Raw genomic sequence first — 72,089 nt, 5'->3', positions numbered from 1 at the left:
ATCCAGGGAACAACAGAGAAGGGCTAAAAGGGAAGCAAACTTCACCATGCTTCATAGAGAAAAGTTGCCTTTCATGGTTGCAGAAAGCCCATCGTCAAAATGGCTCGTACATGGCATTATGAATCTGCCCATTTACAGCTTTCGTTTACAGAAATGCTTGAAATATCTTGCTGTGGACAGATACGAGAGGGTAGGCAATAGCTAGATTAAAGAAGAATGAGAGCTGAACTTTGAATATAAATGTCTGAACAGCGAAACAGAGGTCTTCCTCAGCGGAAGAGAAAGCGAAACTACTGTTAGTCATTCAATGATTTGCACACAGGTGTCCCTTCATGGCCTTTGCAATGCGGGGGTCGCAAACGTGGGCTGTGTTCTGAAGGCTACTCTGATCTCTTTGATTCATCAAGCATTTTATATACTTTTGGATGGAAGTTATGTAGTTCTGAATGAACAAAGCTGCTGCAGTATGAGACCAGAAATTGCCTAAACAATTTCAGTCTCTAAGATTGTAACTTGTTGCAGACATGTTTTCTTCCCCCCACACAAGAGATAAAATTGAAACTAAAATGTAAATTATGACAGGCTGAGTACACTAAGGGCCATATTTATACTTTTTTAGCGCCGCATTTGCGCCGCTTTTTGACGCAAAACAATTGTATTTTGTAAGTTTGCGCCGCTTTTGCGTAAAAAAATGACGCAAATGTGGCACTAAAAAAAGTATAAATATGGTCCTAAAGGTGCTACTGTTCCAGAAACAAGTTGCGTTGACATCGGCTAGAGAGTATGCTCTCCAGATAGCAAGATCATCAGCTGAGATACAATCCCTGTTAAATACCAACTTCCTCAAGCACTTTGGAGAGCTGGTATCCACAATATTCAATACTTTAAGCACTACAGGGAATGTGCACTTCTTTAAGGCTGTCATGTCTGGATTTGTGTCCATCTTCCAGACTGTCTTCAGAGTCATTCTTTTAGGATCCATTCACTCTTTTCCAGTGTATTTGTCGTCTTTCCTGTGACTTTGGCATTGATCGGTGGGATACTGCTGCTGTTGTTCCTGATTCACAATAGTTCTGCCTTCCCAGCTAAGCAGTGGGATGGAGCTACTACCACCAGCTCAGCTGTGCTGTGATTGCTTGGTACAGTTCTTTGGTGCTCTGTTGCTGGAAGAATTGGAGCCTGATTGGTCATTGTCATTCCGACCAGTCTACTCGTGTGTGCAACCAGTCTTTCATTGCACCTGATGCCTCTTTGAACATCAACTTTCGGTGTGCCTTGCTGTTCTACCAGTGCCTCCTGTAGACCAGGAACTACTGATGTTCCCATTGAGGGTTCATTCTCAGTTCTACCCCATGAGACTGAGGCTGATTTGCAAGGCCACATCCAAGCTGCCCTTGGTGGACTATCTGGTTCCTTTAGGCACTTTGGATGGTGCTGCTCTAGCGGGTGATCCTACGCCTGAGGCTGTTGCATACTCCTTCTCTATGGATCCATCTGCCAATCCTGTCATCGATCTGACATCTAATGATATGATCTCTTTATTGGATGCCTTTCCTCTTGATGGCTTCGAAGACATTCTTCAAGATCATGACTACTGTTAAATGATTTTGACCACTAATCTAAATAATATATATTTTTCTGAACACTGTGTGGTGTATGTTTGTGTTGTTCTACTGTGTTATTGCATGATTTATTGGCCAAATACTTTACACATTGCCTTCTAAGTTAAGCCTGACTGCTCAGTGCCAAGCTACCACAGGGTGGGCACAGGATAATTTGGATTGTGAGTGACTTACCCTGACTAAAGTGAGGGTCCTTGCCTGGAGAGGGGGTAACCTAACTGCCAACCAAATACCCCATTTCTAACATAGGTGATCAGAGGTGAGGATAGGACTTGTATTTGTGCAGTGACATACAATAGCTAAGTGTTCACTACCTACCCACAGTTGAAGGTCAACTTGATGTTCTATCTTTTTTCTGCAATTTCATTTTCTGCCTGACTTTTTTACTAAATCCTTACTCAACATGTCTCTGGCTGGGTCTCAAGATTTTGACCTAGCCATGCTGGAGACATATACTGTTAAACAGCTGAAAGGGTTCTGCAAGGATATGGGAATACCCACCCAAGGTACCTCCAGTAAGGAGGAATTCCAGATGGTGCTGAGGGCCTAGGCAGAAGCCCATTCAGAGGAGGATGATGAGGAGGAGGAGAAGGAAGAGGGCCCCTCAGAGGATTTCTTGCCATTAGTGGAGGAAGTTACCACTGTGACTGTGCCCCCTGCCAAACAAGGGAGCAATGTCTCTAGCCAGGGCCTGACTGTAGAGGAAAGGATGGGGGAGAGAGAGTTCCAATTACAAATGGCAAAGTAAAAAGTTTAAGCTGACAGACCAGAGGCAGCAGCTGAGATAGCCTTAGCTGAAAAGAAACTTTTGTTGGCTCATGAACTGAGTCTCAAGGAGCTGAATATCAAGGTAAGACAGTTTGAGTCCAGCAATGATGGTGGCAGCATACATGCAGGACTTGTTGGGGAAAAAAAGGTTTGTATACCCAAAAGTGTAGTGCCAAGTTATGCGGTGGGAGATGACATTGATAAGTGGTTGGCTACTTATGAAGTGGCACTAAGAGCTCATGGGGTCTCTGAAGAGCAATGGGGGGCGGCCTTGTTGTTATATCTGCCAGTAATAGGGAGGGACACACTTCTTACCCTAGATCCAAAAGATCAAAATGTATATGGACCCATGAAAGCCACTTTAATTGCCATGTTTGGGCTGACTCCTGAGAAATACCATCAGAGGTTCAGGGATAGCACCAAACTCTCCACACAGACTTGGAGAGACTGTTTTGATTTCTCCAATAAGGCACTGAATGGTTGGGTGCAGGGCAGCAAAGTAGATGATTACAAATGATTGTATGATTTGATTCTGAGAGAGCATATACTCAGTATTTGTTCTACAAAGCTGAGCCAGCACTTAGTAGACAGTAAGCTGACTGATCCTAGGAAGAGTGCTGAGGAGGCAGACCTCTGTGTTGGCACCAGAGTGCCCAGAAAGGTGCCTGGGGGGATTGCCACAAAGGTGGTCATGGTTCCCAAAAGACGAAATAGGGGTGTGGAAACTTAAACATAAGGAGTTCTCCAAAGTTTCCCAAAACAATTCCCAAAGGGATGGTGGTACACAGTCCCAAACTGCATTTGAGAAAAAGCCAGGGTACTTTGATAAAAAGCAAGGAAAATGTGTCTCCAAATTCTTAGAGTGCTTCAAGCATGGACACTCTAAGGGCGACTCCCAGTGTCCAAAGAGGGCACTGCCCCCCACTGGGGGGCAGACACCCGGGTTGACTACTGTAGCGCTTGTGGGGGAGAGAGACCCAGTTAGCCTTGGGGAGCAGATAGAGGTGTCACTAGTCTCCCTGGGAGATAAGGAAATGGTGCCAAAAACCCATATACTTGCCAATACTTCCAACTATAGGCAGTGGATCACCTTTGATGGGCAAAGGGTGGAGGCTCTGTGTGACACTGGAGCCAGTCTGACTACTGTCAAGGGTCAGCTGGTGTCAGCAGAGCAAATCACCCTTAGTACATTCCACCAGGTCATAGTCACTGACTACCGGTGACTCTGGTTCCCTTTGAGTGGGGCAGTCTCTGGTACTCTAAAGGTAGTTGTGAGTCCTGTCATGCCTGTAGATTGTCTGTTAGGCAATGATCTTGAGCATACCTCCTGAAAGAGGTAGAGCTCAGATCCCACCTGGAGATGTTAGGTTTGCCTGAGTGGGTCTGCATGACCACAAGGTCCATGGCTGCCCGGGAAGGGAGTCAAGGGCATCTCGAACCTGGAACAATGGCCCAGACAGCTGCACAGAAGAAGGGCAAGGGGTGCAGGAAACCCACCTCAGATATTCCTACAGTGGGTGACGGGGCCCCAGAGGAGGAGGTCCCTGAGCCAACGGGGGCGTATATTGCTGACCTGGGTAACCTGCCTGAACTTGCTGGCTGGCAAGTAGAGGATGGGCCAACCAAGGAGGAATTCTGAAAACCGGAGGAGTGCCCCACTCTTGAGGGTCTGAGGCAACAGGCCTCAGCCCAAGCAGCAGGTGAAGCCTCTGGCCATATCATCATATATACTGGCAGAATGATCTACTCTACAGTGAGCCGAAGGCTCCGTCCATTGGGGCAGCCCGTGTGCTGATGGTCCCCCAGTGTTACTGGGCCTTCCTACTGGATCTGGATCATTACATCCCCCTGACAAAACATTTGGGCCAAGACAAGACCATTGCCAGGCTTGTCACCCACTTCCATTGGCCTAGAATGCGGGTAGTCTCAGATAAGTTCTGTAGGGCCTGCCCCACCTGCCAGGCTAGTGGGAACACAGGGAAAAGGCTTAAGGCCCCCCTGATCCCACTCCCCGTCATTGGCACCCCTTTTGAAAGGGTGGGCATCAACGTCATTGGTCCCTTGAACCACAAAACCACCTTAGGCAACAGGTTTATCCTGGGTTTGGTGGACCATGCCACCCGCTACCAGAGGCAATCCCTCTGAGGACAGTGACTGCACCAGTGGTGACCAGAGCTCTGATGGGAGTATTTACACATGAAGGGTTCCCAAAGGAGGTTGTGTCTGACAGAGGCACAAACTTCATGTCAGCGTACATGAAGTCCATGTGGGGTAACCTACCGGTTTACCACCACTTGCCATCCTCCAATGGGCTTGTTGAGAGATTCAGGCCCTTTGAACTTCTCTATGGTTACCCTGTCAGGGGACCACTAAGCATAGTGAAAGAGGGATGGGAGAAAGCTCCAAAGAAACCTCCCCAGGATGTGGTCAGGTACATGCTGGCCCTCTGCAACCAGACACAGCACTCCAGGAAGCAGGCCGAGAGTAACCTTGAGGCCAGTCAAGAGGTGATGAAGGAGCCACTCTAGTTAAATTCTCACCTGGCAACAAAGTTTGGGTGATGGAGTCAGTACAGCCTAGAGCTCTCCAGGACCGCTGGACTGGCCCATTTGAAATCAAGAAGAGTAAGGGGAAGGCCACTTACCTGATGGACCTCAAGACCCCTAGACACCCCCTAAGGGTTCTCCACTGCAATCTTCTAAAGCCTAATTTTTAGAGGTCTGAGGTCATTATGCTCCGTGTGACAGATGAGGGCATGGAAGAGGAGCGTGAGCCTCTCCCGACCTCCTCTCTGCCAAAGAAGGTGATGGGTCAGCAGAGGGTGTCAATCTCTCTGACTCACTGACTCTAGATCAGAGAGGAGACTGCTACGAGTTGTTAGAGCAGTTCTCCCTCACTTCTGGACTCACACACTTGTATGTCCATGACATTGATACAGGAGACAGTCCACCTGTGAAGAATAACATTTACAGGGTGTCAGACAAAGTGAGGTCCAGTATCAAGGATGAGGTTTCCAAGATGCTGGCTCTTGGCGTGATAGAGCAGTCCAGCAGTCCATGGTCCAGCTGAGTGGTGTTGGTTCCCAAGGCTGTTGCTCCAGGTGCCAAGCCAGGACTTAGGTTCTTCGTGGACTACCGGGGTCTCAACTCTGTCACGAAGACAGATGCTTACTCCCTCCTTAGAGCTGATGAACTCATGGACAGGCTCGGCGCTGCCAAGTTCCTTAGTACCTTTGACCTCATGTCAGGTTACTGGCAGATCGCCTTGACTAAAGGAACTTAAGAGAGATCCGCTTTCTCCACACCTGAGGGATATTACCAGTTCAAAGTAATGCCCTTTGGATTGAAAAATGCCCCCACTACCTTCCAACGGTTGGTTAACGGGGTCCTAACTGGCAAGGATGCCTTCTGTCCAGCCTACTTAGATGACATTGCTGTCTACAGTTCAAGCTGGGAGGAACACCTGCTCCACCTCAAGGAGGTGCTTCAGGCCCTGCAACAGGGAGGACTGACCATCAAGGCCAGTAAGTTCCAGATTGGGCAGGGTTCCAGGCTGTACTTGGGACACCTAGTAGGTGGTGGCAAGGTGCAGCCCCTCCAGGCCAAGATTGAAACCATCAAGGCCTGGCAACCACCTAGAACCCAAACAGAGGTGAGAGCCTTCTTAGGCCTCACAGGATATTACCGTACATTTGTCAAGGGCTATGGATCCATTGTGTCACCCTTGACAGAGCTTACTCCAAAAAGTAACCTAGGTTGGTGAATTGGACAGAGGCTTGTCAGAAAGCCTTTGACTCCCTGAAGGAAGCCATGTGCACGATCCCTGTGTTCAAGGCCCCTGACTACTCTCAGGAAGACAGACACTTCAGAGCATGGCAAAGGGGCTGTTCTAGCACGGATAAATGAGGTGGGCCTAGATCAACCAGTGGTCTTTATTAGCAGAAGACTATTACCACAGGAACAGAGGTGGAGTGCTATTGAGAGAGAAGCATTTGCTGTGGTCTGGGCACTAAAAAAGCTAAGACCATACCAGTTTGGGACTCACTTCCGGGTTCAGACAGGCCACAGGTCCCTCAGATGGCTCATGCAGACGAGGGGTGAGAATCCTAAACTCTTGAGGTGTTCCATTTCCCTACAGGGGATAGACTTTTTGGTGGACCACTGCCCGGGGATTGCCCACGCCAACACTGATGGTCTCTCCAGACACTTCCGCCTTAGCTATGAGAGCTCACAGGCGGATGGGTATCTCCTCCCACTTTCAGCTGGGGGGGACACATGTTAGACCTAACAGCCATAGGGTGGTCAACCCTAACTTTGACTAGAATGTTAATTCAAAATCCTGCTGACTGGCGAAGCTGGATTTAATATGTGCCTGGGGCACATCTAGTGCACTTTACTAGGGACTTATAAGTAAATTAAAGAAGCCAATTGGGTATGATCCAATGTCATCATGTTTTAAGGGCGAGAGCATATGCACTTTAGTACTGGTTAGCAGTAGTAAAGTGCAGAGAGTCCTAAAACCAGCAAAAACAGTGTCCAAAAAGTGGAGGGAGGCATGCAAAAAGTTATGGGTGACCACCCTAAGGCTGTCAGGTCTAACAGTGAGGTACTGCTTGAGAGCAAGGAGGGTTGGGCCGACAGTTGTGACTTGATGTAGGATTGGCCTGGTCACATACAAACAAAAATGCTGTCATCCCTAAGCCAGCAGTCTTGCCTAGAGCAAGAGTCTAACTCTGACAGCCTCACCCTGCGTTGTTTAACAACAATGATACGCAAGGTAGGAGTTCCCTCCTAAAAAATGACGCTTGGTCACTAATGCCAAATTTACAACCTGATGGAAAAATGATACACGCAAAAGACCAGCCCCAAAAAATGATGCTAACTCCGATTAACATCAACATTTTAATGCCTGGTCAGACCAGGCATTAAAATGAGAACCACATTCTACTACTTAAAGAAAACACACAGAAGGAGCATTGGAAAGCAACAGGGCACCATGGAAAGGTTAATCCTACTCCTTGGCACCTGTATAAGATGACAGCGATGATGCCAAGTGCTACCAACACCACTGCAGCAACCACAAATACCACCACAGCAGCCACAAATGCAGGGTATTTGGTCTGCTGAAGTGCCGTTTCAGATGCCTGCACAAGTGGGGGTGCACTGCAATTCAGCCGTGAAAATGCATGCAAAATCGTGGCTACATGTGCTATGTTGCACAACATTGCAACAACGAGGGGCATACCAGTAGAACACACAGAGCCTGACTCAGATGAGAAGAACAATCACTTGATACCCCTTCAGCCACGAGACAGAATCAGTGCAACAGAGGACAGACAACAACGTGCTGAGATCATGCACAACTATTTTTGATGTAAGTAATGACAACACAACGTCAACATTTATGTATTGCTGTAGGTAGCATCTTTATTGCCTTGACTTCAGGTAATATATGTGTGATTAGAACATAGGTAAGCACTATACACATACAGCACACAGGTGCTAGTTACAGTGTCACACTATTAGCATCATAGTATCACTGCATTGCTACATGATATGCAAGTCCCCTGTACCTCTCAACATTGCTTCCTACATCCACGCACTCCACTTTAGTGCTCAGCGGTCTCAGTAGCACCTCTTGTTGCGGTTTCAAAGACAGGACTGTGTCTGGTACTAGGAAGCCTAGGATCAATCACAGGGGCTGTGAGACTGCTGAGGCTAGAGAGTTCCTCACTATCCCCACCACCTAGTTCCCTGTTTGTAGCACTCGTGCTGTCTTCATTGTCTCCAAAACATTGGTGATTTGCACCAATCCTTGTGCAACGTCCGGACTGCAATGTGCCATCTCCACTTGCATGCCCACAGCACATCGTGATACCAAAGCAGTTGTTGTAGTGAGCAGACTGACAGATCTGCAGAACCCATCCAACCTGCCCATCAGTTGGTGATGGCGCCTATGGTGGCTGACATGCTCCTGCTGCATCACAGTGCAGAGTTCCCTAATGGCATTTGTTATCTTGTTTGCGTGTTCTGCTGCTATTTGCTGTGCCTTATGCAGCTTGCACATATTTTCTTTGAGAGACTCCAACTGCTGGTGCATTGATCCCATGTTTTCATTGCGAGAATCCAACTGCTTGTGCATTATTCCCATGTTGTCATTGTGAGACTCAAACTGCCTGTGCATTGCTCCCATGTTATGATCGATTGACACCAACTGCCTGTGCATTGACCTCATGTGCTTACATTGCAGGCGCTGCACTTTCAGCATGCAAGCCTCAAGGCCACCAAACAGAGATAGGCCCTCACCTTCCTTTGTGCATTGTCTGCCTTCTTCGCGACACTTCCTGAGGGGAGTGGACTGACTCTGCATATCTCCTCTATGGAGGTCTGCGCACCACCTACTGCGCATATTTTGGTCTGGATGTCTGACCACAGTTTTCTCTTCTCACTTTCAGGTACCATCCAACCTGCCCATCAATTGGTGATGGCGCCTATGGTGGCTGACATGCTCCTGCTGCATCACAGTGCAGAGTTCCCTAATGGCATTTGTTATCTCGTTTGCGTGTTCTGCTGCTATTTGCTGTCCCTTATGCAGCTTGCACATGTTTTCTTTGAGAGACTCCAACTGGTGGTGCATTGATCCCATGTTTTCATTTCGAGAATCCAACTGCTTGTGCATTTTCCCATGTTGTCATTGTAAGATTCAAACTGCCTGTGCATTGCTCCCATGTTATGATCGATTGACACCAACTGTCTGTGCATTGACCTCATGTGCTTACATTGCAGGCGCTGCACTTTCAGCATGCAAGCCTCAGGGCCACCAAACAGAGATAGGCCCTCATCTTCCTTTGTGCACTGTGCCTTCTTCGCGACACTTCCTGAGGGGAGTGGACTGACTCTGCGTATCTCCTCTATGGAGGTCTGCGCAACACCTACTGCGCATATTTTGGTCTGGATGTCTGACCACAGTTTTCTCTTCTCACTTTCAGGTACCTGTAGTGAGTGTTTTCCAAAACGTTTGTTGTGGTTCCTGACCACCTCCTCGGTGAGTACCTCCAATTCCTGCTCACTGAATTTGAGTTTGCGTTTCCTCTCTCCTTTCTCCTTCACATTCCCATCAGTACCCATAATCCTGGTTGGTCCTGGCTGGCTCTCAAGACTACCTCCCTGGTACTTGGCTGGGTCTCTCTGCCTGCTCCTGTGGTTGCGACTTCTGGAAACAGCATGGACCGACTCACTTCCTGTTTGTGATGTCATCAGGCTTTTCCAGGTTTCCATTTTTACAATTTGCGATTTGCAAATACCGATTCGCTGTTTTTTGTGATTTGGTACTTGCAACATGCAAAGTGCGATTGCGAATTTTAAGAAATCACTAATACCAACTCGCAATTTTCATACATCCCATTTAGCATTTCTTAAATAGCGATTTCTTAAAAATCGCTATTTAAGAAATGCAAACCAGGATCTTGATACATCTGGCCCTTAATCTTAGTCTGGAGCCTGAACAGTACATCAATAGCGTCAAATAGCTCATATGCTATTGACCCCTTCTCTGTCCCATGCTGTGGAGTCTATTAAATACAGCACGCACATGGTTATGGTAGGTTGATGCTAAGGTTGGAAAAGAAAGTCACCCTACACTGGCTTCTGCTCCACTTTACATTAATCTGCCCCATAGTCAGGAACAATAAACATCTAAATGTTTCACTACCACACTAATGTGTTGGTGGAATGTAGGCATTGTCTCTAGCTAATACAATTTACATTGTCACACACACATCACACAAGTGTTTTGGCTTGACATATGCCTGTAGCAATCCAGGAAACATACATGAAGACTGCTGTACAGATGTGTGGGCAAAGTGCAAAAAGGGTAGCAAATACCTAAAATGGCAGGTTTGTATCTGCTAGGTAACCTAGCTAAGTGTGAATGGCAACATCACATGTGAAAACAAACTTCTCAGTGCCACTTTCATGTATTAGCAAGTAAGTGACATACAGGAACCTTATACACAAATGTTTAGGATGTTTACACCCAATCAACTCGCTATGTGCATGTAAGTCAAGCAATATACTATCAAGTCACAGACCCTTGCCAAATTGTAGGTGTGAAGAATGAGATAGAAAGCTTGATTTTGTCAGTCCCTCTATTCATAGCTGACATGAGTAATCACAGTACCAAAATACACCCATTGTGAATGTTACACAGGTTGTGGAAAGTAAATGGGAGTATGTGGCCATCTATGGAAAATGATGTGAAGCCACAGTAGAACAGTTGTGTGAGAAGTTGAAAGACTTGGAGGGCTGGTCCTGATGAAATGATCTATGGATTCAAGTGGTACCTCAGAATACCACGGGTCTAGCCATGGACCTGTTTGTGGACGATCTCATCCTGAAACAGATGCAAACATATGGGGTCAGATGTATGGAAAGTGGTGCTGCACTGAGTGCAACACCACTTTACCTGTGCCCCTTAGCACCTCCCTACCACCACCATGTGTGCACCACATTTAAAATACAGCACGCCATGGTGCAAGGTAGGGGATAAAATCATCATTTTTCATGAAATATTGGTGCTACTCCTGCAGAGTACATAGGGGCCCATTCTAAAGAATGGAAGCCCCCTTTGAATTCCTGCTCCTGAGCAGGCATTAAAAGTGCCATAAAAAATGGCACAAGGAAATCTCATAGATTTCTTTATGACGTTTTTCTGCCTCCCCTAAAAGAGGAATGCACCCTTTGCATACATTATGCTTGGCGTAGGCATAATGTAGCATTAAGGGTAACAGAGTGGCGCAATGCATCCATTGCACCACTCTGTAAATAAGGTGCTGGGATTTTGGCCTTGTTGGGCCACATTAACGTAAAAAATAATGACGTTAATGTGAAGCAAGGTGGTGCTAGGGGACTATAAATATGTCCTGTGGACTCCAAAAATCTATTGAGAGGAGGAAGCCCATTGTATCCCAGGTGTACCATGAAAGCCTGGAGCACACTCTTGGGCCATCATAGCAAGACTCACAAAGTCCAATGCCGGGATGTGAGTCACCAAGAAGCTCGCTGTGCCCCTCCATTGCATATAAGTAAAGCTCGGGTTACCTTCGTCCACTGTTTCTGTTTTTGGATCCTGAGGCTGCATCGCAGTGTCCTCTAGGTGACTAAGGCTCTGAGGGAACGGGATCACAAGTATACAATGACTTTTACGGCACAGCTTTAATTAGTCACAGAATGCAAATTTCACATTTTAACAAGCCCAGGAGCTGGTCATGATTGGCTGGATTGAATGTCAGCTGGCAGGCGCCAGGGTGGCTGTATGGCAAAGGAGTATAGTGAAACACTTGCAGTGGAGGTGCGGGTTAAAACATATAACGCCTAGCCTGGGTCATCATCCAGATCACCCAAACGGATCTTGGGACCCATGGAGAGATGAGAGGGGCTTCTGGGATTGTAAATGTGGCACTGGATATGCACCCAAAGTGTCTATTGGGCTGGCTGGGAGCAGGCTGCGATGGCCCTAAATTGGAAATTGGCTTAAGATTGAGACAGAGGATATGAGGCACCAACTTGGTAAAGGTATTCCAGTAAGGGGCTGTGTGGGGGCCAGTACGCAGCAGTGATGCATACTAGTTAGCAGTGTGTTTGTTTGGGCCAACAGGCGCTATGAGCAGTTGGGGACATGGGCATTAGGAATCTGCGGCGCAGTGTAGCAAGGAAGACAGAGGGGGTTATTCTAACTTTGGAGGAGGTGTTAATCCGTCCCAAAAGTGACGGAAAAGTGACGGATTTACCACCAGCCGTATTACGAGTCCATTATATCCTATGGAACTCGTAATACGGCTGGTGGTATATCCGTCACTTTACCGTCACTTTTGGGACGGATTAACACTCCTCCAAAGTTAGAATAACCCCCAGAGTGATGATTGCAGAGGGTTAATTGGATAGTTGCTATTGTTGATGTTCAGGCAAGATACATATGGCCTGTCAACATAGCTGAAGCACACAGGATAATCACTCTCACAGTCTGACTACCAAACAGCTTAGAGCCAGCACCCCCATGTGTGGTCCTTTTTCCATACAGTGGGAAATTCCAAAGTTATTATGTTAACCCTAAGGATAGTATCCTAGAATGCCAATGGCCTACCTGACAAAGTCAAACTGGGAGTGGTGCCCCAGTACATCATACCAGATTCCCCTGAGATGGTTCTCTTATAAGAGACTCACCTCCTAGGCCATAGATATAATGCCCTTCACCATTGTGGAAATAATAAGGATGCTAATGTGGGCCATAACACCTCCTCTAGAGGAGTAGTAAAGTTTGTGAGGGGAACACTGCCCTGGCCATTTGGCACACATGGCCCAATCCTCTTGGTCCCTATGTGGTGCTCTCTGGGACCTGGGAGGGTGGGCATCTTAAACATACCTTCAATAGATATCACAACATGATTTCACAACTTCATCCTGCCAGCCCTGATCACTCTGCTACACAGTCTTCCAGATGGGGAAGGGATCATGTGAGGGGACCTCAACACAACGCCGAGTGATAGCGTACACGTTCATCCCCCCAGGCCCCTGGACTCTATCAGACGACCATTAGCAGGCTTACTCACTGCTCACAGACTAGCATATTTATGATGTACCCTTAACCCAGCAAGCTAGCACTTAATCATTTTACGTGCAGGTGCATGATAGTCTTTCCTGAATTGATCACCTTCTCATGCCAACTCACCAGCTTTTAAAAGTCATTGAGGTCACTAAATTACCCAGTGGTATTTCTGACTACTCTCCCCTGTGGCTGGTGCAGGGTGGGGCTGAGAGGACAAACACTACTCACATCAAATTAAGGCCTTGGCACCTTAAATAGCCAAAAAATTGAGAATGTATGCTAAACACAAAAGACCATGATGTCGAGTCTCCACTCATGTTGTGGTTGGCCTTTGTGACAGTAGTTGGGGGGGGTCTCACCATGATGGTGCAAGGAAACCAACTAAAAAGTGACAATTTGAAGGCTCTTGAATGTGAGTTTTTTGTACCTTGAGGCTAGCATACCTGATGAGGAGGGATCAGAGGGAACCCACATCCTAGCCCTGAAGCAAAATCAATACTGAGACGTAGCCCAGGAAGCTGCAAATATGCACCATAGTTGAACACAGCACATCATCAATACAATGGGGGCACAACAGCAAAAGTGTTGGCCTGGCTGGACAGGTATGAGGCAGCAGATAGATGGGTACCTAGGATCCAGAATGAGTCAGGGGAACTTGCCAGTAGTGGACAAACCAAAGTCCAAATGTCGGACCACAACTGTGGGAAAATCGATTATGCAAGGTATTTCACCAGAAAAAAAACATAGCATGCAAGCTTTTGTGAGAGGCCTCAGGGATGTGAAGCCCGTCAAAGCATCAGGGCCCAATGGGGTAACAATGGAACCATAGAAGTTGACAGCCACTTAGCTTGCCTCAGATCTGAAGCAGATGTATGAGAAGAGCCAGAAGGGGAGAGTACTCCTGTTAGACCAGTGCCAGGCTTCCATAGTGGTTATCCACAAAGATGGGAAGCCCAAGGAAGAAAGTAGCTGTACCCTGGGTCTACAGACAAGACACAGTTCAAAAAATACCTAACCAAGCATCCAAGGAATAACCACACCGATTCTTGCCAAATCATGTGACACAATGAGAACTGTTGAGGCGTCCTACACAAAGAAGCTGCCATTCCCCAGTATGTGATAAAGCAAGCCTGACATCAAGGCCCTCATTCTGACCTTGGCGGGCGGCGGAGGCCGCCCGCCAAAGTCCCGCCGTCAGGTTACTGTTCTGCGGTCGAAAGACCGCGGCGGTAATTCTGACATTCCCGCTGGGCTGGCGGGCGGCCGCCTTCAGGCCGCCCGCCAGCCCAGCGGGAAAGAGGCTTCCACGATGAAGCCGGCTCGGAATCGAGCCGGCGGAGTGAAAGCTGTGCGACGGGTGCAGTTGCACCCGTCGCGTATTTCACTGTCTGCGCAGCAGACAGTGAAATACATTTAGGGGCCCTCTTACGGGGGCCCCTGCAGTGCCCATGCCAGTGGCATGGGCACTGCAGGGGCCCCCAGGGGCCCCGCGACCCCCCCTACCGCCATCCGGTTCCCGGCGGGCGGACTGCCGGGAACTGGATGGCGGTAGGGGGGGTCGGAATCCCCTCGGCGGCGCAGCTAGCTGCGCCGCCTTGGAGGATTCCAATGGGCGGCGGTACACTGGCGGGTGACCGCCAGTGTTGCCGGTCCGACCGCGGCTTTACCGCCGCAGTCGGAATGCCCATTGGAGCACCGCCGGCCTGTCGGCGGTGCTCCCGCGGTCCTCCAACCCGGCGGTCATGGACCGCCAGGGTTGGAATGACCACCCAAGTCCCTCAAAGGCAACTACACATACTTGGCCAAGGGATCACAAATGTGCAGGTGTACGTGTACAGGGGACTGTGCATCGCAGTGCAGAATGCCTTTTCGAAATCTTGAGTAGGCTACATTGATCCTTGACACAGTGCGTACAGTGAACTGAGCTGAGGTGACCACAGTCAACCGGTGTTCATACATACAACAATGGCCCTGTGTGGCCATTCAAATTGCAAATTGATGACTAGTGTGCCATCACTGCATGAGAGCACCGCTGCCATACAGATAGTAATCAGTTTCATCAATCTACCAAACATATATGTTTGAGTAATTTAGCTTAGAAAATGTATGTTGTTCACACAACATACCTAAATGTATTCACACATGTCCCATCTAGGTGGACCAGGCTTGTTGCTGTCAATTAGCAGATGGACAAATGTGTACAATTAACATCATTATATGTGTATGTGTCACATGATTACTTACAACTGATCATGACCAATACAAATGTCCCCCCATTGCGAAACATGTGTTACACAGACATGAGTACACAGCTTTGGAACAATGGCCATCATACAAGATAGCTGTATACGAGGTTTTGTATGTGTCCAATCCCTAAACAAATGCACTTATTAGACACAACACATATATTATCACACACAGCACATGGCACATATATAGCTACAATCACACGTCAGCACACCATCTCCAACATTTTGCATGCATGGAGAACCATACATTACATGTGTTTCTCTGCATCATTACCTCTGCTCCTTACAACACACCTGAGTGTGCACGTACGTGCACTCACATTGAAATGGCTGACACAATCTTATGCCAGCCTTAGTCAACAGCATCCTTTGTGAAAGATTTGCTAAGAGTATGACATGCCAGAACATGTATTGCACATAGGCCTTCCCATCTTATGTTGGGTATAATAACGTACAGTCAGAATTCTAACATGACATTGTGGTAGACTGACAACTGGCACATTTTCAAACTGTATCAGTCCTTACATGCATCACACGCACATACATAAACAAGGTATCACATTCCTATGTTACCGGTCCATGATAAAATACACATGAACACACATGTAACAATAACATACAAAATAAATAGATGTATAGCTCCTCTAAAAAGGAATGTGAATGTGGGTGCACTGCCAGCCTTTCCACCTAAATCCATGCATGGACATTATGCTTCAAAAATATTGATAAATATCCATACCGTGCAAATAACTAAAATGACACATAGCACCATGCACGTCTGAACTGTCTTCCTGTCTCAGCCTTCCCTCAAAAATCTATGCATGCACACTATGTGTAAAAAATGTGGACACATACCATTGTCCTACAAACATCGCAAATTCAAAAATACCGCCTGGCCGCTGCGCGTCTATTGCAAGTCGACAGGCCTTGTCAGCCTTGATGATAAGAATCCAAGTATGGCAGTCCTGCATTTAAAAAAATTACGCATATCAGGAAACATGATGCATATGTCCAGGAAGTGATGTAACAAAACTTCCTTGCTGCACACATGGCAAAGTGAATTCCCTTTCACTTTTACTTTACAGTCTATTCTGGCTGTGGTTGAGAGAGGTTCTATGGAGCTGGTGCTGGTTGAGGAGTGGTGGTTGGTGAGAGTTTTCTACTGTGTCCTGTTGCTGTTCAGTCCTTTTTATTGTATTTGTGATTTTGTGTAGGGTAATTGTTCTGTCATTGTTTCAGTATTGTCAGGTGTTCGTCTTAGGGTAGTGTAGTTTGTTGTGGTATTTGGGGGTAGAAGGGCTTATTTTAGTATTATTTTTGAGTCATTGGTTGCTGTGGAGGGAAACAGCAGGATGTCTGACAACAGAAAGGCCCAGAGCATGAGTCCAGATGAACTGGGGGGAGTTAATTTGGTTAGTGTGCCACTATCTCCTCAATATGATGAGAATGGGTGGCAGTGTGATCATGGGCCCCCCTACTGAGGCAAGGAAGCTGCGCTGGGAGAAGGTCCTGTTCCAGCTGCGCAGGATCTTCAAGGTGGACCACACAGACCACCAGATCAAGCACTGTTGGGCAGACCTCATTGCCAGGGAATGCGATCTCTTAGATCACTTGGTGGTTTGGGTTGAAGGACCTGTTGGTGAGTAAACCTGTAACATTGCTACATTCACCTTTGCATGTGGATGGCAGTAGACTATAAGGAAAGTGATAGCATTTCATGAGAAAGGTGAGGACATCAAGGGGCAGATCTAAGGAAAGTGTTGCTGCACCCAGTACTTTACCACTTTCCTTGTACCCCTTAGCACCCCCCTACCGCCACCATGTGTGCACTGTATCCAAGATACAGCACACACATGGTGGCAGTAGGTGGGTGCCAAGGGACGCAAGGAAAGTGGCGCTGCACTGGGTGCAGAAACATTTCCCTATTATCTGCCCCTAAGCTTTGCACAATTAACAGTGTCTTGTTCCACATTAAGGCCCTCATTCTGACCTTGGCGGGCGGCGGAGGCCGCCCGCCAAAGTCCCGCCGTCAGATTACCGTTCCGCGGTCGAAAGACCGCCGCGGTAATTCTGACTTTCCCGCTGGGCTGGCGGGCGGTCGCCTTCAGACCGCCCGCCAGCCCAGCGGGAATGAGGCTTCCACGATGAAGCCGGCTCGGAATCGAGCCGGCGGAGTGGAAGCTGTGCGACGGGTGCAGTTGCATCCGTCGCGTATTTCACTGTCTGCGCAGCAGACAGTGAAATACATGTAGGGGCCCTCTTACGGGGGCCCCTGCAATGCCCATGCCAGTGGCATGGGCACTGCAGGGGCCCCCAGGGGCCCCGCGACCCCCCCTACCGCCATCCGGTAGGGGGGGTCGGAATCCCCGCGGCGGTGCAGCAAGCTGCGCCGCCGTGGAGGATTCAATGGGGCGGCGGTACACTGGCGGGAGCCCGCCAGTGGTGCCGGTCCGACCGCGGCTTTACCGCCGCGGTCGGAATCCCCATTGGAGCACCGCCGGCCTGTCGGCGGTGCTCCCGCGGTCCTCCGCCCTGGCGGTCAAAGACCGCCAGGGTCAGAATGACCACCTAAGTGTGACATATGATTCGGAGATATGTATATATGGATGAGTCACATTGCTATATATGTTTTTGGGTGCTATCTATGTCTGTGTGACTGATATGTTATAGATGGCAGTAGGTCATTACGAACAATACGTTGACTTAGTCACACAGCTAAATAAGTGCAATGTGTAACAGTTGTCCATGCTAATCTTTGTTCACAAATCATTAAGAAATGTTTTACTGTCATGTCTTGCAAGCGGAGCTCCAAACTACGCCATAGGAGAGGTTTCCACTTTTGAAGACCCCAAAAGCAACCAGTAAGTGTCACCTTGTATGTCACATATGTACATACAGTGTTGTGTCTGGTAGGGTTTGATGTGTATACAGCCATGTACAAATGGTGTGTGTGTCAATTTTGACACATCATCTATCCTTGAGTATCGAAATCATGTCTGATGGCATCCTCAATCAATCAATCAATCGGAGTATTTGTGAAGCGCACTACTCACCAGTGAGGGTCTCAAGGCGCTGAGGGGAGGGGGGCTGCTACTGCTCGAACAGCCATGTCTTGAGATGTCTCCTGAAGGTGAGTAGGTCATGTGCTGACACAGGTGGGTGGGAAGAGTGTTCCATGTCTTGGCGACAAGGTGGGAGAACGATCTGCCACTAGAGGTCGTTCTATGGATGCGTGGAATGGTGGCGAGGGCAAGATCACCGGAGCGAAGCTGACGTGTCGGGTGTAGAAGGTGAGTCGTCTGTTGAAGTATTCTGGTCCGGTGTTGTGCATTGCCTTGTGAGTGTGGGTGAGGAGTTTGAAGGTGATTCTCTTTTGACGGGGAGCCAGTGTAGGCCTCTCAGGTAGGCTGTGATGTGGCAGTGGTGGGGGATGTCCAGGATGAGGCGTGCAGAGGTGTTTTGTATTTGTTGCAGTCTTTTCTGAAGCTTGGCCGTGGTTCCTGCGTAGAAGGCATTGCCGTAGTCCAATGCTTACGAGGGCTTGGGTGACTGTCCTGGTTTCAGTGGGGATCTGAAGCATGCGCAGGGTGTTGAAGCAGGAGGAGGCGATGGCATTGACTTGCTGGGGCATTGATAGTGATGAGTCCAGGATGAATCCCAGGTTGCGTGCATGGTCGGTAGGTGTTGGTGCGGTTCCCAGTGTGGCAGGTCACCAGGAGTCGTCCCATGCAGAGGGGGTGGAGTCGAAGATAAAGAACTCAGTCTTGTCAGAATTCAGTTTCAGGCAGCTGTAACTTATCCATTCAGCGATGGCCTTCATTCCTTTGTGGAGGTTGGTCTTGGTGATGGTGGGGTCCTTGGTGAGGGAGAGGATCAGCTGGGTGTCATCGGCATATGAGACGAAGGTGAGGTTGTGCGATCAGGTGATGTTACGAGCGGAGCCATGTAGATGTTAAAGAGGGTTGAGCTGAGGGACGAACCCTGGGGTACACCGCAGATGATTCTGGTGGCTTCAGAGTGGAATGGAGGGAGGTGGACTCTCTATGTTCTTCCAGTGAGGAAGGAGGTGATCCAGTCCAGGGCTCTGTCAAGGATTCCTGAGGATTAGCTGGGTGTCATCGGCATATGAGACGATGGTGAGGTTGTGCGATCAGGTGATGTTACGAGCGGAGCCATGTAGATGTTAAAGAGGGTCGAGCTGAGGGACGAACCCTGCGGTACACCGCAGATGATTCTGGTGGCTTCAGAGCGGAATGGAGGGAGGCGGACTCTCTATGTTCTTCCAGTGAGGAAGGAGGTGATCCAGTCCAGGGCTCTGTCATGGATTCCTGAGGATGAGCTGGGTGTCATTGGCATATGAGACGATGGTGAGGTTGTGCGATCAGGTGATGTTACGAGCGGAGCCATGTAGATGTTAAAGAGGGTCGAGCTGAGGGACGAACCCTGGGGTATGCCGCAGATGATTCTGGTGGCTTCAGAGCGGAATGGAGGGAAGCGAACTCTCTAAGTTGTTCCGGTGAGGAAGGAGGTGATCCAGTCCAGAGCTCTGTCATGGATTCCTGCGTCGTTGAGGCATGTGCATAGGGTGTGGTGGCAGACGGTGTTGAACACAACTGAGAGGTCCAGGAGGATGAGGGCTGCGGCTTCGCCATTGTCAAGTATGGTCCTGATGTCATCGGTGGCGACAATGAGGGTGGTTTCGATACTGTTTTTGCTGCGGAATCCAGATTGGGATGGGTCCAAAGTGTTGTTCTCCTCGAGGAAATGGGTTAGTTGTTTGTTGACAATTTTTTCTATGACTTTTACTGGGAATGGGAGCAGGGAGATGGGCCAGACGTTCTTGAGGTCCTTTGGGTCCACCTTGGGTTTCTTGAGTAGAGCGTTGATCTCGGCGTGCTTCCACCTCTCCGGGAAGGTGGTGGTCTCGAAGGAACTGTTGATGATCTTCCAGGGCTGGGGTGCGATGATGGAGCTTGCTTTGTTGAAGATGTGGTGAGAGCAAGGGTCGGATGGTGAGCTGGAGTGGATGGTGTTCATGATTCCGATGGTGTCGATGTCATTGACGAGGGTCCAGGAGAGTAGGAGGCTGGTGGGTGGTGAGTCTGTGGTGTTGGTGGTTGGCGGGGGGTCTAAGTACTGAAGCTGTCATGGATGTCTGCGATCTTGTGGTAAAAAAAGGTGGCTAGGTAGTTGCATAGGTCTTGTGACGGTGGGATGTCATTGATGTTGGAGCCGGGGTTGGAGAGCTCCTTCACGATGTTGAAGAGCTCCTTGTAGCTGTGTGCATTGTTATCGATGCGTTCTTTGAAGGTGGTTCTCTTGGCAGTTCGGATGAGTTGGTGGTGTCTGTGGATGGTGTTCTTGAAGGCTGTGTGGTTGTCCGGTGTCTGATCTTGGCACCACTTCTTTTCGAGTCTTCGGCATGTTTGCTTGGAGTCTTGGATGTCGGCGGAGTCATGCTGAGGATGTGGAATTCATAAAATGTTGCACAGGGGCCAATGTGTGCTGCCATGGATTTGTGGGTTTCAGGAAATGTTTTGTATGTCCACAAACATGCTGGTGTCAGTCATGTTATGTGTCAGAGGTGCTGGGTATTTGCAATGCATGGATGTAGCAAACATATGTTTTCACAGCAACTGTTCCAGCACTGTGTGCCACACGTTGCACAAATTTGGTCAGGACATGGTACAATATATGTACCTGGGTTTAGCTCTGCAAGGGCCTTTCGCAAGGAGACACTTGCACCCCCAGTGATTCACTCCTCTTCTATAATGAAGTGAGGCACCGGATGTACAAGGAGCTCTGTTGAGAAAGACAACAGTCAGTTGCGTACGCATTGAGATTTGCGTTCTTCTCTGGATGGATGTGGGACAAGTCCATGGATTGTAGCAAGTAAGATGTGTGCAGATGAAACCATAGGTTTTAGCCATCATGAGAGTTGCGAGCAGCCATGATCACATCATGTCTGTATGAAATGTGCATGGTGATTGTGTACCTGGTAGTTAGAATGTGTATCAAGTTTGTGCACAGATAGAGGCAGATACAGGTAAACAGAAGCTGCACACAGTGCTGCGCCACTTCTCTTGCTGTCCTTAGCTCCCCCATCTGCCGCAATGTGTGTGCTGTATATGATATTCAGCACACCATGGTGCTGGGTATGTGCCAAATGTCATTAATAGCTTGGTGGGCATGATGTACCATTCATGGTTAGTGCAAGATAATCTAATGCTAACCCTCGACTGGACATAGGGGCCTATTGTGACCATTGGTGTGCCCCCTTTTAATTCCAGCTCTGAGCTGGCATTAAAACTAGGAATAGAAAATGAGGCAGCTGAATCTCTTAGATTGCAGTGTGCTATTTTACCAGTCACTCTGCTGGGGAAACGCAAACCTTACATACATCATGCCCTACACAGTCCTAATGTGGGGCAATGGATGACAAAGTGGCACAATACAAGAATTGCACTACTTTTTTAGATTTTGCTGCACATTTGGTCTTGTTGTGCCTTTTTGGCATCACATTGCTAAATCAATCAATCAATCAAGGAATTTGTAAAGCGCACTACTGACCTGTGAGGGTCTCAAGGTGCTTAGTGGGGGAGAGCGGGTGCTGCTACTGCTCGAACAGCCAAGTCTTGAGACGCTAATGTAGTGGAATGAGGCCCTAGACCCTCTCACATCTTGGCCCTAGTGTGGAACTTTAGAGAGCCATTATCCCCGTGAGATGTACCAAAGACTGTAGATGCTTGCTGGGCAGATTTGTATGTACTTGGGTCTTGACCTTGTTGTTGGCTTACTGCTTGACAACATGTGTCATCACAAAATGCTGTTTACTGCGCATGCTTGTTCTACCTCTACTGATGACATATTCCCCTCGTGTTTTAGCTGCCACAATGACTCCAGTGCAAAAACAGAATTTCACTAAATGTGTGGAAAGGTTCAGTCACATTTGCATGGTGTAGGCTGGTTGCAGGAATATGGTAAGGAGATACCACACAGAAAAGTCATCTGGGGCATGGAAAGCCTTCCCTAACGGTGGACCAGCCAAACATCCAAAAAACACCTCAACTACAGGAGTGTCCGCAGTACTCAGAGTCCATGTTGCTCCTTCAGGTCCGGCACCCTCAGCATCTGCAGCACAGCCGACAGCACCACAACAATAACCACCATCTGCCACTGGGACAAGCTTTGGCAAAAATACAAAAAGACATGGCCAAGCTGAAGGCTAGGTTGGACAGACTGAAGGCAGACAGTGCCCAGAATTATAAAGTGCTGAAATTAATTAAGAAAAAGCTCAAGAAACTGTAGGTGTGATCACTCGCCACTTTCATTGACCTTCCCCTCCCCAGTGTGCATCATTCAAAGTTTTAGTGGGTATCAGGGGGTTAGGCATAGGTTAGGTAGGACAGTGTGGGTTAGTTGTAGGATATAATTAGTGTAGTTTGAGGGGTGAGATTTAGGGTTGTTTTTGTTTTGGGGTGGTTGGGTGGGGGATATGTTTAGGGGTTTATGTACACAAAATAAAAAAAAAATAGTACATTTTTTAAAAAAAATATATATTTGTTTAGAACATAGAATTAGTTAGTATTTGTGTAGTTTAGTTCATGTTGTCCTACAGTTCTATTGTCTCATAAGGAGGGTGGGGGGGACAATGTTTACTGAGTGGCGTTATGTGTAAAAGTTAAGTTTAGAATAGGATATATAGCTGTAGGGTTAAGTTAAGATAGGTTAGTATAGGTTAGCTTAGTGTAGGTTAGTGAGTAGGTTAGGATTATAATAGCTTGTGCTTTTAGGTATCAATAAATCTTGTTATATTTTGGACACTTAGGTGTCCATGATGATTGCCTGTCTGGGTGTTCTCATGTCTGCCCTGGCCAAACGGGGGAAATGCCTTAGGATCTGCATTTAGTATTGATTTACATGAATGACTATGTGTATACCCAATGTCCAAGGACCTGTCTGATTGGCAGTCCAATGACATCAGTTACTCAAGACTGTTTTCTGCACATTTCCCTACACTCTGAATGTGTATGGATACAATATATTTGACACATGATGATGCTACATCAATTGTCATTGCTAAAATATGTCACAATCTTTTCAGAAACGTTTTGCACATTATACTCCACCTTATTTGAGGTATGGATACCGGCAAACTGACTGCTGCCTGTCACAGTTTTGAACATGCTCTTCAGTTCCTCACATATTTGTTGTATTGGTACATTCTTCAGGCAGGGGAATTTCCTGACACCAGTGTTCTGAACCATTCATGCCATGCGTCAACTTGCATGGAAATATGTTCAATACATGTTTGTGAGGATCAGTAAGGTGTTTGTAGTCCACAAAACAATCAGTCACCTTGATCATGTTTGACTCATGGTGTGTGCCTTTGAGTTTGACAGTAAGCCACACATGCCATTTGGTTCTGTTCTCATTGCCATTGCTTCACACAATACAGGCATTTATATGAGTTGATTAAACACTGAAAAAAGTGTATGATACATTTGACTATGGTGATTTATTTACATGTGCAAGTTTATTTTCCAATGCAGTACAATGTCCTGTTCACTGACCCTATGAGAGATCCTGAGCCATAGGATGTACATTCAGAGTCCAAGGATGAGGGACATGTCATGAGTCGTGGGTTGGAGAAGCGTGCATTAGTGAGGAGGTGTCCAAATTGACAATAGGTAGGAATTAAGACAAAGATAGTCCATAGCAGATAGGTCAAGAGTGGTTGAGTGAAGAGGGCACATTGCCTGTTGTCACAACACTAGCATGATCTTAAGCACAGAACTAAAGAAATACTGTCCGTGTGGCATAGACTGGTGCTACTGGGTGGTTTTACGTGTGAATGTTGTTCTTTCCACATCTTATCCTCTAATGTTTGTGGCACCTCCTTTTCCATGAGTGATGCTGTTGTTGTAGCTGAGGGTGCCACATACACATCAGGGATAAGGATGTGGAATTGAAGGTCCCAGCAGCTGCCATTTGTGGGAACACATAAGGCATCACTGCAGCAAGGAGAAACTGTTTGTTCTCAACACTGCAGCCTCATCACAGTGGTAGACAGCCATGTTTTTCCTGAGGGAGGCCTCTTCCAGCTGTATGGACTCCAGGGCATTTTGTATCACCCCCAGCTTGTTATCTATAATGCTGCTGCCACTTAGGGAGGGCAATTTTTGAAGCCTCAGCCTCATGACAGCAGCTATGTCAGCCAGGGACTCCTGGGGAGTGCACATAGTGTGGTGTGGGTGTCTCTGATGGGAGCTTCGTTGTCCTTATTTGGACTGAGGCACCTCTGCACTCTCTCCAGGGTGCCTGCCATGGTCTCCATTCCCAACCACACATGCTTGGGCAGCTACTGCTGGACTCACACCAATGTCCTCTGAAAGGTGATGTCTGGTTCTTTGGAGTCCATGGTTGTGTCAGGACTGGCTGGTGCTGTGTGTTGGTAGTTGAGTGGTTCATGTGGACACCCTGCAACGCTGTGTGTCCTCCCTGTGACAAGAGGTGGTGTCTGGATGGAATCTATGACATCCTGGAGACTCTCTTCATTGATGGTGGGCAGCTGGTCATCCATATTGTCTGTAAAATCCAGGACAGGCAGGTCGGCAGGAGGTAAGGCATCATCCTCTGCAATGGGATAGAGAAATGTCAATCTTTGACAGTAGTGGCTTTTGATATGGCTCATCATTTACTTGCTCAATGCCATGTTACAGACCTCTGGGTGTAGTTGTTTATTATTTGTTGCATTGTGCATCACACATGGGGCAACCTTTCAAGGTATTTTGTGCACTGATCCCACACCACCATATTCTTTGCATGCCCCTTGCCCCAGCCACTGACACCATAACTGCATGTCGTTTACATTCGTATTCACCATGGTGGATATTCCCACAGTAGTGTAATGAGTGGTGTCACTATTTTGGTGCTTTACTACAATGGCACCATGAATGATGGCACTAGTGCAGCAAAGCACAGGGAGGTCCATTGCTTACAATGCTTGTGTAACTTTGTCATCAGCTTTTAGCAGGCCCCACACAGGTACTAAATGGATGGCACAGTGCAATCTTTAAGATTTTTAGCCCCATTCGTTCGTTCCTATGTACATTAGGAACATTTCCTTGCATACAGCATATCTGCCACAGGCATATGTTGGTGTAAGGATGTACAATGTGAATCAATGCATGCATTTTGAGAGTTTGTTAATTTGGCACAAGGAGAATGGGCAGCTTGGATCCACATTGGCAACTATTTGTGTGATGGTACTATTGCATTACAGACTAGTGACATTGTGCCCGTAATGCAACATTGATGCCACTTGTGCCTCTTATTACGCATGAAGGTGCATAAAGCCAAGCATTCCCACAACACAGGCAACCTTGTTACATGGTGAAATTGAAGCTACTTATACAGCAGCACAAACAAGGATCACAAGCATGCTCCATGTATTGTGTATGTTCACTTTTGTGCCCATTCCCGAATGGCACACGGTAATGTTTGAGATTTGTTGTTGGGCCACCCTGTGTGAGTAGCTAGGACATATTGCACACTGAGGCCCTGATTTTTTCTACAGTGGCATTCGGTGAAAAAAGTAGCTGCATCACGTCGCACCCTTGTGTTTCCGTCTGCACCTGCGCAGAAGTCAGCTCCTTGCACCAACACAGGCATCCTTGCACCATACTGCAAGGCTGCCTGTGTTAAGGGGATAGATTGTTTATATGCAGGAAGGTGTACCTTCCTGCACATAAACAATCTATTATGGTGAATATGGAATTTCTATGTGTGCTGCAGGATACAGCACACATAAGAAGGGCAAAGACATGAGGAGGAAGGAAAGCATTTCGTCATGTTGCGCTATCCTAACACCACCTCTGGGTGGTGTTGAATTTAGTCACAACCTCAGGTTAACATGTAGTCTTGGATCTGGGGCAACAACAATATGCAATGGGTGTTGTTGTGGCACGGCCACAGCCACACTGATTGCACGCCCCTTCCAGGCAAAGTGCAGCGTATGTGGGGGCAATACTTACAAGGTAGTTTTAAACCACAGTAAGTGGCTTAACACCACATTGTGTATATGTCTGAGTGCATAGCACTACCAGAGCGTCACTAAATGTGAGGCTCCAGTGGCAATGGGGCCTCTTGATTCTGGCCCTATGTGTTCCGATGCAACCCTTTAGCATGCATTTAGTGTGTCCTATGTGCCTCCTCATTCTGCCATTTGTAAAATTCCAGATAGTCCCCCCTGCAACTTACCATGCATGTGTGATAGTTCTTGTTAGTCCGCGCTATTTTGTTCTGTCCTGCAATTCCAGTGACCAGCTCCTCCGGGATGACTGTTGCCAGCATCAGCTCCAGCTCATCCTGGTCCTCCTGGGCTGCAGGACTTCCACTTCCAGTATTCAGTGCTGCCTTTCAGTTCCTGGACAGTTTCTCCTCTGCCACGCTGTTAACTTTATCTACATAGCCTCTCTTTTACCTTTTGGCAATTTGGAGACGACGAAGAGCTGCTGTTGGTGCTCCATCACCTCTCTGACAAAGATGTCTGCTTCCTCTTCTCCTTTTCCTAGGACTTTGCTGGTCCTTCCTGGCTGATACTGGGCTCATTGGGAACTCTTCTGGCCTACATTCTCCATCTTGTCTCCGTATTATTTTTTCTTGCTTGCGTGTTTTTATTATGCTAATGCTGTTAAATGTGGCCTCTAACACGTTTAGCGTCAACAAAAATGCTGCAAAATGTTCCAACGTCACTTTTACAGCATTAGTGTCATTTTTCTTTCCGGCATGTTACAATGGTTAGCGTCATTTGTTTTTACGCTAACCTTTCCTTAGCGCCATGGTGCGTCTTTTTTAAAATATGGTGCACGGATGGCACTGAGGAATGTCGTTAGCCCGCAGTAATTGTTTTTTACGCACAACTGTACTAGCGCAGTTGTGCGTAATTTTTTTAAAGTCAGGGCCAACTATCATGGCAAGTAAGGTGCTGTTTTACAAGTGGTCTAACTCGGTAAGATGACTGTCCTTGCTCTGGAGCTTTTTACTGCTAGTTTTAGTATTGATTCTTAAGTATGGGAGATTGTCTATTTTGATTCTTGGTAAAGGAGTCAGCAGTTTTAAATACTGTTACAAGGTTTGTGCTTACGCTTAGCGTTTACATAGAACATCTTTTTTAGGATTGGTTGTTTTTTCAAGTGTTTTAAGTACCAATTACAACCCTTCCGCAAGATTATCATGTGAATATGTTTCATTAGTCTGGCATTCTCAAAGCTTGAAAGCACTGATTTGTACATGTCCTGGTTCTTGTTACACACATTCTTACTTCTCTGCATTCCAACATGGATCCCAGCCTTTATTTCCTTCGAAAATTACTTTATTGGGGTCAGCTAGGTCAAGTGACTTGTAGATAGATCACAGCAACTATCTGTCGGATAGGTCAAGTAACTATGCCTGGGGTGATCCCAAAGGTCTGTTCCTCACGCTATAGAGAGCAATAGTCTTTACAACCTAAGGTTTAATAATATTTTTACGATTTGTTCTTTGCAAAAGATTCACCAGCAATATTCTATAAGTTATAGATCAAATATTAAGGGCACTTCCTTTAATGAGGTTGGAAGTGCCATTGTCTGTATTCTAAAGAAGTTGTTCTATTGTTATGATTTTATACAAATGTCTGTGAATGTTGTAATGGTCTTACATTTTCAGGCCTCCCGGGAAAATTATAAAAATATTTATATGTACAAGCTGAATGCTTTAAATTGACAGTGAACAAGAATATCCTTATTCTCAGTATGCTGGGTGTCACAGCAGAAAGATAGGCCAGAGAAGTAGAGAACAGAAGTTTCCTTTGTTCACACAAGAAATTGCATAACGCCTGGCAGGGGCAGTTACCCATGAATGCCAGTTGTTAGTAATTCTAATTACATCACAGTGGCTTTAGGTCTGATGAAAGTATATTCCAATGAAACAGAAGCACACCAGGAACCTCATATGGACCTTTATGCTTATTTTAGGTAAAACACAATATTCTTTGTGGATCACTGCATGGTGATTCATTACACAGAGGCGTATTTTAGACCTATGCAATAAAATTACCTAGGTTAGATGATCAATATTTTATTTTTTATTCTCTTTGTGGCAAGCATAAAAAAAGAGGCGACTAAATGCCCTTCATGTCCAACATGTTGACATGTATTATGCCTCTATGGCCCCTGATCACATCCACAGCAATTTTCTGGGCTGTTGAAACCGTAGTGACCTACACCTACTCTGGGCTAACTATAATGTAAGATTGTTGAGATGTGCATAGGTAATACGTTGTGTCTATCCTAAACGTGAACCCAATGTCCTTGTAAAGAACTAGATGTTGTTCTTGGGTAGATTTCCATAGGAAACGTAACATTCCTCAAATTATGTCGATTATTGGGTTAGGCTACTTTACGGAGGGATCACAATTTTTTCACACTCACACTTGTGAATCGAATATATACAAAAACTGTTTTACGATTTAATAAGCCATCACAATGTCATGCAAGCTTAACAAAGTGTCACACACCCAGTGTATCATGAGAAGCGTGTAACATCTAATAACATGCAAAATTATCTTAACTTTAATCATATAGTGGGTCAGTTTATATCACAATACCCTTGATTCCCTAGATACTCCATTAAATTGGTGGGGGATTTACCAAAAACACAATTTGTAACAACTGAAGGCATAGGGTCATGAAGTCAGAGAAGTTATTTTCACTTGTAAGAAAAAACAGGAGACCCTTGGCAATATGACAATGTCTTCATCCAGCCTATTTGAAGCCTTTGACAGAGAAATTCAAAGTTACTGCAATATCACCAAAAATGTGTATTGTGCCTTCTAGAGCCCTATTTTCCTTGATAAGTTTCCACCCTTGACCTACTGAACATCTTTAACCTTGAGAAAATTCAAAGTCTGAAGGAGAATAATTTGACTGAGAAAATACTTTCCTGCCTTTTTTATTGCTCTATTGCCCATCTGACAAAAAGAAAGCCACGGATCGTTCTCCATAACTTTGGACTGAGTTAAATTAGCTTGGATTCAAACTCACTGCATTACTGGTCATCCGTACGGGCCGAAGGTGCAGGCAATTGCACTCCCCCGACTTAGATTTGGTTTTAGTTTCTATTAATTTTGTATTTTTGTTTTTGTGATGAATATTGGTCTCTAATTCCCATTGCCTTATTTTTGCATCACAGTAATCATTATTTCTTTTTTTAATTAAACTGGTTTTGGATGTCTTAGCAATTCATTTTTAATTTGTATTACTTCTTGTTCTGGTTGCACATGTACCAACAATTAATCGTCTCTGAGCAAGTCCTTCCTGCTTGTGCCAAGTTTCCGAGGGTAAAAAAAGAGTCAGGGGTTCCTCTCAGAAACCCGTTTACTTGAGACGCATTAGACTGTTTTTGTATGATGGTAACTCAGCTCAATCATAGCTCAAGTCAAGGTTACAGCTCGATTCCTTGCAATGGCACATTGAGTGATTTGTTCACACAAATCATTAACTGTACCAAAAGTATCTGGTATTATGGAATGCATGTATAACTCTCCCCTGTTTCCACTTCTCTCCTCAGGAGAGATTGATTCAAGGATGATCTTGGAAGGGGAAAAACAACGAGTTTTGAGAGAGCAACGCTTAGGCATGGGGGGGGGGGGTGCTGATTGTAAGAAACAGGACCTTCCATAAGAAACAAGTAGTGGGAAAGCCATTAGATGTCACTTTGATAATGAACGTGAAAGCAATTATCTAAGACTGAATACATTAATGAATCGATGACTGAGTTAATGGCTGAATGGATGCACGAGTGACTGGATGCACTATTTACTCTTTCTCACATTTACCAATCGACACCACTATTCGCAGAAACCAACCAACAAGGAGGCACTTCCAACTATAAAACAATCACTTCTATTGATCTCTGGGGATTTGCAACATCAAAATGACTGAGACTACCTAAGTGGGTCATGTAAGTTACTGCCTTAATCATGCCATTAACTGCAACTTGATAGCCATGTCGAAATTAATGTTTAAAGGTGAGAAAAGTTCACGCAGTTGCCACTCTGTGTCCCAGCTAGTCCATCGGCCTCACAAAGGCACTGACACACAGGCAGCTTTCTGCCCACCTGGGGAGATGTGTAACAGGCTCCCAGGCCAGGAACAATGGTGGTTGCCACACTGGAAGGTGTAACTCTCCTTCCACATGATGACTGCCCAGAGTGTTAGCCCAAGAGGCAAGCTTCAAAGGTAACGCTACCTTTAAAGCACTGCTGTGACAACAATCTTGTGCAGGATGCATTTTCTTTCCTGCAGACAGAGTGGAGCAAAGGACAGAGTAGGGAAAATTAGTTTGCAAACCTGTTTTCTAGGGGCATGTAGCCCGATGGTGACCACACCTCTGATGGTGGCCTACCAAGGCCCTTACAGTGAAGGAAGAATTCTGGCATGTTGGGTGTGGCCAGAATGTTGCATTTCTGGGATAACCAGGTGCCTCACATCACAGGAACTGTGTCTCCAGAGAGGAGGGGAGCAACTAGCCCACGGCCTAGTGTTCACATTGTCCCCTCGTGGCACTTTGCTGGGATATATTGGACTCCCCTGGCAGCCAAAACTTCAATACTCGCTAGACTGGAAAGGAGGATGAGAAGAAAACATCTTTGGACCTGTTGGAAGTGCAAAGGGTGGCTCCAATGCTGGAGTGATTGCGCTTTGGGCTAGCGGAGTTTGGACCCTGTTCTGCATGCATGGTTTGAAGAAAAGTTCATTTGCAGCCCCAGTGCAAATAAGAGACTCCAAGGGTCAGTTGGCTGGCCCCCCAGGATTTGGTGCTGAGAAATTAAAGCTGGAAGAGCCCCAGTCTAATCTCTGGTAGCCACTGCAGATGTTTTACCTCTACCGGATGCTGGTTATCCCAAAGGAGATTTGGAGGTAGCCATAAGGTGCACCTTTGTCTGTTGGACCCATGACTGTTGCCTGTGACTGGATTCATCACCCAAGGTGGACACTAGCCTCCACCAAAGATTTGCACTGTAACTGCTGTGTTGCAAAAGCACAAGGTCTGCATCAGCAGTCCATGGAACTCTGCGAAGAGGACATTGTAGGACACCTAGAACCATTGATAGAGTCACCTCCCACTCACCTGTGGACCGAGGACTCAACCAAACTTCACTCTAGTGGACCACACATTATCAGGAGCATCCTTGAGAATGTTTAAGCCTGTATACCGCAGCATCAGGATCACTCCATTGTTGTCTATGGCAGCCATCCTGTGAAGTCTGGATCTTGTTGTAAAAACACTCTGGTGGCCAAGTAACTGTCCAAAGTGTTCATTATGGCCCACTAGACCTCCGAACTGCCAGACATAATTGCACAAATCGGGCCGGAGTTGTTGAACTAACTGTTTCAAACTTTTCAAAAGTTTCTAAAGTTTTTGCTGGCCAAGCTTGTTTGTGGTTGATTTAAAAATTATTTGTTGTTTCTAAAATCTGTACCTTTGGAGCCCTCCAGTGGATTTTAGTGATTAAGGTCTGTAAAAAGTCATAAAAACATGCTCTAGATGTGAAAATTGGTGTCTTGTTTCTTTTGTATTGTGTGACTTTCTTATTTCATTGGTTGGTACTGTTAATCGCTTTACACATTGTTCCTTTGGACAGCCTTACTGCTCACAGCTACCAACAGTTGAGCTTAAGGTTAAGTAAACTTAACTTACTGGACCCAAGTTGGTATTTGAGAGTGTACTGCACGATAAGGCTACCCAGCCACATAATACAGTACAATCAAATCCTCACACAGCCCATTCAGCAGAAGCCAAAGACAACAGTGTCAGGAGTGCAGCCACAGCAGAGGAGCCAGACAGCCGGGAGCAGCAGGATCCGTCAGCATTGGTGAAAATGTCTCATAATAGGCATCTTTCAGCAAAGGAAGCATCATCACAGGACACTGCTGTAGATGCGACCACAAGCACCTTCATATCTGCAGACTGCAACAATTGCATAGCATGGCATAAGTCTTGTGTACAGTCAAAAGTGCAGCACAGACAGCAATAAACAGGTGGCGCTCTCTGAAACCACATAAGCTGGAAAGACAAGGACCCTTCTCATCCAGTTCCAACAACAAAGATACTTCAAAGTATTGTATCAGTTTTTCAGGACACAGAAAGTTGTGTGGCAACTCCATCACAATTAGATCTCACAGTGGGACATCCATTACGGAGCGATAAAAACTGATCCAAACTAAACAATTGTTTTGGAATAACACAATCGGAATGCCTCCAAAAATGTTTGAAAACAATGAAGAAAGGAAGGAATAACTCCAAGTGCTGTCTGAAACTTAGAAACAAATCCAGACCCAAAGACATGAGTCACTTTAGCAGTGTTAGCATAATACAAAATATGGTGTACAAGCTCACCAAAATTCTGTGGCAATTGAGTACGCAAAAGTGATTGCTCTTCTGAGGAAGAACAGACTGCTTGGGGATCAAAAGCTTCTTGGACAGATGTTAATGCCACATCTTTTTGAAACCATAAGGCTTTCAGTTGGCTTGGTCTATCAAAGTTGATTTGACAAATAGGGACCTTCGGTCACAAAGTAAATTTCCCAGGTGCTTGCGTAGAAGAACACAGCTAACCAATTTCCTGCAACGTGTACACCAATACGATGACTCCATATAAGTCTGGTCTTCATAGGGTTACCTCCAGAATCTCTAAATCCATTCAAGCACCAATAAAATAAATTATCATTAAAGGACAGGATGCAGTAATAGGAATCACACATTACAAGTGTGGGGAATTCTGAATCCTTATTCTGCAGTTCCAGAACCTAAGCCTTCAATTCAGCCAGTTGGGTGGTACCGTCACACAAAATGTCTGTATACGTTTTATGTGCCTGAAATACACCATCTTTCAAAACACCTTGTAATGCAGCACATGCAGCCAAGTACTTATACTTAGTACCAACCAAGGGCTGAACCATCAGTATATATCTTGTAGGCATACTGATCTAGAGGCAAACCTCATTAAACCTAGGGTATAATTGTTCATACTGGAGGAATTCCTGTGTTCTTAATGCAGAGTCAGAAACATAATCTACATCAGTAGCTGTTAAGGAGGTGTCCCTCTGGATCCATCTTGGACGTAAGGCTTTTGTGCTAGAAAAGCAGGCCTTGGTGACATCCTCCAGGCCTAGTACAGGAGACACCAAAATCATGTGTGTCTCCTGAGCTAATTGAAGATCATTCAGGACAGCTGTTTGAACTGCAGTTTTTTTCTGTAGATGCAAAATGCATAAAAGCTCACAGGGGTTGCATGCTAACCTCAGCAGGAAGTGCTCCTCTTGCTGAGTTCAGCATGGATGCTGTTTACTTCATAAACACAATCTCTATTGTACTATTCCAGAGGTGTAGAGCAGTGTCTCTAGTTTGCCTGGGAAGAACAAATTGTCTCTTATGAGTACATAAAATATATAACTAGGGTTTTGTGTTCTAATTGTGTGACCCTGAATCTTACTGTGCGGACTACAGGGTGACAGTACTTACCAGGAATAATTGTGTGTGGTACATTCTCATGTTAAAGTAAAACACGTAAAAACACCATTAGAAAAAAATTTTAATTTTAAAAAGAAAGCTAAAATAGAAACTAAATGCAGGTCCTACAACAAGATGACACAGGCCATGGGGGATTGAGTCCTGTGTCGTGTTCATCACATTTCTGTTCTACCATTGTTTGTATAGGCATTTATGTATATAGTAGCCAAAAGGCAATAGAATCCTGTGCATGGTCAAACAGAAGCAACAAGGCAATGAGTAATAGCAGAGGGAAGCCAGGTTGTGGCTCTCCTAAATTTGAACAGCATTGGGGTGTCCTTATTGATACACAAATTTAGTTCAAGATTTTGAGGACATAGATGAAAAAGTACTATTGTCATGTTTTCTCATTTTTACACTTTTTAGTCTGCAGTCTGATTGTGTCCTGGCTGCAGATGTGGCAATCTCTACTAGAGATAGTGAGTATGTCTGCAAGATAAGTCTGTGTGCTGATTGTTATGGATTTTTAAATGATGCAGCTGGTTTTGAAGATGGTGCATACTGTAAAGGAAGTCAAAGAAGTTTCATCAAGATAGCGGTTACATGATCAAATTTCTTCAGACCCTGGAGGAGACATGCTATAGCATGTAGTATGCCTTTAGGTTGTGCCAATATGGTTTGTGAAAGGCCACAGACTTTGGCATTACCACCATCAAGATGCGAGAGTACGAGATCTTGAACAAATATTCTGAAGTCTCTTTCTGGAAGAAATGTTTTGAGTTGCTTTCGTAAGGAGAGGTGGTACCAGGCTCTCTTAGTTTTTTTGGCAACATGTTCCTTGAGGGTGATTTTGGTGATTGTGTAAATCTAAGTGACGTGGCATTAGGTGAATCAAAGTTAATATAGCTGAACCAGTTTCATACTATATCTTGCTTGTTGCTTTTGGCAAATAGCAGGAATTCTGTCTTGGCTATGTTGAGGAAAGCCAGACATTCAGGTCTTGATGATGTGCACAAACTGTTAGATGATTTGGAGGCCACCAATCTGCCAATAATGCACAACTTTGATTTTCAAGTAAAGGTGTGCATCATTGGCATACTGGTGAACCTTGTGTTGTTATCTGTGAACAGATCACCATGCCACAAGCCAGTATGACACAAGCTAGTATGGAATCCTGGGGGACAACTGATAGGGATCTTCTGTGATCTGGAGTTACCCTGGAAAACAAATTGCTTGGAAATTTAGGAGGAGAAACAGTGAACAATATAGATGGTAAATTCCATTCAAGACTTGAGGGGTACATCTGAGGGTTGGTATCATCAACCATGTCAATGGCAACTGAGAGATACAGCAACCCCAGAGGGTAGAGGTCTTCTTCATCTGTGCTCGATGGCATTGTCTATGATATGTAGGGTAGCAGTCCCCATGGTGCAGTACAAGCTGAAAACATACTGGTAGCCATGCAGGAGATAGTAAAAGGTCTAAGAGAGCATACACAGAGAAAGCTCTGATGAAGGATGATGGAAATACATCATCTTCATAAGGAAGCTTTGAGTGAGTTGAGTATCTCAGCAGATCTGGGAGAGGAAGAGTTTTCAAGGCTGACCATTGTGGGGTTCTCAGGGAAGGGGTGGGTGTAAGAGATGCAGCAGATGTGGTATCGACAATGTGCTGTTTTATATATTTTAACTAAATTAGAGGTTGATGGCATTGCACTTTTTTGTGGAGTGATGCACTGTTTGATTGCCTGAAACAGCATTCTGCTTCTGTTGGTGGCTTAATTGATTTTGTTGATATAGTGTTTTGCTTTGCCTAATGTGATGAACTTTCTACTTGTTGAGCAGCGAGCCTTCAGTATCATGAGGTCCTCTGGAGTTTTGTTTTTCTTAAATTTTCTATCCTGTGGATGGTTTGTTTATTGTGAGCAAGGTCTTTAGAACATCAGGGTGTTGAGAGTTCTGGCTTGAACTTGTATGTTGGAATAGGGGTGTGGATATTCGCATAGCTTTCCAAAAAATTTAGGAAGTTGAACATCAAGCTGATGGTGTGTAGGATGAGTTCAAGCATTGGGTTGTCTATGAAGAAGTCTTGGAAGAATCTAAAGGTTTGGTATTTCTTTTCGTAATGACTTTGATTTGTTGATAGTATGCTGAGCAGGGAGATAGGGATGGCAAAGTAGTCTGTCCAGTGCAGATTATGGAAACAGATTCATGAGGTAATTGCTATAAGGCATCAATATTGGTGGTGAGGAGTGATTCAGGAGCGCTAAATTTCACACACCTGTTCGGTTTGCTCGCACTGAAATCACTGTGCAAAAGACATGTCCCCGGACTTGCCCATCCTCCATGGTGGGCTATTTACTCAACTACACAGTGCGTCCAGCAGTCTGTGACCAAGGTTAGTGTAAACCATATTTCCTTTCCTTGTAGGCATGCTGGTGTCATTTTAGGAGGTGCCTAGCTCCTTTCTTGTGGGGTCACTTGAAGACATCTGCTACCCTTTTTTAATAATTTTAAGGTTATACATTTCCACCACTTTTAGGTTGCCTTAAGTCTCTGTAGCCAGTATTCTTTAGCCTCAGACAAGCCTGCAGTTAAAGAAAGGGTCTGCTGGAACCCAGGTCGTATTTACTTTCACACAACAGTTTTGTTTTGCTCATGCTGTGACGTGCCATACCAAGCACATGCTCCCAGACACAGTCAGCCTCAATGGCAGGCTATTTACTCAACTATACAGTGCGTCCGCACCACTGGCGCACCTAAAGGCAAGACTGTCTGCACCTGTCCATGCCTGGACTGTGCCCAGGACCCATCCCACTGATTGGACCCCCAGCCCTTGCAACAAAAGACCTACTCCAGAGACGATTTATTGGCCTTCCATGCCACAGATAAAGCCAGGTACTGCCCTAAAAATGAGCCTGTCTCCTGCCATAGATGCCCCATACAACAAGGTGGTTACCGGCTTAACAGCCCAGCGAGGACTACCATGAATATAAGTAATAGCCCTAAGGGCTCTAAAACTACATGTGCCCAAATTTATGCCTGGTTCCTCGTGAAGCATAAGTTCAAATTCACATAGTTTCTGAATAAGTACCAAACAGATATGGTCTTCATAACTAAAAACTGGGCTGATTCCACATTTGGACCAGGTTGGGGATAGCTACACCCACTTGGTACACCATAAATAGATTAGACAGGACTCCTAAACAGGACAGAGGTTATGCAGTTATTTACCAGGACACCTTTGTTGCCATTTTTACACCACCATCCTCTAATGAACATGAAGCTCTCAGCTTTAACACTGAATTAACTAAAACTCGGTCTTTCAATTGTCTACTTGTATATCACCCTCCTGGGCCAAGATCCACCTTCACACATGTAATCAATTCTCTCTTAGAATCTTTTTCCCTCAAATCCGATTTTACCATGCTGGGTGATTTTAACTTTTATCTGGAGAACCAAGTTGATAGAAATAGGAAAATACTGGTAGATACTAGATCCTGCCTTGACTTGTCGTGGGTAGTAGACGGTCCAACACATCTATTTGGTCTGCCTTGATGGAATCTTTACAAAAAACCCACAAATTATGAGCTCACATACTCTCCCTTTGACATGGGATGATCACAATGCTGTAATCTTTTAGATAAAGATCATCCACAAAACTCCCCTCACTGAGATCCCTTGCAATACACAAGTTTCTCATGCCAGGCATAAAATCCAGGCCTTGGAACTCAATCTTTTTCTAGCGGGATCTCAGCCAGAATGGTCATATTACCTAGATCACTTGTCTGTGGAATATTGAGATTGGTTGAAATCTGCAGTAAATACTCTTGCCGTACACACAAAATCAGAACACACAAGTGAAGTAAACCATGTGCACCTTATTTTAACGATAAACTAAAGGCCATGAAACAAGGTAATCGTAGCCAGGAACAGAGATGGAGGAAAGACTACAATAGTTTGGAAAAAGAAAAATATAAACATTGTATTGCAGAGTATAAAAGTATGGGTGGAAATCAAGATCAGATTGTTTTGTTCAACAAACTGACTATTCGAAAAATGCAGTTTAAGAATTATTTTATATCTTTACCAAACTCACCACAACACCTACTGGTAACTCAGCAGGAGATAGTCAGGCCTTCTGCAACTCCCTGGCTAATTTATTTCAGAATAAAGTGGAAGAGATCTTTAATAGGTTTTCCTCTAATAATCCCATCTGCCTGGTGAATACTATCTCACCTGTGAGTTCTGGAAAATCAAAAGTTTAGCAAATTCACACACCTCACAGTAGAACAGATAAAATAGTTTATCTTTACTATTATATCGGGAACTCCACTCGATCTTTGTTCACCTGCAGTAGCCCAATAAGAACCTGATATTCTTGCAGGCCACCTGACTTTTCATGCGGTGTTAAGTTTAGGACACTTTCCTAAACAGTAGAAAAAGGCCTTAGTCCTTCCATTAATTTAAAAAGAAAAAAAAACTTGTATCCACTAGATACCAATAGCTATTGCCCCATCTCTCGGCTCCTGTTCCCAGCCAAGATGATGGAGAAGGCCATGAACCAACAACTGCTTTCTTTACTAAAAATAAACATCTTTTAGTTAGCACTCAATTTGGATTTAGAGGCAGCCATTGCACTGAGATGATGCTAATTGTGACCAAAGATGAAATTAGGTCAACATTAGTTAAGGGCAGCAGAAAAGCCCTTATCTTACTTGATGTATCTTCAGCATTTGACATAGTCAATCATGCTCTGCTGATAGACTGCCTACAGCCCATTGGGATCAAAGATGCAGCCCTAGCTTTTCTCCATTCCTTCCTCTTTGATTGGGTTCAATCAGTTACCCTTTAGCAGTTTACATCTGAGCCATTTGTTGTGCCCTGTGGGGTTCCTCAAAGTCTATCACTGAGTCTGACCTTGTTTAATATTTATGTGACACTTTTGGCCAGCCTGAATAAATCCTTTAGGCTTTTGTTGGTATCCCATGTGGATGACACCCAAATTGCTGTCTTGCTCTCCAACAGCAACCACAATACATGTGAGACAGTCCCAAATTGTATAATTGCTGTTAGTAATGGATGAATGACAATTGTCTTACACTAAATTTTACTAAGACTGTAATTTTCTTTGGAAACAATGTTTCCTTTCAGTCCCCTTCCTGATGGCCCAAGAGTTAGGGTCCCTCACTATGCCTGTCAAGAAGGTAAAACACCTAGGCGTTATAGTTCTTGAGGCACTTACCTTTAAAGGTCAAGTGAATGTGGTAATATCCTATTCTTTTTATAGTCTGAGGATAATAAAGAAAAATGCTCCATTCACCCCCTTTGATTTATTGAAGTCAGATGTCACTGCCTTAGTCCTATCTAGATTAGAGTACTGCAATGGACTTCATCAAAACTTGCAAAACAGATCTCTGAACAACCGTCACATTCTGCAAAACACTGCAGCTTGGATGTTCTTGAAATTACCTAGATTTCAATCAGCATCCCAGAATATAAGTAGGTTACATTAGTTTCCCCTTAAGCAGCAAATAACCTGCATGGCCTTTTGCATCACTTTCAAAGCACTTCATGGACAAGGCTCTGACTATCTGAAGGAAAGTTTCAAAGAGTATCCTCCTATCAGAACGCCACAGTCTGTTTTTTCTAGAAATCCGGTCTCCTGGGCAGGCAGGAGCTTCATTATCTGCACTGATTTTAAATGGAACAATCTCCCTGATCTGCCACTATCTTGCTAGCCTTTAGGAAAACTTTAAACATCTGGCTATTTAGCAATTAGTTGAATGTCTCTCTTCGGTCAGTTATGGCGTCAAGACGCCTCCAGGCACTCATTGTGCTCTACAAATGTTCTCATCTTATTATCATTATTCAGAGCATGGAGCCATGAATGAGACTGATCTATCTGAAGATGCTGAGAGATGGAGTCATCCAATAAAATCAGTACCCAGCAATCCCAACAAGCACAACAAAGGCCTTCCGAGACATAGAAATGGAGGGTATGTCAAAAGCCATGAGAGGAAAATGGAAATCCATGAAAGTACATAACATAAATTGACATCCTGCTACCATGCTTATAAGAAGAATACATGCTGCTCGTAAATGCCTCCAGGAGTCTCATTTCCACATTGGATCATAGACTGGCATCACATATACCTGTCCAGTGAGAAGAGAGATTAAATAGAGTACATGAAAGCCTGGGGTCACATGCACGAGATGTTATAGGTACTATACACATTTGTGATTGCTGTGATTTGGTTTTTGTAAATTGCTTCTTACCTGAATGTTGGACAGGACACAATGTCCTAATAATTCCCCCCTTACCCTGGAGAGCTTATATTGGTAACCATAAATCATCAAGCCAGCTTATTCTTTTAATTCAGTGGAGGGCAAACACAAAATCCTTCTAACAGAGATGTCCAAGATTACACTTGAAACACTCATGAGGGAGCTAACCTCCATAAAAATAACTAAAGGGTCATTATGAGTGGTAGAAATGTGGTCTTTGGTTGGCAGTCAGGTTATCCCTGTCCAAGCAAGGACCCTCACTCTGGTCAGGATAAAGGAGAATCACCCTCAGTTAACCCCACCTCACTCCTTTGGTAGCTTGGCATGAGCAGGCAGGCTTATATTCAGAAGCAATGTGTAAAGTATTCATACCAACACACACAGCAACCAAGTGAAAACACTTCAAAATGAGAACAACACATGTTTAGGGACACAGGTAAGATTTATCTAAACAAAACAAGACCAAAATGACAAAAATCCAACATGCACAAATCAAGATATGAATTTTAGAAAGAATAAAGTATTAATCCTTAGAAAACAGTGAGAACGCTGTCATTGTACAAAAGTACCAGGGTAGCGTCAAAATAAAGCTGCATGGGTGGGTGTCGAAAAAGGCTAGCGATGCATCAGTTTCTCACTCACAAGCGAGACAGTGCTTCGCTCCTCCTCTATTCAGGTTGGCCTGCGAGGTGTCTTCTGTCACGCAAGACAGCAATGCATCGATCTCGGACAGGCACCTCAGGTCCGGGAAGGCTTTGCATTGATTTTCCACACCCAGCAATGTTGCTTTGAAATCCGGATGCATGGTGTCAAGAAACTGTGCTGCGTCATTAACAGCAGCCGCTGTGGGTGTTGCGCATCATTTCTTCACTCACGTTGCATCAATCTCCCAGCCACGATGCAGGTAGAGTATTGATTTTAGCCTACAGGTGCGTTGTTCATGAGTTGCGGGAAGGGTAGTGCATTGAACTTTTCCCCACACGGCAGTCTTTGTATGGATTTCTGTCCTGTTCCACCAGTAGCATCTTTCTAGGTCCCAGATACAGGTTAGGTCATCCCTTGGCAGGCATGACTCTCAGCAGAAAGCCCAGGTGCTGGCAGAGAGAGGTCGTTGTTGTCCCTGAGAATTCAACAACAGGAGACAAGCTCAGTTCAAGCCCTTGAGAAGTCACACACAGTCTTTGTCCTCTCTCAGGCAAAAGCAGCTACTGCAGGCCAACCCAACAAAGCACAGTCACGGGCAAAGGGGCAGTACTCCTTAAGCTTCTCCAGCTCTTCTCCCGGGCAGAGGTTCTTCTTGGTTCCAGAAGTAATCTGATTTTCAGGGGTTTTGGGTCTTCTTTTTATATCCCTTTCTGCCTTAGGCCTACTTCAAAGAGATGTCTCTGTTGTTTTCAAGATGCTGCCCTGCCCAGGCCAGGCCCCGGACACACACCAGAGGGTTGGAGACTGCATTGTGTGAGGGCAGGCACAGTCCTTTCAGGTGTAAGTGACCACGCCTCCCCTTCCCTCAGCCCAGATGGCCCATCAGGAAATGCAGGCTACACCCCAGCACCCTTTGTGTCACTGTCTAGAGGAGAGGTGCAACCAGCCTAACTGTCAAACTGACCCAGATAGGGAATCCACAAACAGGCAGAGTCACAGAATGGTTTAAGCAAGAAAATGCCTATTTTCTAAAAGTAGCATTTTCAAACACAGAGTCTGAAAACCAACTTCACTAAAAGATGTATTTTATAATTGTGAGTTCAGAGACCCTAAACTCCACATTTCTATCTGCTCCCAAAGGAAATCTGTACTTTAATGATATTTAAAGGCTGCCCCTATGTTAACCTATGACAGAGATAGGCCTTGCAACAGTGAAAACTAAATTTAGCAGTATTTCAGTATTTCGACATATAAAACACATCAGTACATACCCCACCTTTAACATACAATGCACCCTGCCCATGGGGCTATCTAGGGCCTACCTAAGGGGTGCCTTACATGTATTAAAAGGTAAGGTTTAGGTCTGGCAAGTGGGTACACTTGCCAAGTTGAACTGGGAGTCTAAACTGCACACAGACACTGCAGTGGCAGGTTTGAGACATGGTTACAGGGCTACTAATGTGGGTGGCACAACCAGTAGTGCAGGCCCACTAGTAGCATTTGATTTACAGGCCTCGGGCACCTTCAGTGCACTTTACTAGGGACTTACTGGTAAATCTAATATGCCAATCATGGATAAGCCAATGTACACATATACTTTATACAGGAGACACTTACACTTTAGCACTGGTCAGTTGTGGTAAAGTGTCCAGGGCAAACAAAACAGCAAAAACAGAGTCCAGCACACAGAAACAACCTGTGAAGCAGAGGCAAAAAGTTAGGGGAGACCACGCCAAGGATGGCAAGTCTAACAATGAGAAGACTCCTTGATGACGACAAAGGAGGCTAAATCACTGAACTTACTGAAAGATGCATCGCCTTTCCTTCTTCCATGAGGTTTCTGTATTTGCCTCCTCGGGTGCTGTTCCAAAAATCTGTGGCATCCCAACTTTATCCAGCTGTTATTTCTCCAACCTCTTTCTTCAATATATAATCTTGTCTCCTTTCCTCCACTGAGTCTGATCTGGTATATGATGTGCCTGAAAATGCCAAATTTTTTATACCCTCTTTGTCCATTTGGATGCCACAATAGTTTGGTCTAAGGACCTTTTTGAACAATATGATAAAGACGGAAGTGACTTCCTATGCCCAATGCTGCAGACTTTCATTGTCGGTATGAAATACACATATCAATTCTATATCAGTAATGGGTAAAAAGCACATTAGTAACCTGAATTGGACAAGAGGCTAATAATTATAAATATGGCCCTCTTTTTGTAGCCTAGGATTTGGATATACAGGTATACATCTTATGTTAGCTGAAATAAAGGAACAATATACAGTACATGATATGTAAGTGTGGAAATCAGTGATAAAGTCAGTGTGATCGTTTTTTTTTAAAGTCCTGTTGAAGGTGGGGCACATGAGTTTGAAAGTCCTAATTGACAAGAGGTTATCCCCTTTATTTAACCTATGATGTTGATAAATATGTCATCATTTTATGTAGCAACTATGTATAGCATATGATATATGAAAGTGTGCAAATTAGTGGTTAATTTATGTTTCTCTGTCTTGCAGAAATTATGTGTGATTTGTTATTCTATGTCCTGATGAAGGTGGGGTAAACCAGCTTGAAAACCACTAAAAAAGCACGACCACAGACTTTTCGTTTCCGTTTTCATTTAATTTTTAAAAACTTTTTCTGACTATTGTGGATAGACCTGTGAAAGGCTGTGATTCATAAATTGTAGTATTTAAAATTGCACTTGATTAGTATGATAAGGCTGTTGTAATGGATCATCATTTTAAAGATATCAATTATGTTTTAAAGTATTACTGATTAAAAGAATTAGCCCCTTTAATAAATTAATATTTTAATAGTAATAGAACAAGACAGTGTAATTTGTGTTTACTCAAACTAATATTTTGTTGTTAGGTTTCTGCACATTAGCACATGTAGTTGATATGTGTTATGATCAAATGTAAAGTATTTAATGGTTTTCAATACTTTGGTTACCAAGTAGGGGGTGTGGGTGTGGCTTGAGAGATATTTGTTTTTCAGTTGCATACTACCATGTCCCTTGTTGGTTCTTAAGAGTGAATTTTCTCTGATTGAGGTTTTAGGTACAGCTCAATTCAAAGTTCACAGCGTTTGCTGGACCTGTCCTAACTAGAGTGAAGCTATTTGACTATGAACAGGGTGAGAAGGAAGGATCACTCCATGTGGCAAAGTAGGGCAATGGGTATCCTAATCTGCCATCCCTGGGATATACACCAAACATAACACAGTAGTAACAAACCCCATCAAAAAAACCAACACCTTCACAGAATTACAAATGCTTCCACAGATCTGAACGTCCAACCCTAACACAACCAGAATTAGCCTTTATGACAACTGTAATCTTACTGACATTGATGGAGGATGAGAATGCACTCCTGGATAGTGTTATTACACTAAAAGAAACTGAAAAGGTGATACGTGACTTACCCTACAGAAAGACACCAGGTGACAAAGGGAACTTTATTAGATTGCTAAAAATATTGTCTCCTGAGTTCTCTTTGATGTCTTTAAAGATGCACAACAAATGACTGTCTTCCCTCCGAGTTTAATAAGACCATAATAAAACAACCTACGTATTTATACTTTTTTAGTGCTGCATTTGAACCGCTTTTTGACGCAAAAGCGGTGCAAACTTACAAAATACAATTGTATTTTGTAAGTTTGCGCCACTTTTGCATCAAAAAATGATGCAAATGGGGCACTAAAAATGTATAAATATGGGCCTTAGTCTTGAAAAAATTATTTTTCAACTTCTACTTGTTGGATTATTATCATTTTCATATTTTTTTGTCTTTTTTTCTAAACCGGTATTGAGTCGTTTTGTGGTGTCTTTCACTGTGTTAGTTGTAATTTAATTGTTGCACAAACACTTCACACATTGGGCCTGATTCTGATTCTGGCGGGCGGCGGAGGCCGCCCGCCAGAATTCCGCCCTCCAAAATACCGCGCCGCGGTCAAAAGACCGCAGCGGGTATTTCAAGTTTTCCCCTGGGCTGGCGGGCGGCCGCCAAAAGGCCGCCCGCCAGCCCAGGGGAAAACGACCTTCCCACGAGGATGCCGGCTCGTAATCGAGCCGGCGGAGTGGGAAGGTGCGACGGGTGCATTTGCACCTGTCGCGTATTTCACTGTCTGCCAAGCAGACAGTGAAATACTTGTAGGGGCCCTCTTACGGGGGCCCCTGCAGTGCCCATGCCATTGGCATGGGCACTGCAGGGGCCCCCCGGGGCCCCGCGACTCCCCCTCCCGCCATCCGGTTCCCGGCGGGAGAACCGCCAGGAACTGGATGGCGGGAGGGGGAGTCGGAATCCCCAAGCCGGCGCAGCAAGCTGCGCCGGCTTGGAGGATTCCTGGGGGCAGCGGGAAACCGGCGGGAGACCGCCGGTTTCCCTTTACTGACCGCAGCTAAGCCGCCGCGGTCAGAATGCCCGCGGGGCACCGCCGGCCTGTCGGCGGTGCCACCGCGTCCCACGGCCCTGGCGGAGGAAATCCGCCAGGGTCGTAATGACCCCCATTGTCTCTTAAGATGAGCCTGAGCTTTTCTGTGCCAAGCTACCAGAGGTTGAACACAGGTTAATATAGGTTGTATATCTGACTTACCCTGACTAGGGTTGTGGTCCCTACTTGGACAGGGTGCATACCTCTGTCACCTTGTGCCTCAGTTTCTTACAAGAGAAAATCAGTTGAGATGGGTCTGCAAATTTAATTAACTTCAAATGGGCTTGCCCTTTCACAAGTGAAAGTCTTGTGACATCTAGAAAGACTGAGCCTTTGACCCCATACTTAGGCTGGCACCAAACCCAGAGGGAGGAAAGTTACCCCTAGAACCAATTGTGAATGACCTCAGAGCATGAGACGGCCCATTAGCTTGGCCACAGCTCTGGGTGAGCACACAGGCTTTTTGCAAAGGAATAAGGGTTTCCTTATTTTGGATTTTAGGTATAAGGTGGCCTGTGAGAAGGTTGATTGCAGTAGGGTAAAACAACTGCTGCAGAGGTGAAAAAAGTTGCCCCTGCAAACTTTTTGCCCATTGTTTTGGAAAGAGCCAGAAGTCACCTACCCCACTATCTGGCACTAGTCATAAATGTGGCACTCCAACACACCTCCTCAGAATACTTTCTGGGCCTGTGCAAGTGCAAAAGAGGGCTGCACCTCATGCTTGAGAAATGTTTGAAAGCCTGAAGGACTGGAAATGCTCTCTCTTTTAACCAGGACACAAAAGTGAACTGTAAGGCTCAATTGACCACCTGTGTGGCAACAGTGGCACCACAAGCTGCAAGAAGCCTTTTCACTGAAGTACTCAGCTGACTAGAAGCAATTGCATAACTGTACACTGTGCTGGCCCTTACCTGATACCCTGAGAGTCTATAAGTGTCTCCCGTGAGCTTCTGGGGGCTTAGGAGGTTACTCCTGTATTTGTTTCGTTACTAAAAGAAAATTTAGAAACTTTTGAAAACTTTTCCTCCAGAGCTTCAGTGGGACATACCCCAAAAAAGTACCCAACCAGCAGTTCCACTTTGTTGGAATGGATTTCAGCTTTGTCCTGCTCAAAAATACCCACATCTCAAAAAAATGACTGAGGGCCTGATTTAGAGTTTTACAATCACATTATATCTTATGGGAATCGTAATACAGCAGGCGGATATGTGCCATGTTTGTGACAGAGAGACCCCATCTGCAAAACTCTAAATAAGGCCCTTAGTTCTATTTTGCATTGGGGCTTAAATCATTTTCAAGGAAAAATCTCCAAAGTACCAGAGTGCCCTCAGAACCAACCTGAGTTGGGTATCCAATCTTTTGTTCCACAGAAACAGCTACAATTTCATCAAGAACCCGTTTAGGGAGGATTCTTCTTCTCAAAATGTACATTGGGACTTAGAAGAAATTTCAACACTTTTGATTTTAAAAAAGTGAGAAAATATCGTTCTGCAGTGGACTTAGAAACTTTTCAGACTTTTTCACTTTCAGGCTTTCATTGGGGCTATATCCATTCTGTCCAGCATCAAGGTCAGCCACAAAGTGTGACAGGGTAGGACAAGAGCAGTAAGTAAACTAACTACTATACTGTACATTGTAATTGATTGGTGTCTCGGTGCTACAGCACCTCATCAAGTGAAATTGAATTAAACTAACTGCATTCCCATTCCTGGGCAGTGCTACTCGGGTGTGGAGGTAAAATTAATTACTGGACTGCAGTATGAACAAATTAACCTACTGAAGAAAGCATTTATGACAAGGGGCTTCAGGTAGGGAATGTCTAGGGGGAAAAAAATGATGTACAAGTGTAGGAAAGTACCCTATTTCTTAGCATGCTTACCCCCTTTTTCTGCCTGATGTTAGTGTGTTTGACTGTGTTCACTGGGATCCTTCTAACCAGGACCCTAGTGATTATGCTCTCTTACCCAAAACACTGAATTTCATCCACAACTGGAACACTGGTGCCCCATCATAAGTCCCTAGATATGGTACCTAGGTACCCAGGATATTGGGGCCCCAGGGGATCCCTAAGGGCTGCAGCATATATTTTGCCACCCATATGGAGATCAAGCAAATGGTTCTGCAGGACCCTTTCACTGCCACTTTTCACTGCACCAGGTCACTTATAAGTCAGCCCTATGGCAGGCATTCTAGCCCAGAGGGCAGGGTGCAAAGTACCTGTGTGTGAGGGCACCCCTGCACTAGCAGAGGTACCCCCACAAACTCCATGCCCATATTCCTGGATTTAGTGAGTGTGGGGACGCCATTGTATGTGTGTACTGGACATAGGTCAATACCTATGTCCAGCTACATAATGGTAACTCCGAACATAGGCATGTTTGGTATCAAACATGTTTGAATCATACCCCAATGCTTTTGCAAGCATTGCTTGTATTTTTCCATGCACTCCGGAGGCTCCTGAGAGGACCCCCAGTATTGCCATTACAGCCTCTGAGGGTTTACAGGCAGCCAAAGCTGCTGCCACCTTCCAGACAGGTTTCCACCCTCCTGTTGGTTGAGAAGCTCAAGTCCAGGAATGCAGAACAAAGGATTTCCTTTGGGAGAAGTATGTTACACCCTCTCTCTTTGGAAATAGGTGTTACAGGCTTGGGAGGGGTAGCCTCCCCAAGCCACTGGCAATGCTTTGAAGGGCACATTTGGTGCCCTCCTTGCATAAACTAGTCTATACTTGTTGGATTACCTCAAGTCCCTGCTCTGGCATGAAACTGGACAAAGGAAAGGGGAACACTCCCCTGTCCATCACCACCCCAGGGGTGGTGCTCAGAGCTCCTCCAGAGGGTTCCTGGGTTTTGTCATCTTGGATTCAAGGTTGGAAGGGAACTCTGGAAGCATCTGTGTGGCCAGTGCAGACAGGTGATGCCAGATCCCACTCCTGATAGGTGGTCACCCAGCTAGGTGACCAAACCCCTTTCAGGGCTATTTAGGGTCTCTCTCTTGGGTGGTTACCACAGATTGGGTTTGCAAGAATCCAGCAGGAATCTTCTGCACCCTCCACTTCAACTTCTGACTGAAGAAACTGCATATGGATGCTCCAGGACCCGGCCAGCTGTAACAGAGAAGCAAGTCGCTTTCTGCTACATTGTATCCCCCGCTCCTTCCAGCAACTGTAACATTTCCCCAGTCAGGCATCCTCTGAAAATAGCCCATCTTCAGCCTGCATCAGAAGGAAGAAGGAATCTCCCTTGGGGTGAAGAAATCACTCCCCTGCTTCTGCAGGCACCAACTGCAATGACAACCGCTTGTGTGGATCCTCTCTCCTGCTGAGCCGCATGGATCCTGCATCAAGGGTGGTAGACTGAAGTGATCCAGTCGGTCCTCTCTTCCAGCTGTCCAACTTGGGTGGAGGTAAGCCCTTCCCTGCCCATGCAGGACAGTACCCCTTTGTACCACATCCTTAGCAGCTGGCAAGGCTTTTTGGCATCTTTTCCATGACATCTTCAGACATTCTGAAGCACCAGCCCACAGCACTCCATCCTGCAATGCACAGCTCCAAGAGTGGTTCTCCTGAGGGGTGGAGGCCTTTTTTGTAGTGCTAGATGGGCCTCTTCTATGACTTTTGTGTCCCTATCCTGTGGGATGTCTGTGGGTGCTGGCTGGACTTCTGTGGGGTCTCTCTGTTGCTGAGGGCCCCCTTTGGCTCCTCCTCCTGGATAGAGTCCGCCTGGACCTTCCAGGTTCCAGGCAGCACCACTTTCTGCTAACCGTGAGTCTTGGGTGTGCTAAGGCTTACTGGTGGAATCCGAAGATGCAAACCCAACTGCAATCCTCCTTCCAGCATGGGACATCACCTGCATCCTCCAGGAACTTGACTTTGTCTTCTTGGGTGCAGTGCTGACTCTCCTTCTTCACCGTTGACTCACCTCTTGTACCTTCAGTCTGCTGGGTAGGAGCTCCTGCCCTTCCTGGACTCTGCTGTGCTTCTTGGACTTGGCCTCCTTCTTCCACAGGTCCTCTTGTCCAGAAATCCACTGTTGGTGTCTTGCAGTCTCTTCTGAGTTTTGCATTATCCTTCTTTTCTTCTAAGTGGGTATTTTGGGGAATTTACAGTGATCTACTCCAGCTTTTCTGGTCACTGGGGTGGGCTCTGGTACTTACCTTTGGGCTTTTCTAGTACTCCCAGCTCCCTCTACACACTCCACTTTCCTAGGTGGTGGACCAACTTTCGCATTCCATATTTTTAGTATATGGTTTGTGCTCCCCCAGGGTTATTTCTCTCTATTGTGATTTTCACTAATTGCACTGTTTTCTAACTGTTTGTATGCCTATTTCTGCACACTCTAGTATATATAATTTGCGTATTACTTACCTCTTAAGGGAGTTTAGCCTCTATGGTATTTTTGGTATTTGTGTCACCAAAATAAAGTACCTTTATTTTTGTATCACAGAGTATTTCTTTTCATGTGTGTAAGTACTAAGTGTGACTACAATGGTATTGCATGAGCTTTGCATGTCTCATAGATAAGCCTTGGCTGCTCAGTCACAAGTACCTCTAGAGAGCCTGGCTTCTAGACACTGACTATACTATACTAATGAGGGATATCTGGACCTGGTATACAGTTTAAGTACCATAGGTTCCCACCATACACCAGGCCAGCATGTCATAACAAGAGTATCAGAGGGCAGCTCCATGTCACACTCTTGAGTCAACACTCAACAATGCTATACAATGCCAGCTAGCAATGGAAAAACAGATAATGATGACAAAGAAAAAAGTGAAGCCCATTTATTCTTCCATTTCTCAAACTTACCCTCTCCACCTACAACAGGCCCACCTCTTCCCCAAACAAATAGAGCCAAAAAGTCCAAAAAATGTTTCCAAATTTAACTACCTTCCTACCCCGTCCACCCACAACATGTTCTCCCACCAAAAAAAAAGAATTAAAAAAAAGGCTTTGAGAGCATCCGTCTCCTTGGCCAAATACTGCTGCTCATGCCAGAGAAATGTTGCCTAGCACCTCAGGTGGAGGAGGCTTGATGTTAAGTCTGAGAAGAGGAAGCTGGTGGACCCTGGCTGCAGTAGACCCTGGCTGCAGTGAACCACGGCTGCAGTTGGGTGCAGTGGTGGCTGGAAGGAAGCCTGGCTGGCGACCCATGGGTCTTAAGTCCTGTGCCTCCTCCTATTCTTTCTTCAGGGCCACCAGTCAGAGATATTCAACAGCCACTACCCCCAATTTCTGCTGCTGCAGCCAGATGGCTATCTCCTATCATGATGGCATGAGCGGCTGCTGATTTGTGGCCAGCTCTAGCAGCAGGATTAGCTGTACATCAAGATAGTAAGAAGAAGAAGTAAAACACTTGTTTATACTGGCACAGTAAAATAGCTGGACATTGCTGGTCTCCTAGGGCCACTTGAATTTAATTTGGGAGTGATAATCAAGGATTATGATTAGTCACACAGTCTGGGCCCTGGTTATCCCAGCCATGCATCACATCATAGCTAGCTGCTCAATTATAGCACTGACTGCAAGGAATTAAGCCACAACACAAACATAACACATAGGCCCTCATTATGACCTTGGCGGGCGGCTGCGGCCGCACTCCTGCCGCGGTCATTATGAGATCCCCGCTGGGCCGGCAGGTGGAAACCTGGTTTTCGCCCACCGGCCCAGCGGTGATCTAAGCCGCAACACAGGAGCCTGCTCCAAATGGAGCCGGCGGTGTTGCGGCCGTGCGACGGGTGCAGTTGCACCCGTCAAGCTTTTCACTGTCTGCATAGCAGACAGTGAAAAGCTACATGGGGCCCAGTCAGGCCCCATGGCCAACTCCCCGTACCGCCAGCCTTTTCCTGGCAGTTCAAACCGCCAGGAAAAGGCTGGCGGTCGGGGACTCGTAATCCCCTGGGCAGCGCTGCAAGCAGCGCTGCCCAGGCGGATTATCACCACCGGGGTAAATGTGGCAGGAAACCGCCTGCCCCGGTGGTGCGACCGCAGCACTTTTGCCGTGGTCAAAATACCCAAGATTGCACCGCCAGCCTGTTGGCGGTGCAATCGCCAAAACAGCCCTGGCAGTCTTTGACCGCCAGGGTTGTAATGACCCCCAAAATCTTTGTTTAAAGAATGTCATAGTGAAACTGAAAAGACACTTTGTGTGTGTTAAAAATTATGTATTAGGCAACATATTCCGCTCCAACAGCAGATTTAGTGGAACTTTGGCCACTCCACGCCACACATTTAGGGCCATATTTATACTCCGTTTGCGCCGAAATTGCGTCGTTTTTTTTGACGCAATTTCGACGCAAAACTAACGCCAACTAACACCATATTTATACTATGGCGTTAGAGGCGAATAGCGCCAAAGTTCCCGGAATGTGCGTCATTTTTTAGCGTGAACCCCTTCCTTGCGTTAATGATATGCAAGGGAGGCGTTCCCGTCTAAAAAATGACTCCCAGGCCTTTACGTGGTATTTATACTCCCGGGCAAAAGAGACGCCCGGGAGTTGGCGTGGCTAAAAACGGCGCATTTGCGCCACTTTTTAACGCCTGCTCAGGGCAGGCGTTAAGGGGCCTGTGGGCTCAAAATGAGCCCACAGGTGCCCTCCCATGCCCCCAGGGACCCCCCCTGCCACCCTTGCCCACCCCAGGAGGACCCCCAAGGATGGAGGGACCCACCCCAGGGACATTCAGGTAAGTTCAGGTAAGTATAATTTTTTATTTTTTATATTTTTTTTTGGTGGCATAGGGGGGCCTTATTTGTGCCCCCTACATGCCACTATGCCCAATGAATATGCCCAGGGGACAGAAGTCCCCTGGGCATGGCCATTGGGCAAGGGGGCATGACTCCTATCTTTACAATGATAGGAGTCATGTTGATGGGGGATGGGCGTCGAAAATAAATGGCGCAAGTCGGGTTAAGACGATTTTTTCGACGTAACCTGACTTGCCCCATTTTAAGACGCCCATGCGCCATTTTCCCCCTACGCCGGCGCTGTCTGGTCTACGTGGTTTTTTCCCACGCAAACCAGGCAGCGCCGGTCTGATTGCGCCGTCTAACGCCATTCCATAAATACGGCGCCCGCATGGCGCTTCAGAATGGCGTTAGACGGCGCAAAACTTTTTGACGCTAAACTGCGTTAGCGCAGTTTAGCGTCAAAAAGTATAAATATGGGCCTTAGTGCACAATTATAGCAAAATCCCACCAACAGATACATGGTGAAGTTTTTTATAATGTGCAGATTGCAAACATCCACTAGCACACTTTTGGTCACTAAAAGGGCACCCAGCAAGATTTCCCCAATGCGAGTGGTTGCAGGAGGTCACAACCGTTCATGGTCAGAAAGCTGCAGTGTGAGTAGAAAATAAATCACAGTGCAACGAGGAAAAAGTTTGGAACTGTCAAACCATAATGAAAGACATGATGAAAAATGACTTCACTTGTGCAATGAAATGTGGCACAGACATCACATGCCAACAATGAATTTACAATTTTAGGAAGACTGGGACAGAAGAACAGAAAGATGAAGTGAATCACTAGTAGGTGACTGTGGTGGCCACTGGGAAACACCTTATTTTTGGTTTGTGCATTGCAGAGTGCTGTCATGCAGCTCTGCCACAGCGGACACACATCATTTCTCTGCATTTTTAGGTGGCATGATGCTGGGGCAGGAACTGGATCACGATGGTGATTGACTGGAGATCTGCCTCCCTTAACGAATACATTATTATCAATAAGAAAGCAAGCTGAGTTACTGCTTGTCCCTGCCACCACTGGATCTTATATTCTCCCTCAAATGGCTGGACCGTCACAACGTCCTTGCTGTTTGGACAGCAATGCTGTTGGTCTGTTCACCTAGTGAAAAACACAATGCACCCATATTAGATACCAGATAGCCTACTAAGTATTTATTTTGCACAAGGTACAACAGCCATACCGCACTACAGTTAGGTTAACTATCAATATCATCTTCCATCAAAAATGATAATCCTTTTGGGGTGTTTATGATACTTTGTTTATTGCTTGACAACATTCTAAAAACCAGGTATTCATTGAGTGAACTAATAGCTTTTTTCTCCTAATGGAGGTACAGGATTAGGAATACGATAAGGGCATAAGGTAAGGCTAAGAATGGATAAGGGGTAGAAGGGAATTGTGGTATTTCATTCCTGCATGCTGCACTGCTGCACTGTTGTGGAAACTGACAGCACAGGACCACTTTTACTCTGCCCCTGTTGACGTTTGATCAAGAAAACCAACAACATGTTTAGTGGCTAGAGTACTACTTGAGCCTAGCCGTTCAATCCTATTTACGTTACCAAAAATATTTTCCCCTCTCAGTACTACACAACAAGAGATGTAAAAGAGGGGCAAGGGAAGTTTATGAAAAAAAGAAGCAGAAGAATGGTACATACATAAGGAAGTCAAGATTAAATATAGAAAAAAAACAGGGGGATGCAGGCATAACAAAAAACATCCAACAAAAAAAAACTAGTAGGTATGCAAAACATATGTTTAGTAGCGGGTGGTAAAAATGAGTTACAGGGGACAGCAGCACCATCTGCTGTAACGCTGGTGGCAGTGGCAGTGACATTGGTCACACCTGCCACTGCACCCGTGGCAGTCAGCCAAGTTGCCAAATGGCCCTTGGGAGCTTAGGGAAGAAGATACAAATCACTGATTGGTGGTACTCCATACAAAAAAACATTTTTGGTTGTGCTTTTTAAATTAGACAGCCTATTTATTGTTTTATCATCCTTGACCTCAAACAATAGCATTTTGGGCTATTCATTCATTCCAAAGAATGATTTTTCCTTCTCTGCCGCCTTTTGATGAGTCAAGTCAGTCCCTCTTTGCGTACTGCACATCTGGGAGAGTGGAATTATGAGCTACATGAAGACACAAGGAAGAATGCAACTTAAACAACACCACTGATATGCTACCATGGCAAGAGAGAGTGATGATGAGTTGACAATCATGCCTTAAATCAGCCCAAACAAGCACCTGCTTATCTCGAACTGGAACAGAATCCTAGCAGTATCAATCACTTCACTTCCACTTCCCTTCTACATTCCCCATCAGGCACCAGGCACAATGTACCACTACTGTATCGAGGGTTTGTGTTGCACTTGCCTCTAGTTATTGTTTTGTGCAGGGAGGTGTCCCTTCCAGTGCAAAACAATTCAGAGTGCTGTGCATTTTAATTTGGTACCCTTGCACCCTTATGGTGCAAGAGTGGCTGCATTGGTGCACTATGAAGTACTCATTGTGGCAGCGGAGGAAGAGAGCAGGAATGAGACATCTTAATAAATACATTTCAAATTCCTGTTCTCTCCCTTTGATGCAACACCGAAGGTGGTCTTGCTGACCTGCATGAAATGTTGATACCTTTGGTCTCTGGCCACTGGTGCATTCAATATTGTATTGATAAACCCTGACCTATTATTAGTACATCATGCCCACACTTCCTTTGGAACAAAGACAGTGGTCACAACATCATGATCACTCTGATGCTAAAAGTGCATTTATTTAAGTTAGTGGCACACTCTTACATGAATTTGTTACCACACTCATAAATAAAATGTCCTTTTTGACTTTGCATCAAAGGGCACATGTGTCCACTGGCCACAAGTATTGCTGCAAATCTATCTATCTATTTATCTATCTATCTATCTATCTATCTATCTATCTATCTATCTATCTATCTATCTATCTATCTATCTATCTATCTATCTATCTCTCTATCTATCTATCTATCTATCTATCTATCTATCTATCTATCTATCTATCTATCTATCTCTCTATTTTAAAGATTTCAAGTAACTAGATGTTTCTTCAATAATTTAACTTCCAATGTTTCATTGATATTTTTATTGACGTTACAAAAGTTGTCATGAGTGTTGTAATATCTGAGGTAATTAGGGAGGGAGAGGGGGTTCACCATAGGGCCTGACATGCGGAGAATCGCCTATAGCCAACCAACCCCACATCACACAGTCTATGGATGTGCCCAGCAGGAATTGGCAACATGGTCTGGCATGCGACCAGGCCTTACAGTCAACTCCCTGTAACCACTCATAGACATTTTCTATACTTTGATGAATGAAATACTTAGAATGATATATATCTAGGACAAATTGAAAAGTAAAATGCATTTGTCAAGTAAATAGATTGTGATTACATTTCAGTAGCCATTTAAATATTTGAAAAGTAGGATGTGACTGCTGACACACCTAGATTGGAACCTTCAACCTTCACAGTGAGAGTATGAGACATTAACCTCTAGGCCACATGTAACATGCTACTATTTGATGGCAAAAAGACATACATGTTTCATCAATAGGAATGTCTAACAGTCAAACCACTAATAAATAAACGGGCATGAAATATCAGGATTCAAACCTTCAATTTAATGAGTAACAGTAACAAGGGTTTTTCTAGTAGGCCAAGATAGACCCCATTAGCTATGACTCAAAAAAGAAGTCATTTTATGGAGAGACTATTGTTATTGCAATGGTCTGTGCATGGGATAACTTCAAAGTGGCATACAAGCAAGATGCTTGCTGCCACTTGAGGACTGAGGTGGGAGCCTGAAGGCCTGAAGGCTCTCACAGTCCTAGCCAGCTCCCCGTATCCCTCGGAAGCTGGCATTTTTCCAGCAGGCAGGGAGCTGCTTTAAATGGCAGCTCACTGCTTGCAGAATCAATGTTCTCATCTGTTTCTCTGCATGCATTTTTGCATGCCGGGAAACAGTTGAAAGTTACATTTTCTGCAATCAGAGGCTGTTTGACTGGCCTGCTTACAGAAAGCAGAGCTATGTTTGCTTTTGCTTGGTGGAAGCAGTCAGCAAATGCAAAAGCAAACAGCTAAGTCCTGGGGTGGGCACCCCGGGACACAGAAGGAACCAGCCCTGGGGATGGCTGTTCCCAGCGCCATGTGCGGCTCCACAAGGGGGGGCTGCACAGCCCCTTCCAACATTGTATTTATCCTGGGGGAGTGGTGGTCTTTGGACCGGGGGTCTGCTATGGATCCCTTCATTCTTTTTTTTTAGCCCCGGGAAGGTGGCCCTGACCACCCCACATGTCATTTAATATTTGCCCTGGGTAGGTGGCTGTCCCCTGGGGTCTGGGGCAGGCTATACAGGCCTACCCTATATCAAAGTATTGTTTTGTCCGGGGAGGTGGTGGTCCCTGGGATGCAGGGGGCACCCCCCTTGGCATTTTTGTCTCTAATCACCCCAGGGAGGTGGGGTCCTGGGGCTGGTACAAGCCTCAGAAGGGGGACCTTGTGCACCTCCCTCCTCTTTCAATCCCCCAATGCTCACAGGACTTGGCCCATTTTTTTAAATGTTTGGAAAATCAGTGGATGTGCAAATTTTCACAACATTTAAAAAGATAATCTTTTTAGCCTTGGTGGGGTCTGTGAGGGAACCCTAGACCAAGGCTAGGGGCTCATGGTGACCCTACCCTGGGCCTCTTTCTTTTTTTTTACTTTTTAGGGGAAGGGTTATGTGCCATAGGGACACATTCCCTGGGGCCCATCACTTAAATTATGGGAGAGGTGGGCAGCACCCCTCCTCTGGCCAATTTTGGTCTTGGAGACTCCATCTCCCAGGCCCTGGCCTTATTATTAATTGGGAGATAGGCAGCCTCCCCCCCAGGCCAATATTGGTCCCAGGAACCCCATTTCCTGGGGCCTGCCCAGTAAATGGTGAGTGCCCTGGAACTGAGCCAGGGTACCCACTTCATATTTAAATGGGGGAGTAGAACTCTGCCCGCTCCCTAGGCTGATCTTGACCCTCAGGGATCCCCATCTATCAGGGCCCAGCCTAATTCATAAGGTGGGAGGTGGCATGCAGAACCCCTAGGGATGTAAATGGGAACAAGACACACAGCCTTCTCCCTAGACCAATATTGGCCCTAAGGACCCCATCCCCTGGAGCTGCCCACTATATGTTGGGTGCCCTGGAAGCCAACCAGGTCACCTGCTCCATTTTTATTGGAGGCTGCAGGGGGGGCACCAAGCCCCCACTACCCCAGCCAGCGCTACCTCCTGTGGAAGGTGGCATGGCTCCTACCAGCAGGGAGCAGCTAAAAATGTGCTTCCTGCCAGCAGGAGCAGCTAAAAATGCTGTTACCTCCTGGTGGGAGCAACAAAAAATGCTGCTCCCTGTGGGCAGGACCAATTTTTTCATTTTTTCCCAATGTGCTTCACAGCAAGCAGGGAAACAAATCAAACATCTGCTCTCAGCGGTCAGCAGCATTTTTCCAACTCCTGCCCACTGGAAGCGGGCTTACTGTTTACTCTCACTTGGCAGGAAGCTTTCAATTTAAATTTAACAAGGTAAGAGCAAACTTAGGTTTCCCTGCCCACACCCTGAGTGGTCACTCTGGGACATAGCAGGAGCCCAAAAATGGCTCTAAAAGTGGGGTTGTGCTGCACCCCCCCTTTTGATGGGCACCAGGCATTAGGATCCCAGGGCCCACAACAGCCAGTAGTTTTTGAGATATTAAAAGAAAGATAAAATAGCTATCTAGAGGCGTGATGGCTTCTCAAATAATAACAAGCTTGTGCAGAGATCTGCAGAGTGCTGGTTGGCTGCCAACACATCAAAAAAAGAAAAGGGGCAAGGGTAGGGACACTCTGACCCCTTAGCTCTGTTGCTGGTTTCCCAGATAGACTCTCCCAGGGCACAAACACACATTTAAAAAAATGAATTGCAGAAAACTCACAAACAATTTGCAGCAAACTTTCTAAAAAGTGCAGGCTCCTGCAATAGTTTTGGAAAAAGCCCCTGGGTGGGCCAGGTTCCAGGGGCATTATTTAAAAAATGGAGGCGGGTGCATGCACCCCCTCCTCGGGCTCTTGGAGGCCCAGGGACCACCACCTTCCTGGGGTTTTATTAAATAACTATATGGGGTTGCCACTTGGCCCCTGGTACCCCTTTGACCACCATCTCCCTGGGGCAAAATATGAAACTAACATGGGGTCCTGAATGGCCCCCCAATATAGCCCCAGGGGCTGCTGTCTCCCCTGGTTTAAACAATTAATTAATGCGGGCCACATGCCCCCCACAACCCTGGGGAGCACCAAATCACGAGGGCAAAAGATTAAATGAACACGGGGCCCATGTAGCCCCCCGCACGCCCAGGGATCACTACCTCCCTGGGACAAAAGATAAAATTAGCACAGGGGCCCAAGGGACTGCCATCTCCAAGGCAAAAGATGAAATTAGGGTGGGGTGCTTGCATGGCCCTCCACAGCTCTGGGTACTGCCACATCTCCACGGCAAAAGTTGGAATTAATGTGGGTGCCCCATGCAGCCCCTGCTGCCCCAGGGACCATGACCTACCTGGGCAAAATATGAAATTAATACAGGGCTGATAAAAGATAATGAAGTTGGTCTATTGCGGACCCCGAGCCCCAGGGACTACCACTTCCCTGGGGCACAGTTAATGTTGGAGGGCAGCCACCCTCATGGAGCCAATAATGGTCTTGGTGATCGCCACCATCCAGGGCTGGCTCCTGCTATGTACCTGGGTGCCCCGTCCTAGGATGTAGATGTTTGCTCTGACTCAGCAGGAGCTTTGACAGCTCCCACCGTGTCAGAGCACACACAACTCTGCTCCCAGTAAGCAAAAGCTGTCAAAAAGTTTTCACTTGCTAAGAGTAGAGGTTTCCTCTGTTTCACTAAAGCAGACATGTGGGCAGGGAAACGTAGGAAACAATTGCTCTCAGAGACAGGGAACTGCATGTTTAGCAGTTCCCTATCTGTGACAGCAATACCAGCTCTTGCAAGAGGCGGAGAGCTGGCTGGGACTGCTGGAGCCTTCAGGCTCTCCCTGCTATCCTATTGTACATGAGGAGTGATGGGCAGGCCTTGGGGGATGGAGTCCCCAGTGCTGAGAATGGCATGAGGAGGGGGGCCATGCAGCCCTCCTCCTCCATTTACTGAAAGCTGAGCCCTGGGAGAGGGGTTCCCAGGGACCAACATTGTCCCAGGGAGGGGAGACATGCACCCCTCCCCCATTGTATTGTAGTAGGCCCTGGGGGATTGGGGCCACAGAGTCAAAATGTTTACAAAACAATACAATACAATGCATTTAATCAATAACAAATTACTATCCTAATTGAGACAGAAAACCAAAAGACTTCAAGATCTTAAAATGAGAATAAAGTTCAATGACCTACACACAAAAACATTTATCTTTAAAAACATAAAACTGATATACATCAATGATTCCTGTGACTCCCTTAACAATTGATATAGGTTATTCGTAAATCTTGCAATATCAGTCGCATAGCACTCCCCAAAAATGTTACATGAGGATGCAACATTCACAACATCATCAATTATTCTAAGTACATATTAATTGGACATTTTCACAAAAAACTAAGATATTCCTAGTAGTATTTAATACAATATATCATTATATCTCAATTTATGATCTACATCACTAATAATAAGTGTGACATAATCCTTCCATCATTTATATTTAATCACAAATCAATTAGGATAGTCATTTGTTATTGATTAAATGCATAGTTGTGTATTGTTTTGTAAAAAATATATGTTTTGTTACATGATTTAAATTGAGAATGTACAAAGGTTGGTTCTTAATGTCTATGCCTATATGTATTTTTTTAACTTGTGTATATCATAGGATATTTGTATTTATTATGTTACAGCTGTGAAGAAGTCCTTTCTAAGGGACGAAATGCATTGACTGTTTCTGCTGCAATAGTTTGTTGTTTTTAAGAAAATAAATTAAAGACAAGGTTCATACAAGCCTGCACATAAGAATGGCAGTTTTGAATTGTTACTCCTAATATGGTGCACCATTCCAATTTAAAGCCATGATACATATACTGTATATATTGACTTAACTATTTTTATGTTACAAACGTTAATATTGATTATTGATACATAGAAAAAAAGTGATATATATATATATATATATATATATATATATATATATATATATATATATATATTTATTTATCCCTTTTAATCTATATATATCAATATTAATTTATGTAACATAAAAATACTCAAGTAAAAAAAATAATTGTACAGTTGTTACTATGTAACAATATCATGAGGAGAAAAGTGAACTCTAACATGATGTATGCAACTTTTAATCTAGGGAATCATCTAGTAGTATACTTTTGCCACCAAGTACACTGAAAGACAACTTCTGTCTCCAGATTTGAAATTCACTATGCCTATTGAAACAGCAACCCACACTCCTATTGCTGAAAATCAGTGACCTTTAAATGCAGGCAGCACAAAAAGTAGACTCATGGAAAGGCACACTGCTCACCCTTTCCAACAATTTGAAACAACTTTGTTGCTTTTTCAAAAGCAGCAGCTTGGAGCCATGTATTTTTGGGACAAAAAGTGAGTGGTATTGAGAAAGCCAAAACATCTATCTTAGTACCATACATGATTCACATGAGTAAGATGTTCAGACATCAGTTGCTTAACAGAGGATGTTACTACTCTATGTGAAGAATTTCACAGAGCATTCATCAGCCATGTAGCACAGATATTGGAACCAGGTGAGTGTGTGATATCTGTCACCTACAAAAAAGATGAAATGTTATGGTCTCAGAGCACTTACAAGGCAGGAATATTGTAATAGCCACAGCATGTGCCCCAAACATCGGCCAACTTCCTTTAGATGTCATTATACAAAGTGCTGACAGAGTTCACAGTGTCAGATCAGATGTCAGTGGGAGAATTTTACTTAGTTTGGGACCCAACTAAGGACAGGTCAAGTCACTCAGGAGCTCTGTAAAAACACTGAAGGGTACCTATATGGTCGCTGGTTATCAGAGACCATTGGAGAGAACACCCCATGGATCAACTTAATTCGACTTTTTTCTCTAATTCTCAAAGAACATGCTCACAAATTGACTAAATGCTTGTATGCAACACCTTCATGCCACCAGTGCATAACACTAAAGAAATCAGCTAAAGCTTTGGATTATGCCTCCATTTGAGCTATACCTCTCATAGGACCTCAGACTACAGCCCTGGAAAGTTGAATCCTCCACCCTGCTCTAATTAGGGAACCAGTACTGAGGGGAGAGCTATAGCCACATATTAAACAGTACTTTCGAAGTATGCCAAGGGATAGAATGGGCCATATCTGCAAATGGGGCACCTTCAAGGCTGTCCAGCAAAGCAAATATATAGGAGCGAAGGTTAATTTGAAGAAGCTGTAACAGAGACAAACAATACTTTATGTGGCAGATGGCAATTACTGAGTACAGAATACTGGAAGCCTTTCACAACCATGACACAACCCTATACACACCTGAGTTCACATCAGAAGAAAAGCAATCTAACTACTTATTTATCTCTCTTCCATAAATATCACCTGACAAGTTAGAGGGCCTTGAATGGCCCATTAAATTTACCAAAACACACAGGTTCCACAAATATAGCAGGAATGCGAGAAACTAAAAATAATGTCCAAGAATTAAACTAGTATAGATTAGGACAGTTTGAAGGCCGGACCAAATAAACCACAACTAAAGGGGAATTCAGAAAAGGACAGTACCAAGCAAGCATATAAGTATTATAAGAAATGCCGGGAAAAAACAAAATCAAATAAAGATTAAAAAAATGGGGAGAATCTCTGCATTCGGAGACCTCTGAGAAAAGATTACATTTAGGAAATAGTGACAATTTGAAACAATCTGACAGGTATCAGAATAGTGACACACGCCATTTTTGACAAATGGACTGAGCGAGGTGGACGGTCAGGACGTAGGAAAGAAGAGTATATGAAACCAAAAAAGGACTCACAGTGCTCATCAAATGCCATAATAAAAAAGGAAGAGAAACTTTCACAAAAAAAACCTCTGTTTAAAAAAACAAAGGTTGCAGGGATTTCAGCTAAGCATGCCACGCATATTGAGGACATTTCTGAAAAACAGGTCATGGGAGGTGACTTTGCTAGACAGCTCAAAAGAGGTCACAATACTTTGCCAGAAACCTCAAGAGTTTCTGGATGTGGAAGCCACTAACAACTACATTGAAGTCAAAGCCCCAGGCAAGGAGGTTGCCCCTCTTGATTGTGTTTATAAATTCAACATTCCAATTGAGGGGGACATAATGTGGACAATTAAAGTCATTTTCTGGGAAAGATTAATGCTCAGATATGATATTCTTCTGGCAGATAAAGATTGTCCACCAGTTTGTCAGAATGGTCCCACAAGGGAAAGATGGAATTTTGCCAACTTATTCAGTCCTAGTTTCATATCCATTGAAAGATGCACATGCCATAGATTTCTCTCTGGCACAAGCTTCAGCGCTGTGCTGCAACTATGCGAGTTGAGATAGGGACTCTCCCTACCATGTTATACTTATACGGTCCACCCCACAAGTACAACCACAGTGCCCAATAAAGCACAATGCAAAAGCCCCTGTGAGGAAATTCTCTCACAACTTGAGTACAGAAGTAATTGAACCCTTTGTATCTCCAATGAACAACCCTTTGTTCCCTGTAGCTAAGTTGGACCATGCATATAGAATTGTCTTACATTACAGATTTTTAAACAGCCTTACATGCACATTTGCAATACACAACTCACATAGCACAGTTTTAATAAATAACATTGTCAGTAAAAATTACAAAACAACCTTGGATGTTTCCAACAAGAAATTCTGCCAAAATATAGCACCTGAAAACAGGGGTCTAATCACATTTTTCTTGCTCAGCTCACGGTGTTTATTTTGAGGACTAACATAAACGAACAGCTGTTGTGTAGCCATTTTAGTTATAGCTAAATGCACATTATTTTAGTGAACTAAGCCTGCTGCTGTGCACTTTAACCTAGACACATTTTATTTAGCTTGATTTATTATTTTAACAATAGCCACATTTGCAGTCTTGTTTTATATCTCTCTATCTAGCTGTTATTTGCATAGGTCAGCACTGCATTCTTAAACAAGACATTTCTTTCACTCTGTGCTTTTCTCAAGGCTGCAGTAAGATAAGTTTCCGGTAAACGGGGTAATGCTTTTTCTCTGGTATTCATAGAAACATAATATCCTTACGTAGGGACATTTTCTCAGAACATCAGCTGTTTTATTATAAAAACACTTCTCTGTCCCATACATAATAGGGAGATTCCATCCAGATTACCACAACTGTATGCTGATTGCTAAACGCTTCGCTACAGCCGCTTCTGTAGGCTACAGGCCTCTTGCTCAGGTATGGGGGATGATGTCTTCCCAGGGGAACCTGAAGGGCAGAACTAGAGCTTAACATGCTGTGCTCTAATATAGCCTGGGTAGGAATTATAGTGATGACTCTAGTGACAATATGGTAGAGTTATTTTTATGCTTCACTTCCCGTGTTCCAATTGTATTCCTATTATGCTTCATCGTCCTGGTTATTGCAGTAGATGTTTTACTATCCAAGAGGCAGTTGCTTCATTAAAACCCTCTTGAAACATATACTGCCTCTGACTGTCCTTGCATATGTGAGACTAATGTAACTAAGAGAAACAGATGCGATCTGAGTGACCACGATTTCCCTGAAGAGTCTATTGTGTTATGCGCTCGGCTGCCCAATCTAGGGTAGAGATGAGGCACTGCTAGTTAGCAGGAGCAAAACCTGGAATAGGCTGACAGGTGTCCCCTGTAGTGGGTTAGACTCAGTCCCCTACCTCGTAGGCAATTCTGCCGCTCAAATCCAGTAGTCTCATTAGAATAATGAGAGCCTACGCGACATGGCGCTGCCAACTTTTGGTAAGGCTCTAATTTGTCGGGTCCTCCTGAGTATCTCTGTCTCATTACATACAAAGACACCTCAGTAGTTTAGACGGAGACATCCGTGGTATTGAGGATTTCCTCCTCAGCTAAGTAGGGAGTACCTAACTAACTCTGTAGGTTGTTCAAGCTTGAATCCAGAACAGGTAGCAATTGCAGTCAATATGCGACCACCCCTTACTGCACATTTACTGGCACATGGCTTAACGGCTCAGGGGGGGCCAGTCACATTTGTTGTTGAGTCTCACCCAGCTTATAGAACAGAATTCTTTTATTCTTGGGTCACATTTCCAGCAGCTGATGGGAACACAAATACATTTCATCACTATACACCTGCAAATGCACCTGTGTGCATATGCATATCTAGAAATACCTCTATCTTATCAAGAACATAATATTTGGCTTGATGGCACCCTACCCCACACAATTTTACATGTTAGGTTAGGTCCTCTAAGTAATGATGTTCCTACCTGGCCTTTATTGGCCACTTATACACCTCATCCTGCTGCAGCGAACTTAACTGCAGACAAAGTCTGCCGCTTATATGCTGAGCTGATGCCAATAGATACACGATTAGTACAGTTTGTAATGCAAACATTAAATACAAACCCAGAACATGCTGCTCCGGCACAGCCGCATGCAGTAATGCCAAGTATTAATCCTGAGACTGTACATTCAATCATGGGTGATGTACCCGCCAAACAAAAAGAAATTCAATTTGGTTAGTTAAAAAAATAAATGCACTGGAAGCAGTATTCCCCATACGGGACCTCAGGATGAACACAGAATATTAACTATGTGGTTGCCATTTGGGATGGTCCCCACAATAGATAACTGTAATACTTGGGGCACAGTATTTGCAACACTCTATACTACCGCACATGGTAAACCGACACTTGCCAATTTATGAGAAGTGCTGAAACATATTCACGATGAATACGGGGCTGTCCCGGCCCTGAACTTGGGGATGCATCTGATGGGCAACTTTGCGACAGTATCCTCAATTATATTAAGTAACCTTAAAGGGGAGCATGCGGCTCTGGGGCGTTACTCCACAGGATCAAGAACGTGAGCTGCCAAAGATTATCGTGGAGACCTTCTCTAGCATTGGTCGAGATAGTCTTTGGGCCAGACCAACAAAACCACAATTGCCGGGTAAAACTAATAAAGAGTCTACCAAACAAGCTCCTGAGGGTACTAATAAACGCTGGATAAAAAACAACTAACAGCTAAGAAAGAAATGGAAGAATCTGTGCATACGGAGACCCCACAAAATAGATATAATTGCAGAAATAGAGATAATATAAAAACGCTTGACAAATAACAATATACTGAGACACATCAATCTCGTTCCTTTCAGGACTCACTGGAAAAATGCAGTGAGAGAGGTGGGCGGTCAGAGCGAAGAGCTGAGTACGTGAAACCGAGACAGGAACCACGACTCTCAAAGGAAGTTTCTGTTAAAAAAGAAGAGGAACTTCCCCAACAAAAACCCAAATTCAAAAAGAAAAAAAAGGGTCAGCAGTTGCAGTTCACCATGCCACTCAATAAGAGGACTGTATTGAAGAACAAGAAGTAGGCATTAGCACTATTAGACAGTGTGATAAAGGTCACAATAGTTCATCAGAATCTTCTAGATAATCTGGAGGTGAAAGCAACTGATGACTTCCTACAAGTAGAAACTGCAGACATTCGTGTCTCCACGCCTGAAAGGGTGTACAAAGTAACATTACAGTTAGAAGGAGACATTGAGTGCACAATTGCTGCAATCTTTTGGGACCGCGTTGTAAACATATATGATATTCTACGTACCGAAAGGGATTGGCCACCTGAATTTGTCTGTACCTGCCCATATGGGAAAGATGTTATCAAACCTTCTTTCTCGCCCCATGTTCCTGAGGAGCTTGCAGAACCCTACGCCATCGATTGGGCACTGGGGCAGGCACCCTCTTTATATCACAACCATGTAGGATGGGATAAAGATTCCCCCTATCATGTAATCTCTATTAAAAATCAACCCGAACCTCAACCCCAATATCCAATAAAACATGATGCAAAAGCACCCGTGAGGGAAATCCTCACACAACTGGAGAACCAGGGTGTAATCGAACCTTGTGTCTCACCAATGAATAATCCCTTCTTCCCAGTAGCTGAACCGGACCATTCGTAAACAGGCATACACGCACATATGCTATACAAAACTCACATAGCACAGCACTCATGAACAGCATAGTGCGCAAAAAATACAAAACAACACTGGACATTCCCAATGGTTTCTTCTGCCAAAATATAGCGCCTGAGAGTAGAGACTTAAGTCTTAAGTTTCAGGTCACCAGGCTCCCAGAAAATTTTTCTCTTTACCCCAGGGGTACAAGAATAGTCCAGGCAGCTTGTGTGACTTCAATATTGCATGACATAACCCCTGAAGCGTTGTCCTATGTAGATGATATTTATCTTATGGATGATGAATTGCTGCAACATTTAAGATGGGTAGCCCACATTGTTGTGGGATTTGGCTACAAATTCAATAAAAAAAATATTTAAAAAACTAGCCTTCCTTAGCGTCCTGTTTCTGGTATATGAGCTATCAAGTGAAAGAAAGAGTCTAGCGCCACAATTCTTGGAAAAATGCACACAGTTACAACCTCCAAATACAATTGAAAAAACTCCAATCCCTATTGGGTTTTCTAAATTTTGGCAGAACGTACATTCCAGATTGTGCATCACGTATAAGACCTTTATATGACTTAATATGTCCTGATTTTTTCAAGTTAATTTTGGACAGTTGAACACACATGCATTCTCAGAGCTTTTCAAACAGACATGCTTGCAGCACAACAAGGGACAACAAAAAACATCTTGTCATCAGAGTAATTGCTGGTGCCATTGGTTTCACCTTTGTAACTTTCAATGAGGGTGAGACAGTCCCGATTGCATACAAATCACATTTGTATTCAGCAGCAGAACAACGTTTTGCTCCCACTGAGAAAATTCTCTCCGCTGTTCAGGTGGCCGTCATTAAGGAAAGACCACTAGCCCAAGGCAAATGCATTATTGTCATCTCTCCAATCCCAGCCCTTGAGGCAGTAACCAAAGCCAGCGTTCCTAACGCTAAAGCATTACATCCACGTTGGATTCAATGGGCAACATCTTTGACAGCCACTGATGTTGACTACATTTTTGACCCAATATTACAAGCTCAAGAATTTTTGCAATATGAACTAGAATACCCAGTTTCAGCAAGTAGACTGCCTATTGATCAACATCAAAGAGTCATGTATACCGATGGCTCAGCACCACCTGCAACTGGCACAAAACATCAATACTCCGCTGCTTGTGCAGTCGTACATGGCTACATGGAGGTTAATACATTTTGTCCCCAACATACATACACACAAACCCTAGGGGATTGCAGAGCACAATTAGCAGAGCTAAAGGCTCTGGTGATGGCACTTGAACACACGGATCCTGCACAGTTAACACTGAGTGTCTGTGATTCATATTACAGCACCCAGCCCTTCAATGAATACCTGCATTACTGGCACCAGAATGGGGTCAGAGATTCTAAAGGGAACACCATTAAACACAGACTTCTGTGGGGGAAAGTAGCGGATCTGAAGGAAACGCTACCAAATGTCCATGTTGTACATACACTTGGACACTAGTGCATTGGAATATACGTTGCTGGAAATACACTGGCTAATGAAACCACCAAATCAGCAATAGCTACAGCTGCTGTTGCTACAATAACCCATTCTGGAATGAAACCGGACAATGACATATGGGCTGCCGTGAAAGCTACGGTTGAAGGCATGCACTCTCCAAAAGCATTTCCTGCTAATGATTCCTACCGAATGGGAGGCTGCCTTGAAGTTGAAGTAAAAATACCAGGCATGGGGGTGCGAGTAATTCCCAACAAAGATATAAGATCAGAGTTGATTAAAACAGCGCATGAGGGGGTAGCATTTGCCCATGCTGGTGTGGCGGCTACAATATCACTGTTGCAAGCACGTTATGGGTGGCCAGGTCTATACAAACAGGCCAAGCAGTATGTCCTTTGTTGTGACATCTGTCAACAAATAAAGGGTTACACCATCAAATGCCTACCGCAGACACCCCTCCTTATTTCCCACAAACCATTACAATGTGTGTACTTGGACCATTGTGGTCTCCGAACTCCGAACAGTGCATACAAATAAATTTTAGTTGCTGCTGACTCATGCTCCAGATTTCTATGGGTGTGGCCACAATGCTCGGCTGATGCTCGGACAGTTATTAAAGATTTGTGAGTCTTTATCAGTACATTTGCAGTTGTGGCTTTCCACTCCAACCAGGGCCCTGCTTTCGCCTCAAGGGCATTCAGTGATGCCATGGCTTCATTAGGGGTCCAACTCCATTACTGGTCTCCATTTCATCCGGAGGGAAATTGTGTTGTGAGTGACAAAACTGTGATTTAAAGTAGTCCTTAATAGCCAGAGTCTTAGGTACGGGTGGTAGTTGGCTTAAGCACCTGTATGGAGTTCGAAGAGCACTTAACAATCTGTCTAGAAGGTCCCTAGGGGGCCATACTTCAGACGAGTGTTTGTTCAGAACTCAAATGTATGTTCCAGATCTTGATGGTCCTGGCAGAAACACCTTTTGACATAAATTAAGGTATCACTGTCTTGAAGGAATTACAACAGTTCTGTGATGACAACGCTTCTGCCATTGCTGCCTCCAAAGGAATTAAGAAGGTACCAATAACACCTACCGGCTGGATTCCTAAAGTTGAGGATCTAATAGGTGAAAAGGTTGCCGTGAAAAAGGAGTTCAGCAATTCTTATCGTGCACCTGTCCCAGTCTTGGAAATACACAATACCAGAACTGTCATTCTACTGCAGTTGGCTGGTGCTAAAAAAAAACTGTTTTGTCGCAATTGACAATGTGTAGTTACACCATGGGGCTGATCCTGTACAGCAGACCAAGAGGAGCAACCAATAATTCCTAAAACCCTCTCAGTACTGGTCAAGAAGTCTCTCTACAAGTATTGAGCAGCAATGCAGACACCTCCCCGAGCTTGGAGAGGGTGGAAAATGATCTTGCTATGTTCCACTGACATCTTTTACAACAAACAATACTGAAAATACTGATTGATTTGATACAACTTCAACACAGATGGTGATTTACTATGAACCACTGTAGAAGACCCTTACCAGTTCTCCTCCTACAATCACAGCTCCAGGTTTTGCACAAACTGCTTCTGGATACTTTGCCAACGTCAATGGCATTTTCTCAGACTCATTTGCCTCTTCTACATCTGAACTGCAAAAAACACGTAAGCTGATAAACTGGCTTAAAACAAATTACTTTATTTTCCCATGGAACTATCTGTGGCTTTCTTTGACTGTATTAGCTTTCCTCCTATGGATTGGCTTTGTTATAACACTCTTTTTATTAATACATGGTCATTTTCTTCCTGAAAGATCAACAGTTGAACTGGTGGATGAGGTCCTAAAACCCCATTTTTCTTCTCACACACTCCGCAGAGACTTGTCTTTCGTGAACATTTCTGCTATACCAATTCCTGATGGGATTCTTTGGGATAAAGTCACATTTGATATATGCGGCCCTACAGAGGTCATTCAAATACCATATGTATTTAAACTTTCAATGAACTATGTAATAATACCCGGAGTTGTTACTGATGACTGGGATGTGAAAACAGTTGATTCTATGATAACTGAATTGCAGTATTCGAAAGTGAGGATGTTTATCAATCCAAAGAGAATTACAGTGATATGTTTTTGGTATAATTATTATGGGCACCATTTCATTCATAGAGCAAGTACCCCAAAGACTATTTTTAATTACACACAATGGGAGCATTGTCCAAGTCCACTACAAGGGAGTTCTAAAACATACTCTGAAAAGTTTGCATATTTTTCTAGGCACACTGTTAAAAATGCTGAGTCATAGTATTTTATATTGCCATCAATGGAAAATGTACACATATTAGTGACAGATACTAAATTAATTTATGCGGATTCCTTTGTTTCCCGGTTGGCTAGAGAAGGCTATAAATATTGGCTGAAGTCGATTGACTTAAAAAGTGTGTGGGGAACTAGAAATTGGCAAATAAGGGGGAATAAAGATTTATTTAGAATATGCCTGATACCTGTTCAAATGATATTTTTAAATGAAACTGTACAACAAACTAGTTGTTTAAACTTAGCAAAACTGAAGGATTTGAATACGCCCAATATTCCTGCCCCTGCAAAATTTTACAAATGGCAAAAATATATAAATGCAACTGAAGAGCAGCTCGATGAATGGGTCAAGAATGGTATGCTTAATGCTTCACTGTCACGTCCTGGTGGGTGGTTTTTGTGGCAAATAGATACCAATGGGTGTCATAAACATTTAATAAACTCCACAGGGGTTTTTAGAACTAGTAGGCCGGACTCTCACTATGTGTCATCCGAACATGCAGGTATAATAACAACATACAGTGTAGGGAAACTATGCCAACAATGGTTGAAGAGTTCCTCACTAGATTCTGTTAGAGAACACCTCAGTCTCCTTTCTAATAACACTGACTTACAGGACTTTCTGTTAGGCCCCAGAAAACAACACAGAAAGCGTTTTTATGTGCAGTATATAATGAAATTTGGAAGCTTTCGCAACAAGAATCTGTTGCCCGGTTAAGGGAAATAGACGAGGAAAACTTAAAGAAGGCATTAGCTGTTGTAGATAATGGGACTAATACCCTGTCCAACCGGATATTTACCTTAAACAACATCGTCTCTTCTGCAATAGACATAACAAAAAGTGCTATATCATCTTTACACCATGGACAGAGTCAACTACGGTCCATTATGCAGTTGGATTGGACATTCCAAACATTGAAGGCAGGTTGCGTTCCCTGGCAACACGTTAGCGCAAGGGACATATTTTCCACATTTAACTTAATGCAACAACTAATGTCTGAGAAAGAAGCGACTTCTGTCAGGTTAAATATTGAAAAGTTAGACAAGTTGCCTTTTACTGTGGCTAAAACACCATTTGCTGAGTGGTTAATACTCAGGGTCATTAATCTGCCTATTTCAACATTCCAATTCATGTCCTGTTTAAAACACATTCTAGTAGGCAGATATAAAAGGCTGGGAGATAGATACATCCATGAGGTGTGGGAGCTGCCCTTCTCATACAAATGTCTCAGTGGCATGAAAGAGGTCTTTCTTAGCTTTAGTGAATGCAAGACTTCTGTCAGCTATTCAATGTTTTGTAAACAGCTGTCCTTGCACGGAGCATGTAACGCTTCGGCAGCGAACTTGGCTTGTTTTCTGAAGGGAGTTCAAGTCCCCTTTAATTAGACCTGCATTCCAGGTGCCTTCAAATGGCAGCTATGTTCTCCTCAACAGTGAAAACATTTGTGGAATGCGAGCCGGAATAGTTTATGCTGTTTCGGTCTCTAAGATTGTTACATGCTGCAGGAATGTACTTTTTCCTCCGACACGACAGAGGGAAGTAGCTGAGATTTGGACTCATATTGCTACTTCTAATGTGAATTTTAACAAGTTGAGCAGACTCAAGACTTTATTGTTCCAAAAACATGTGGCACTCACATCTGCACACAAGACCTACGAACTTCAGGTGGCAAGGTCATCAGCAGAGATACAGCCGTTTTAAGTACTATCTTTTCGAGACACTTTGGTGAGCTCGTGAGATGAATATTTAATGCATCCAGTACTACTGGAATCGTAAATTTCTTTAAGGCTGTTGCTTCTGGTTTCGTTCGCACCTTCTCCTCTATATTCAGTTTAATACCATCAGCCATCCACTCAATATTCTCAAGTATTTTCGGGGGATTTTCCGATAACTTTGGCTATAATAGGTGGCATTCTGATATTGCTCCTTTTTCTGCGCAATGGCTGTCCCGCCACAACAAGGAGGAATGAAAGCGCTCCCCCAAGCTCAGCTGTGTCATGAACGCATGATGCAGTACTTCGGAGCAACACTCCTGGAGCAATTGGAGTGTGACTGGTCTCTGTCATTCAGACCAGTTTTGCATTGTGTGCAGCTCGTGTTTCGGTGCCTCTGGTACTCGTTCGAACATGCACTGAAAGCTTGTCTTTGTACGCAGCGCTTGCTTTCATTGGACACTGATTT

The sequence above is a fragment of the Pleurodeles waltl genome, chromosome 5, assembly GCF_031143425.1.
Source record: "Pleurodeles waltl isolate 20211129_DDA chromosome 5, aPleWal1.hap1.20221129, whole genome shotgun sequence".
NCBI lineage: Eukaryota > Metazoa > Chordata > Amphibia > Caudata > Salamandridae > Pleurodeles > Pleurodeles waltl.
The sequence above is the reverse complement of the archived record's forward strand: the minus strand, read 5'-3'. Positions refer to the sequence as shown.